The 72,089-nt window shown below is 45.1% G+C and overlaps 2 protein-coding genes and 1 pseudogene across 2 annotated transcripts; all 3 read right to left on the minus strand.

The window, feature by feature from the left end:
• Window positions 1-4,680: 4,680 nt before the first annotated feature.
• On the minus strand, window positions 4,681-6,107 carry LOC124648705. Its single transcript, XM_047188422.1, has 2 exons — window positions 5,906-6,107; window positions 4,681-5,819 (listed from the first exon to the last, which is right to left on the minus strand). The coding sequence occupies exons 1-2, from the start codon at window positions 6,105-6,107 to the stop codon at window positions 4,681-4,683; spliced, it is 1,341 nt and encodes a 446-aa protein (XP_047044378.1).
• Window positions 6,108-7,162: 1,055 nt separating this feature from the next.
• Window positions 7,163-10,367, minus strand: LOC124648706. The gene is made up of 2 exons (XM_047188423.1): window positions 9,161-10,367; window positions 7,163-7,170 (listed from the first exon to the last, which is right to left on the minus strand). Exons 1-2 carry the CDS (start codon window positions 10,365-10,367, stop codon window positions 7,163-7,165), a joined length of 1,215 nt encoding a protein of 404 aa, XP_047044379.1.
• Window positions 10,368-54,368: 44,001 nt separating this feature from the next.
• LOC124648708 lies at window positions 54,369-56,378 on the minus strand (annotated as a pseudogene).
• Between the last annotated feature and the right edge of the window lie 15,711 nt (window positions 56,379-72,089).

Raw genomic sequence — 72,089 nt, forward strand, 5'->3', positions numbered from 1 at the left:
ACGTTGGCGTCGGAATCCCTGGTGTTGTGCCGCATTACATTCCGCCACCATCAACCTTCAACGTGCTTCTTGGCTCCTCCTGGTTCGATAAACCTTGGTTTCTTTCTGAGGGAAAACTTGCTACTGTCTGCATCACACCTTCCTCTTGGGGTTCCCAACGGACGTGTGTCAACTGCACGCATCAGGCGGCGAACGGACATCTCGTCCTGCCACAGCGCCGTCACCGTCGCAAAGGCAACCTTCCTAGCCGCCGCCTCCGCCGTCGCCCGGGCCTCCTCCTCTGCCGCCGCCTGGACTGCCGCCGCCGCCCGGGCCTCCTCCTCCGCCGCCACCGCGTCCTCCTCCGCCTGGACCGCCGCCTGGATCACCGCCACGTCGGCGACGAAGCGGGCCCTGTCCCTAGCCGCCGCCACAGCTTCGTCCCTGGCGGCGATGGCGACCTCCAGCTCCCGGTTTTCCTGCTCGACCCGCGCGGGAGAACGGCCCCTACGCTGGAGCGAGTCCAGGTCGGAGCACATTAACCCCCTAGCCATGGCCGTCGCATAGCTGGCGGCTTCCTCCTCCGCCACCAAAGCCTGGCGGCGCTGGGCGTCCCCTGCTAGGGACTCGAAGGACGCGAGCAGAACCCGCTGCTCACCGGCGCACTCGAAGCGCCTGGGCACGGGGGGGTCGTCGTCCGCGATGTCGTGGATGACGGCGTCGGCCGGAGGGGCCGCGAGGGCCGCCCGCGCCTCCGCGAGCTCGGCCCTGGCGTCGGCGATGGCGTTGGCGATCTCCGCCCTGGTCGCCGCGAGGCGCCCTTCCGCGCGCTCTGCCGCCTCCGCCTCCACCTCCGCGACCTCCGCCTCCGCGACCTCCAGGTCCAGCTGCTGGGCCTCAACGCCGGCGGCAGCTACCTCGTCCTCCTCCTCCTCCGGGTGGAGCTGGCGGCAAATGTCAACAACTTGCTCCCAACTCATGTGGTCCGCCATGGATGGATGGTAGTGTGAGGTGTGCCCGTCGCACCCGGCGGTGTCCACCGTATATAGCCACGGCGGGGCGGGAAACGGCGTTGGCGCGCAGGGCGTTTCCCGCGCGCGCGAAACGCCGGTGAAACTTGCGAATGTATTGGGCGCGCGCGGGAACGATCGTCGTCGCGCGGGAACAGTAATCGCCGGCGGCAGTCCTCGACGGGACGTAAAACGCCATTAGCGACCTTGACGCTGTCCCCGGATAAAATATGCGTCCGCACCGCTGGAGCTACCCCCGACGCAAACGGTCGCCCTGGGCCACAACGCGTCCGCGGGCCGACGCAAACGGATATTTCGGACGTCCGAAATGCGTCGCGCCGCTGGAGAGGCCCTAACTTGAGTGCCAACTTTGAACTTTGAGTGTTCTATGACGAAGACTTAGAATTATTTGCATTTTTCTACCAAAGGCTTCGGTGGAGATGCCCTAATTGAACATTTAATGAAATATAAAAATGCCCAATGACTTTTTGCCTAAAAAATGAGACCTATATAGGCTGCGGCTAATGTTGCAAAAATAAGAGCTTCAATACCACATGTAAATAATCCAAGAAACACGATAGGTATATGCATCCATCTTTCGGCTCGAGAATTTCACGGGATAGAAGATAGGGTATAAGAAATAGGCTATTCAGTGGTATGGTTCCCTAACTAAAACACCAGCCTATGCAGCAAAGCATTAAAGTGGACTACTGGCATATAGAAGACAGCAAGTAAGATCAATACCGTACAATCTCTACAAGGGTAAACTTATCAGTTGCATAGTACACGAGAATTCCAAGTCTCCAAGATCAGCCACACTCCAGAGCAACTTAAATCTCTAGAAAATGAAGGTTCTTCTCAATAGTAAGTAAAAACAGAGTAGAGATAGGTAAGCAGGGGAGATCCCTAATCAAAATGACCCACAAGGGAGTTAAAGTGTGTTGAATCCACCTTTTAGTACAGAAAAATGAGCGTATTGTCTTGCAACCAGACATTGACTTAATTGAGTGCTTCTATAGAATGTACTGGTTTGAACTTAAAACCCGAAACAACTCCCAGATTTTCCCCGAAGCAACCTCCAGATTTTCTCCGAAACAAGTAGTTCATGAGCAAACTCCAAAAACCCAAAACTTGTCCAGCTTTTCCGCAAAATTGGTGTCCTCGCAAACTGCCACCATCAGATACTACTTGATTGTTTTTAGATTTAAGAAACCTGGAAACAAAACATCAGCGACATTTTAGTATGAACATATAATTGGAATGATTGGCAGATTAAAAAAGGAGCAGAAAATTAAAGTAAACAGAATTGCTAAACTAGTCCATTTTCATATGCCCCTTTTAAGTTGAAATGAACAGTGAATTAATATTTTGATAACAACCATTTTTTTATTGCAGCAGAAACACACAATTTAGAGTTTCAAGCTTGAAATCACAATTTAGAGTTTCAAGCTTAATGAGTTGGTGATAGTATGTTTGGGGGAAAAGAAAAGACGATGCTTAATTGGATATTATGGTGACAAGGCGGGACATCCTTCAGGTTCTTATCAATGATTTATTGCTCAGTTGGTACTTCTGCACTTAATATGTTAATAACTTGTTATGAAATCACAATTTCCAGTTTCAAGCATGATCAAGTGATGATAGTATTTGAGGAAAAAGAAAATAAAATGCTTAATTGGATATTATGGTGACAAGGCGAGGCATTCTTAAGGTTCTTATCAATGGCTTTAATAAAAAGCCGTATGCATCAATTGATGCAGAGGCAGGGGCACCCCATTTCGAAAAAAATTCAGTTTGTAGTCCTGCACGGCTGCACCTAATATGTTAATCATGCCTGCTAGTTCTGAAACACTCTTTTAGATGATGGAATCTAGTTCAGCAAACACTAATACTCCTGGACTAAGGGTCCATGCTAATAGATCAATAGTTTTCAGCAGGATTACATGCTAGCTGATGCTGCCAAAAGACTCTACCACCGGGAAGAACTAGTTCAATTACCACGCTTAGCATTTTACCAAACGATCTGCAAATATTAAATATTTTAGCACATGTATTAGTCATTGCAATGCTTGGCTTGGCATAGACACACTGGAATACTGACTGACTGAAATGTAATAATTCTGTAACTAGCACGTGTGCCAAACATACACTACTATTCCAATAAACCATGAACTAGAACTTAACCAACGGCAGACTGGTATTAATGATGGCAACATATTAGGCAATATATACTAGTAAGTAATTTTAGAAAAGTGCACAGGATTGCTTTTTGAAATCATACACTGATGGCATGAGTAACATATATATGTAAGAAGAATACAACATACTGAACAAGTGAATGGATGGCATAAAGCTAACGATATATGGATCAATTAAGAAGCATGAGCTTAGATATATATAGAACACAGTACCCAGAGATACGTCGACTTGTAACTTGGTGCGCTTCAGTTTGTGTGACTTCCACCAGAACGAACCAGAACCTTTGCCAAAGTCTTGTTTTCCCCATCATCCTTCTTGCCTAAGAATGCAGATTCCTCTGATGAAGACACACGGATTTGAAAAAAGACTAACACGACACAATTTATACATACATTCTAATTCTATCTCCATGCCTTGTATATAGGAAAGCATTCCAAGTCATTATTAGCTTGCTTATAGAGGGAAACCATTCTATGCCTTTCCCAATAGTGCTAATCATTTGACCATTATTGTATTTTAGAATGAACGCTTCTAAATAAACTCTGGCGTCAATGGCTGGCACAAAAAAAATATACAAGCGCGCAGGACTACATGAGCCTCTAGGAACATGTAAATGTAGAATTTTCCAATGTGACCATTTCAGCTACATATCTGGGGAGGGGCTAGAAGTTTAAGGTAGGTGACATGGGACACTGGAATTGAAAACTCGAGTTCCAAGTGCTATCGACATTTTAAACCCAAGAAGTGAATGAGAATTAGTAGCATGATTACAGATTAGATAAAACTGTTAGTGCATTTACTCCTAGACCACAACTTATGTTAGTAGGGTATCTTGGAGGCAAAGATGTTAGCAACCACACAGCCGCTATTATAAACCCCAAAATCCCCTGCCCCAATTGTCAAAAGACATGGATAGAAATAATAGAGCCATAGCTATTGCCTAGTTATGTAGAGAGAAAAAAAATACAGTAGTATGCATTATCCATCAGTACTAAAAACTTTTGACACAATATTTTTTTAGATGAAAAGGGATCACTCCCCAGCTCCATTTTCATAGAAAAAAAGCCCTCACGATTTCTTATTTTGGTACTATATTTTGAAACGGAGGAAGTACAACATATTCGTTGACTGGGACTTAGTAGGATAATAAGACAGATGCATCACATTTTCTCCTACAACTGATTAACACTCACAGCATATATCAACGCTAGAAAGAACTTTTTAAGTTTTTAAATCGTTACCAAACTATATATAATGCAGCTATATAGAAAGAATTATGCTCGTCTAATCTTTGTATCAACATAAAGAGAGCAACTCTACTTCTGTACACGCACATTATTACGAAAAAAAATCCTGCTCTTGTCACAATTGTAAACAGATTATTTGAAAATAAGATCGCCCAGACAAAACCTCAAGGACAATGCAAAATTGCAACCCAGGCACGGTATATATGTTCCAAGATTATGTAAAAGTAACAATTCGAACGACCTAGCTAATGATTACCTGCAGCAGGGATCCGGCTTGATTCAAGCCACGGTGGAAGCACGCATGTGACACAGGAACTGGTGCCGTCCTTCGGAGAACTCCCAATCACCTCCTCCGTGTTCATGTCCACGACGACGACGTGCTCTCCGACCGACAGGTAGATGACATTGCCGTTGAGCGGGTCAAGGGCGCTAATTTGAGGCGTGGTCTTCTCCGGCAAAGGCAGCCACGGATGGTCTCCATCGGCCCAGAGACGGCTGAGCACCACGCGGTGCTCCAGCGTCCAGGCGCTGTCCTCGTCGTCGAGCGCGAAGACACTGAGCACGAACGGCTCCCGATCCCACACCTCGACATACCGCAGCCTTCCCTCGCTGACCCCCATGCGCCGGTACCTACCCAGCGCACATCTCCGGTAGGCCTCTCCCTCCTCGAAGGTACGCAGCAGCTTCCCGGTGGGCGCTGTGCTGCGTGCAGGCAGCACGCTGCCCCTCGGCAGCTCGACGAACCGGGGCTCCGGCCTGTCGCTGAACGGGTCCGCCGAGATGGCACCCCAGGTCAGGTCCACCCACCACAGCCGACCGGCGAAGGCAACCGCCTCTTGGTCGAACCCACCGTTCTCGAAGAAGACGCGGCGCGCAAGCGGGAGTCGGCACGGCGCGGTGACCGCGACCTCCCAGCCGCCCGCGTCCGAGAGGAACCGGAGCATCGTGTTCCCCTGCAGCTCCGCGACGGCGAACCTGTCGGGCGGCCCGTGGCCGCGGTCGGCTTGGGTGAGGACGCCCATGTGAGGGCCGCACGCGATCTGCTTGGGGCCGTTCCCGATGTCGGGGAGGCGGGTGAGTTGGCCGGTGAGCGGGTTGCAGAGGAAGCGCGTGATGTCTGGGTTGTGCTCGGGGACGATCTCTGTGATCATCTGGCGCACATGATGGGCGCCCTGCTTCGCGAGGATGGGAGCCGGGAAGCGCATGTCGTAGATGGTGACGAGGACGAGGCCGTCGCCGCTCGCGGAGCATACCAGGCCGCCGAGGAGCTGAGTGACGTCGCTGTCGGGGTCGGGTACGTCGCTGGTGTTGATGTTGAGCGCCGGGACGGCGAGCTGGGAGAAGCCCGGCGGCTCGACGATGAGCGCGCACGAGCCGGTGTCGCCTGCTCGAACAAGACCCAGGGAGGACGGGAGGTGGCGCCCGTGGAGAGGGATCGGCGTAGGCGGCCGGAGACGCCGGCGGAGATGCCAAGGAGGCGCCTTAGTGACATCGCGGCGTGGGCGGCGCGCACTCGAGTGGTGATGCGGTGAGGTGAGCTGTGAACAGAGAGCAGAAGGATTCCTGATGGTGCGGTGAGGTTCACGTGGACTGGGTGCACACAGCTGAAATATCTAGGCGAGGCAGGCCTTGCAAAAGGTGGCGTGGGCGGTTTTGAACGGCGTCGCCCCATTGGCTGTGCAAAAGGCCCGCCAAATTTTCTTTCAGCCTTCAGCTCTGTTTCCGCTCCCTTTGACCGCTAGGATCAGTAGGGTACTGGCCTGGATCATCAATCCTCCTCCTTTCCTCTGTTTCCGCTCGCAAAACTTTCACTTCGGTCTGAAATATAAAAAACTTTCAATTAGGAATTTAAGGTCCAATAGTGAGCTTTCAGAAACTCTAATTGAGCATCTAAATAATTGGACATATAATTGCCAAATGAGATCATTTTTTTGGCATAAAAATAGATTTCACATTTTTTAGCATACAAAATGATATCACCATGGTTCCTTAATTTTTTTAAAAAAAAATGACTTATGCAGCAAAGCAGTAAATTGAACGATTTTGACATATGTAAGACGGTGGTGCGATCAGCAGCGTACATCCCAAACTCGCATATATATAGGTAAGAAAACTGGCACGGAGCATACACGTGTGACTGATCCATTGCAGAGTATGCAAGGATTCCAAATCGCCAAAATCAGCCACAACTTGAGAACAGATTAAACTTCTCCAAAATAAAGGCAAACCATGTCAATGCCAAGGATTAATCTAAACTCCAGATTGAATAACAAATGCAAGACCACATCGTTTTAAGCCTACAGAACATGTCAATTCAAAGAAAGCGTTCTCAAGTTAAAACGACATTCCAGATTTCACAATGGCCTATAATAGTTGACAATAACAACACCCCAGAAGAGTGTAGGCCATTATATCATAGCCCTAACTTCTAAAAGCTACTGAATGATTCAACATTAAAATGACATAAATACATGATGCTTTTGTTAGCTGTCGATGCATGCTGAATTTCTGATGGAATCAAGCCGTTCTACTACAGCTCAAGGGGTGAACAAGCAAAGCCAAAATATGTAAAACGTCTGCCATATTTTCTCAAATTGTGATTAAGGAAGTGCGCCAGAATATTCTAACAAACCCAGACTTCCCACAGCATTCCCCCAAAGCACAAGAGTTCAAAAAATGCCACCATCAGTTTCCTAGTCCTCACAAACAACTCTTCTCTTACAAGTCTCAGAAACCTGCAAAACAAGTTGTAAACATAAGCATGAGTCTCACCAATCTCATTGCAATAGTTCTTGTAAGCAAATATACACTAGGAACTTCTGAATACTCTTATGGAGAGAATGCGTGACATAAAAAAGAGGTGTTTCTTCCATTTGTTCTTGAGCTCAATATAAATACAACAAAACATAAGCATGGGTTCAGAAGTAAACAGCAACACAAGGAGATTCACGTCAACATCGCTTTGAAACAATGAAAGAAATTAGGTGCCATCTGAACACTGCAACATGAGTTGTTTATTTTCTACTTTCTGGTGCAACAAGAATTACGATATCCTTATTTTACGAAGTAGCAAGAGCATGGTTCAGTTTTGGCAAGATCAGTGGTGATTATATTTGCAATGATGAAAGGCGATGGCTCACCATAATGAAAATACTCGGTAACATTACGATTTGTCACACTCCCCCATTTTAACTTTGAAATAACAAGTTAGGTCTGGTGAATCACAAATAGCACTAGTTAATACTATTTGGCAGCCGGCAGACAAATGCACCAAATAGTACTTCTGTTATTTCGAAGTAACAAATTGCAAGAATTTTAAGAGGAATGGAATGTGATAAATAATGTATGATACAAGGAGAGATAGTTATGAGAAAGTACCAAAATACGAATTATCTGGTACACTTCATTTCATCAGCTCTACCTCTACACGTAGAGTGTTCTTTTTGTCTGTATCTGGCGAAACCTCCCTTTTGGCAGTAGTCTTCTTGCTCCAATCTTCAACCATGCAAACAAAAGCTTAAACAATCATAACAAGGTAAACATTTGTCTGCATGGTATGCATGACTTGAAATGGCATAAAAAGTTGGGACATTGAACAAGAGTACTGACTTGATATAACTTAACAATAATTACATGAATGAAATGCAATAGAGTCATATATATTCGAATAACCAACCGAATCAATAAAAAATAATACCATGTTCCCTAGGATGTCCTAGTAAACAATACATGTGATGTGATATGAAAATCAGGAAACAAGGAAACATCATTACAGTGGTATATATATTTAAGAAAAATAGAAAATTTGGAGACTACAATGAAATGAGAATACAAGGTAGCATGCGACTCCAAAGGAGTGACATTCAAAGGGAAGGAGTGGTGCAGCAAGATGTCATCTAGCTCCCAGCAGCAACGGTTGGGGAGGCACATCCACATTGTGCGTGCATGTGGCAGGAAAGTAGTGCATATTGGAAGAACTTTTCAATTATATAAACACAGACCATAAATTTGATACTTGGCAATACAAAATTGGTGTATTGGTAAAGGATACAGAAGGCACAAAAACTCAGTGAAGTATCAGGGTAACCTTTATCTACCAATACAAAGTTCATATGCTGATAATTTCTTCATATGTATATCTAAATCCAATAAAAGCATAAAAAAATAGGCCACCGCAAAAGACATACACCGTGGCGGACACTAGGATGGGACTTGGCCAATTGTGATGCAAAGGGCAGGTGTACCAGAAGATTGGGACAAGCAGACTAGAACCATCTTAGTCATTCACTTGGCTCTACTCCTGCAGCTTAATTATTTTTCCTACCTTGGCTGCACTTCTCTTTTTGTATGTGGTAGTGGTAGAACCACACTACAAAGGATCCAAACACTACTACTCTTCCCCAAATTCATCTCAATTTCCCTCAATTCACACAAAATTCTAGCACAATTTGTATAAAGAGGACCCTGCAATGTACACAGGCCTCCCAGCACATCATTTCAGAAGGCAGGTTTAAATGGAATGTGTCCAATCTAATTAACATATGTTCAGTACACATGATTCAATCAAGCAACCCAACGAATCATCCTACATAAGCCTAATCCAAGCACATAATTTCAGAAGATGCATGTGCTAAAACAAACAAAATGTGCCCAAATCAAGCAATTCTATACTAGTATACTCATACTCAGCACTTGCATAGCTCAAAGGGCGCGCGAGAGTGTTACCTGCGTAGGGGATCTTGGTTGATTCCAGCCATGTCGGGAGCACACATGGTAGGATGGGGACACGGGGTATAGCTAGACGAGAGCTCCCGGTAACCTTCTTGTTAACCATGTCCACGCCGAGAAGCTGGCTGCCGCAGACGAGGTAGACCACATTGGCGTTGAGCGGGTCGATGGCCCCAATGGCCGGCATCTCCTTCAAGGGCGGAAACTGGTTGCGTTCGTCCATCCAGATGTGGAGAAATGGCACCTCGTGGTCGAGCGTCCAGGAGGTGCCCCCGTCGTCGAGGGAGAAGGCGCTGATCACGTAGGGCCTGTCCTTGGACACCTCGACGTAGCGCATCTTGCCGTCGCTGGCCCCCATGCGGCGGTACCTGCCGAGTTGCTTCATGAAGACCATGCCCTTGAGGTCAGGCAGCACGCTGCCTCTGGGCAGCTCCACGAAGCGGGGCTCCGGGCGGTCGCTGAGCGGGTCGACCGAGACGGCGCCCCAGCTCTCGTCGATCCACCACAGCCGGTCGCCGAAGGCCACCACGGCGGTGACGACGTCCATCTGCCGCCCAGCCGGCAGAGGGGACGGCAAGCCTGCCAACTTCTCCCACTCCCCGGTCTCGGAGAGAAACCGCCTCATGACCAATCCTGCCTCCTCCCTGCCTCCGGCGGTGAACATCTCAGCTACCGCGTACCTGTCCGGGGCCGCGTCCCCGCCTTGGGATTGGGTGAGGATGCCGAGGTGGTTGCAGGCGGAGGTCCTCTTGGTGCCGTCGATGTCCGGGAGGCGGTAAAGCTCGCCGCTTAGCGGGTTGCAGACGAAGCGCGTGGTCTCCGGATTGGTGTCCATGTCGGTGAAGGAGAGGTTGAGTATGGCGGATACCAGGGACTCGCCGTGGTCGCCGCCGGCGCCGACGGAGAAGCCGAAGCGGGACTCCCAGAAGCGCACGAGGAGGAAGCCGTGGGCGCTGGTGGCGCAGACCTGGCCCGGGACGGAGCCGTGCTTGCCGGTGGCGGGGTCGAGGAGAGGGCGCGGGTGGACGAAGTGGGCGGGGACGGTGAGGTTGGTGAGGAACGGGGGCGCGTCGAGGTGGAAGGACGCGCCCGGCGCCGGCGCCCCCGACTTGTCCATGGAGGTGAGCTGGATCAGCGCCCACGGCGGGCGCGAGGCGGCCGTGGAGAGGGGGCGGCGGAGGCCGCCGGTGAGGAGGCGGAGCATTGTGCGGCGGATGGAGCGATTTGGTCGGTGCGGTAAAGCCTCGAATGGAGGAAGCGCAGTGGGCACGGGTTGGTTCACGACTGCTGTGGACTAGTTCTACGGAGTGTCCCGTGGCCTGTGCCCTGTGGTGATATTTGCTTTCTTGCTTTCGAGTTTTGACCAGGCTGTCCGTTCGAGGCGATTTACACAAAAATAACCCAAAACTGAAAGAAAAGCACAGACTGACCCTCTGGCGAAACTATTTCACGAATCTAACCCTTTTGTGTGGCGCCCCTCTCAGGGCGCCACACGTGCCCATGTGGCGCCTCTAGCTTTGGCGCCACACACCCATCCGACGTGGCCCGTCGACGCTGAGCTGGTGACCCCGATCCGACGTGGCAGCACGAGTGGCGCCGCTCTGGCCGGCGCCACACTTTGAAAGTGTGGCGCCCCTGGGAAGGGCGACACACGTTGACTTAAGTTTGGGCGCCGCGCGCGCCCAGCCCGACCCTTCTTCTTTCTTTCTCTTCTTCTCTTCCTCCTCCCCAACCCGGTTCTCTCTCTCCTCCCTCTCCCCCCCCAAATCCACCACCAAATCGTCGGATCTGTCCGTGGAGATCGTTCCCCATCCATTTGTCAAGGTAATCTCCTTCAAATCTTCTCCATTCATCCACTAATTTCATAGATCGGGCTAGATTTGGACATGAACCCTAGACATGTTTTTTTCTTTTATGCACTCTATATTGTATTGTTTGTGTTGGAGATGGTAGCCTCATGTATGCATGTGTTTGAACCATAGATGTGTAGAAATCTACATATGAAATTTCACATGTATGTGTATGAACTCTATGTATGTATGTGTATGTATGTGTATGAACCCACATGTATGCCTAGTATTTGTGATGGAGTAACTCATATTTGTTAGTTGAATGGATCGTAATATGGTTCAAAAATGTAAACATGTAGGATGGCCGGTGCCGGTGGACGGGGAAGGGCGGCCGCCGCGGTCCCGGGCGCCCCCGGGCCGGGGAAGGGGCCGCCGCGGTGGAGCAGCAAGGGCCCCACGATCACCGTCACCTGCATCCTCCTCGTCTTCGCATGACGAACGCCGCTTCGAGTTCCTCCTCCGCATCGACGACGACCCACTCGGCATCAAGCGGCTACCGGACAAGTTCGCCGAGTTCGTCGACGGCGTCGAGCCGGCGCACTTGCAGCTACGGGAGGCTAGCCGCAACCTCGCCGCTGGCCCGTGGAGGTCCTGTTCGACGGGCAGGGCAAGATGTACCCGCACACGGGGTGGGACAAGTTCGCCCGTGACCTCCACCTCGAGCCCGGCTGCCAGCTCACCTTCCTGTACGAGGGGGACGGCGAGATGATCGTCAAGGTGTTCGACGACACCGCCTGCCGTGTGCACTACCCCCACACCGGCGAATCCGGCTCCGACACCGATAGTTAGAACGTCGAGTGTTGTCAACTCTATCTTCGTTGCTTCGTGTTGTTTGAATTCTATCTTAAATTGTATGAAACTATGTGCTACGATGTTAGGTATGATGATGTTAGGTCGATGATGTGTGTACGAAATGGTTGTTGATATGATGTGTGTATGACATAGCTTTTGACATGATGGCAGTTTTGTTGGAATATGGTAGGATTTTCCATGGTTTTAACACATGTCAATGAGTGGCGCCCTTCCCACTGGCGCCACATTGCACGATGTGGCGCCCGTGGCATCGGCGCCACAGATGCATGTCTAATTGCACAAAACATACTGTAAGACAAATCGTCTGGGACTTAGCCGTTTTGGCGACCCTCTTTGTGTGGCGCCCGCGGCATCGGCGCCACACATGCTTCTGTGGCGCCCGTGCCACGGGCGCCACACAGAGAGGGTCGCCAAAACGGCTAAGTCCCAGACGATTTGTCTTACAGTATGTTTTGGGTCCAATAGTTCATATAAGTTGGCATGTGTGGCGCCGAGGCCACGGGCGCCACACAAGCTTGTGTGGCGCCGATGGCACGGGCGCCACACAAAGAGGGTCGCCAAAACGGCTAAGGACTTATCGTCCGGAGCCCCCGGATGTTTTCGACCAAATAGCTCATATAAGTTGGCATGTGTGGCGCCGATGCCACGGGCGCCACACAAGCACTTGTGGCGCCGATGGGAAGGGCGCCACACATGGACTTGTGATAAAACCATGAAAAATCCTACCATATTCCAACAGTTTTGACAACAAGAACATTGCACTGAATATGTACCATACATAGACACAGCATAATGGTTCAAATGACAAATAAGGTTCGACGACATCAAGGTTTCAATTACAATAAGGTTCAACGACACGAAGGTTCGAGAAGATCAAGGTTCAGACAACATAATGGTTCGACAACAAGAACATAGCCAAGGTTCACTGCGTCGCAAATGCTCCCTCCCCCTTGCCTTCTTCTTCTTAGCTTCTTCAGCCAATTCTTCCTTCTCCCTTAAGTCACGAGCCAACTGAACGACCGAATCGAAGAAGTGGTGGCGCTCCTCCGTCTTTGCAGCTTCCGCTTGAGCTCTCTCCTCCTTGATGCGTTCAGCCTCCCTTGCCACCTCCTCTAGGTGCATCCTATTGGCCCTCTCCCTCGCAATTTGCTCAAGTTGGCAGCTCCTCAGGAATTTTATACGTGCCTCGCGGTCCCGTTCGGCCTTCAGCTTGGCATTCCTCCTCTTGTGGAACAATATGTATTCCTCATACTGTTTTTGCATACGGGCACTCTCCGCCATCTTCTTGTCTTCCTCCTCCTTCTTCTTCCTCTCTAGTGTGCCCTTGTATTGACCGGTCAAGAAGGTACCATCCACGGTTATGACGGGCCTACAATGTTCGAATGCCCTCGTGCATTGCTGGAATGACCAAAATGCACGGTGAAATACCCTCACTCTTTTACCATCATGCAATGTCATTTTGGTTGCGGAAGGCTCGACCACATGCACCATGCCCGGGTTAGTTGTGGCCATCGCTAACAACAACCTAGGGATACGGTTGTATGCTTCCTCCCAATCACCGTACAACATCTTGAATGCGGCTTGTTTGGCCTTCCATGCCTTCCCGTACTTGACGTCGTAGGCAAACCGGGATTTGACCGTATCTTGCACGGACCTAATGCTCATGATAGGAAGTGATGATATCTCCGCCGAGAGCTTGTATGCAATGAACTCGGATGTGAGTTGACGGTGGTCCGGCTGTGCATCCTTGCCATCAAGCTTCGGTCCCCGGCACATGTGAGTGGCTACACAACTTGTTATGTGCCAAGAGGGCCCTTTTTTGAAAGGTCGTGCACGGACAACCCATGGGCACCTTTTATCCACACATTTTAGCGTGTACCGCTTCTTCAAGTCCGAGTGAACAACGATGTAAGGGCGATGATGCTTAATGGAGAACTCCTTCAACCATATCTTCAATTCCAAGAATGTATCAAACGTTAGCCCTTTAGAGATCATAGCCGTCCTACCATCCACATCTCTCTTGGATAGTGGCCTAGCTCCAAGAAGTAAACTTTTGCCACCATCAACCACGGCTCCATCCGCAAGACTAACATCACGGAACAATGGTACCCGGATATCCCGTCCGGTTACCTTCTTGAAGATCTCGGCTCTTTCGGCTTCCTTAGCCGTGAAGCCATCCTCGTCAACCTCCTCTTCGGGTCCATCATCATCCGAGTCCGACGCATAGCATCGGGAATAAGGAATGGAGTGGTCCATCTCCTCTTGCGTCCAATATTTATCCAAATCACCCACATTGTTGCCATTCATCTCGAAACAATCATCACCATCTTCGTGCTCATCATACTCATTATCCAACGGAGGTTGTTGGGCAATGGGAGATTGGACAATGGGAGATTGGGTGGCCTCTTCTTGGCTCATGGGTGGAGGAGTCCTCTCTCGAACGGGGGAGGAGGGCCGGTTAAGGTCAAGCTCGTTACGAGCCTCAACCGTCTTGGTTGCAAACAACTCCAAAGCCTTATCTTGTGACCCGGCCACCGTCTCCTTGTAAATGGACCAACGTTGCTCGGAGTTGATACGCATTATCTTCCAACGGGTGTGCATTCCAAACCCCACATTATGCCTTCCCTCTAGCTCAATACCATCATTTGGCTCATTCCAATTCAACTCAACCCTAACTTGTGCTACCACCTCCGCAAAGCTAGGGCTAACGTCAAACACCAAGTCAACCTCTTCCGGGTCCGGCTCTATGTTTCCCTTCAAGTAAGCATCCTTGTCCACATGATGAACATGAACAATTCTTTCCATCCCCCTAGCATAATGGGAACAACACATACACACATGTGTTCATTAGATACCATAATCAACATAATCTACCCATACAAACTAGCACACTACCATTTCTTCTACTTCAACAACCCTAACATCCAACCAAATCCATCTCCACCCTCAAATCAACCAAATCCACATCTAGGGTTTCACATATAGATTGGAGCAAATACACAAAATCAATGGATGAAAAGAGGGGAAACGGAGGAGATTACCTCAAGCAACGAGTTGGGAACGATCTCCACGGACAGATCTGACGATTTGGTGGTTGATTTGGTGGGGGGGAGAGAGGGGGAGAGAGAAAACCGGGCGCCTTTGGAGGAGAGAAGAAGAACAGAGGAAGAAAGAAAGAAGAGGGTCGGGCTGGGCGCGCGCGGCGCCCAAACTTAAGTCAATGTGTGGCGCCCTTCCCAGGGGCGCCACACTTTCAAAGTGTGGCGCCGGCCAGAGCGGCGCCACTCGTGCTGCCACGTCGGATCGGGGTCACCAGCTCAGCGTCGACGGGCCACGTCGGATGGGTGTGTGGCGCCAGAGCTAGAGGCGCCACATGGGCACGTGTGGCGCCCTTGAGAGGGGCGCCACACAAAAGGGTTAGATTCGTGAAATAGTTTCGCCAGAGGGTCAGTCTGTGCTTTTCTTTCAGTTTTGGGTTATTTTTGTGTAAATCGCCTCCGTTCGAATACGCTCCATGGGATGGGAAGCGAGAAACGATGGTGTCCTTGAGACGCCACCTCCTCTCAGTCCTCCGCTTCTGCAGAACAGGCAACGTTCCAAGGAAAACCAGAGAAAGAAACAGAGGACACACATGCTACCAAAGTGCTGAGCCTCGTACGTAATTTGTAGCCACGGTTAAGCAAGCTGCTGGATTCAAATTTGTAGGCACGCTCAAGCTCAAGGTGAAGATTTTCAATCTTTCAGTTTTTGCAGTCCTCCAGATTCAATATTTCAGTTGCCTTTCAGCAGTTCCAGAAATTTAGGTTACATGGGTTTAGACGCAATTAACCTTTTTTCCGAACTTTTTTTTTAAACAAGACAACCCCACCGCAGATGGGGAAGGGCGCCCAGCTTTGATTGAAAGCTAACCAAGTTTCACACAAGAACATCTGTTACAGCATGACGGCCACACACGCCAGGGAAAAGGATCGACCAGGCTAACAAAACCAAACCTTGCGACCACACCCAGAACACTCGAGCTCAACGACGACGACACGGGCTACACAGTTTTGCAACTCGCTAAACAACACACCCAGGAAACTAAGTCCCTAACCAACTCCTACTCTCGCTGAGCCAATCTCTCTCAGCTTCCTGTCAATCGCCTCCATCATCTCCTCCGTAGCCGCTCGACGCTTAGTCTTGATCAATGGCCTCCACTGCATCATAAGAGATAAAGCACGGTAAAGCGGGTGCAAAGGATTAAACAACACTTTATCTTGAAATATCCGTTCGTTTCTGGTCAGCTACAGTGCCCAAGCAACAACAGCTAACCAAAACCATACAACATGGTTATTATTGCTATCTCTTTGTTTGAGAAAAATTGCAACAAACTCATCTCTCTTTCTTGGTACAGAGCTAACCTCAAAACAATCTCTTAATACGCACCTGACCAATCTAGCCATTGAACAACAAAACAAGATATGATCCACTTCCTCTATACTGCCACATTGCACACACAAAATAGAGCCCGGCCATTTCCTCACAGCCAGTTGACTAGCTTATTGAATTTGCCCCCTGAAACAAAGCCACGAGAAATTCTTCGGTTTCAGAGGAAATTCGTTCCACATTTCACTCAGCCTACCATCCAAAACACCCGAATTCAGAATAAAAAGATACATAGATTTGGTTGAGAATTTGCAACTCTTCTCAAGTTCCCACTTAACCTTATCCTCTGCTTCACTAAGCTGGACATCTCCCAACATCCCCCAACAGTTCCTGGAGCTCTCCCCACTCATTTACCTCCACTGTCCCAAAAGATCTATTAAAGGTGATTAAAATACCCCCATTAATGAGGACCTCACTCACCGTCTTATTTTGTTGCTCACAACAAACAAACAAACAAACAAATAAACAGGGCAAGAAACATATTTTTCAAATGACACACCCCAATTCACACATCTAACCAGAAAAACGTTTTCTTACCATTACCCACAGAGTAGTTTGGCCCCATCTTATACCACTTTTTTACCTCATGGAGGCTTTTCCAGCTGAGAACTACCATTCTCACTAGATTGGTAGAACCCAGCCTCCCCCATATATTTGTTTCTCAGAAATGAACAACTCAATTCCTGAGCCCCACTTTCCAATTTATAAATCCACTTATTGAGCAAGCAAATGTTCCTAACTCTAGTGTCAGCAAAGCCCAGGCCACCATAGTTTTCGGTTTACATAAGCGATCCCACTTAACCATGTGGTACTTTTTCTTCTCATCAACACCCTCCCAGAAGAATCTAGCCCTAGACATATCCATTTTGTAATGATTACTTTCCTTCAACAAGTAAAACCCCATTGCATAGGTTGGGATACTATCCAGACATGCGTCAATTAACGCAGCTCTGGCCCCAGAAGAAGCCAAAGAGTTAAACCCACACTCCAGTCTTTTGTCTACCTTCTTTGCCACAAAATCTAGCTCATTAGCTAGGATTTTGTTCTGACTTACTGGTAACCCCAAGTATTTTAAAGGAAGAGCCCCAGTAGATCAATTCATCATGTTTGCAGCTCTAAGTAAATCTTCCTCACTGACTACTACACCCATAATCTCACTTTTCTGATAGTTAATCTTTAATCCTGACATTGCTTCATAGCAGTAGAAGATAAATTTAATTGCAGCAAAGCTTCCTTCATCATTCTCAGTAAGAATAATGGTGTCATCAGCATATTGAAGATGTGAAACTCCTCCCTCAACCAAATTGGGAGCTAACCCCTTGACATAACCTGCCCTCCTAGCCCCATTTAGCATCTCACTCAGCCCATCTCCAACCAAATCAAATAAAATGGGAGAGAGAGGGTCTCCCTGTCTCAACCCTTTATAAGTTCTGAAAAAGGTTCCATTCTCTCCATTTATGTTCACACACACTCTACCCGTCTGTGCCACTTGCTCAATCCATGAAATGAAAGTTTCATTAAACCCCTTCCTTCTCAAGACCTCCACCAGGAAACACCAATGAATTTTATCATATGTTTTTTCAAAATCAAGTTTCAAAATCATACCAGGTTTCCTAGAAACCTTGAGATCATGCAAAATCTCATGTAAAACCACCACCCCATCCAAAATCTGTCTCCCAGGCAAGAAAGCAGACCGAGTCTGACCAATACATTTCACAGCCACCACAGACAATCTCTTGGTGATAATTTTATTTATAATTTTGAAAATCACATTGAGTAAACATATAGGCCTATATTGTTTAATTTTGTTCGGAATTTTAGGGAGTAATACTATCACTCCATAGTTAATTCTTTGCAAGTCCAGCTTCCCCTGCACTAAATCTTTCAATATTTCTAAAATAATAGGAGCCACCTGATGGCGTGTATTTCACACGTTCGTTGGGGAACCCCAAGAGGAAGGTATGATGCGCACAGCAGCAAGTTTTCCCTCAGAAAGAAACCAAGGTTTATCGAACCAGGAGGAGCCAAGAAGCACGTTGAAGGTTGATGGCGGCAGGATGTAGTGCGGCGCAACACCAGAGATTCCGGCGCCAACGTGGAACCTGCACAACACAATCCAAAGTACTTTGCCCCAACGAAACAGTGAGGTTGTCAATCTCACCGGCTTGCTGTAACAAAGGATTAACCGTATTGTGTGGAAGATGATTGTTTGCAGAGAAAACAGTAGAAACAAGTAGCGATAGTAGTATTTAGGAACAAGGCCTAGGGATTAGACTTTTGCTAGTGGACACTCTCAACATTGATCACATAACAGAATAGATAAATGTATACTCTACACTCTTGTTGGATGATGAACACATTGCGTAGGATTACACGAACCCTCAATGCCGGAGTTAACAAGCTCCACAATTCAATGTTCATATTTAAATAACCTTAGAGTGCATGAAAGATCAATTCGACTAAACCAAGTACTAACATAGTATGCACACTGTCACCTTCACACTATGTAGGAGGAATAGATCACATCAATACCATCATAGCAATAGTTAACTTAATAATCTACAAGAGATCATAATCATAGCATAAACCAAGTACTAACACGGATGCACACACTGTCACCATTACACCGTGCAGGAGGAATAAAACTACTTTAATAACATTGCTGGAGTAGCACATAGATAAATTGTGATACAAAATACATTGCAATCATAAAGGGATATAAATAAGCACTTCACTATGCCATTCATAACAGTGAATAAGTATTCTGTGAAATATAGCCTAAGAGACCCACACGGTGCACACACTGTCACCTTTACACACGTGGGACAAGGAGTCTCCGGAGATCATATAAGTAAAATTCACTTGACTAGCATAACGACATCTAGATTACAAGCATCATCATATGAATCTCAATCATGTAAGGCAGCTCATGAGATTATTGTATTGAAGTACATAGGAGAGAGATGAACTACATAGCTACCGGTACAGCCCCGAGCCTCGATGGAGAACTACTCCCTCCTCATGGGAGACAACAGCGTTGATGAAGATGGCGGTGGAGATGGCAGCGGTGTCGATGGAGAAGCCTTCCGGGGGCACTTTCCCGTTCCGGCGGCGTGCCGGAACAGAGACTCCTGTCCCCCAGATCTTGGCTTCGCGATGGCAGCGGCTCTGGAAGGTTTTCCGTATCGTGGTTCTTCGCCTCAGGGGTTTCGCGACGGAGGCTTTAAGTAGGCGGAAGGGCGAGTCGGAGGGCCGACGAGGGGCCCACACCACGGGCGGCGCGGACCCCTCCTTGGCCGCGCCGCCTTGTGGTCCGGCCACCTCGTGGCCCCACTTCGTATGCTCTTCGGTCTTCCGGAAGGTTCGTGGCAAAATAGGCCCCCGGGTCTTTGTTTCGTCCAATTCCGAGAATATTTCGTTACTAGGATTTCGAAACCAAAAACAGCAGAAAACAGCAATCGGCACTTCGGCATCTTGTTAATAGGTTAGTTCCGGAAAATGCACGAATATGACATAAAGTGTGCATAAAACATGTAGGTATCATCAATAAAATGGCATAGAACATAAGAAATTATCGATACGTCGGAGACGTATCAAGCATCCCCAAGCTTAGTTCTCGCTCGTCCCGAGCAGGTAAAACGATAACAAAGATAATTTCTGAAGTGACATGCCATCATAACCTTGATCATACTATTTGTAAACATATGTAGTGAATGCAGCGATCAAAACAATGGTAATGACATGAGTAAACAAGTGAATCATAAAGCAAAGACTTTTCATGAATAGTACTTCAAGACAAGCATCAATAATTCTTGCATAAGAGTTAACTCATAAAGCAATAAATCAAAGTAAAGGCATTGAAGCAATACAAAGGAAGATTAAGTTTCAGCGGTTGCTTTCAACTTGTAACATGTATATCTCATGGATAATTGTCAACATAGAGTAATATAACAAGTGCAATATGCAAGTATGTAGGAATCAATGCACAGTTCACACAAGTGTTTGCTTCTTGAGGTGGAGAGATAGGTGAACTGACTCAACATAAAAGTAAAAAGAATGGTCCTTCAAAGAGGAAAGCATCGATTGCTATATTTGTGCTAGAGCTTTTATTTTGAAAACATGAAACAATTTTGTCAACGGTAGTAATAAAGCATATGAGTTATGTAAATTATATCTTACAAGTTGCAAGCCTCATGCATAGTATACTAATAGTGCCCGCACCTTGTCCTAATTAGCTTGGACTACCGGATCTTTGCAATGCACATGTTTTAACCAAGTGTCACAATGGGGTACCTCCATGCCGCCTGTACAAAGGTCTAAGGAGAAAGCTCGCATTTTGGATTTCTCGCTTTTGATTATTCTCAACTTAGACATCCATACCGGGACAACATGGACAACAGATAATGGACTCCTCTTTAATGCATAAGCATGTGGCAACAATTATTATTCTCATATGAGATTGAGGATGTATGTCCAAAACTGAAACTTCCACCATGAATCATGGCTTTAGTTAGCGGCCCAATGTTCTTCTCTAACAATATGCATGCTCCAACCATAAAGGTGGTACATCTCTCTTACTTCGTACAAGACGGACATGCATAGCAACTCACATGATATTCAACAAAGAATAGTTGATGGCGTCCCCGAAGCATGGTTATCGCACAACAAGCAACTTAATAAGAGATAAAGTGCATAAGTACATATTCAATACCACAATAGTTTTTAAGCTATTTGTCCCATGAGCTATATATTGCAAAGGTGAATGATGGAATTTTAAAGGTAGCACTCAAGCAATTTACTTTGGAATGGTGGATAAATACCATGTAGTAGGTAGGTATGGTGGACACAAATGGCATAGTGGTTGGCTCAAGTATTTTGGATGCATGAGAAGTATTCCCTCTCGATACAAGGTTTAGGCTAGCAAGGTTATTTGAAACAAACACAAGGATGAACGGTGCAGCAAAACTCACATAAAAGACATATTGTAAACATTATAAGACTCTACACCGTCTTCCTTGTTGTTCAAAACTCAATACTAGATATTATCTAGACTCTAGAGAAACCAAATATGCAAACCAAATTAGCAAGCTCTAAGTATTTCTTCATTAATGGGTGCAAAGTATATGATGCAAGAGCTTAAACATGAGCACAACAATTGCCAAGTATCAAATTATCCAAGACATTTTAGAATTACTACATGTAGCATTTTCCAATTCCAACCATATAACAATTTAACGAAGAAGAAACTTCGCCATGAATACTATGAGTAGAGCCTAAGGACATATTTGTCCATATGCTACAGCGGAGCGTGTCTCTCTCCCATAAAGTGAATGCTAGGATCCATTTTATTCAAACAAAACAAAAAACAAAAACAAACCGACGCTCCAAGCAAAGTGCATAAGATGTGAAGGAATAAAAATATAGTTTCAGAGGAGGAACCTGATAATGTTGTCGATGAAGAAGGGGATGCCTTGGGCATCCCCAAGCTTAGACGCTTGAGTCTTCTTAAAATATGCAGGGGTGAACCACCGGGGCATCCCCAAGCTTAGAGCTTTCACTCTCCTTGATCATATTGCATCATACTCCTCTCTTGATCCTTGAAAACTTCCTCCACACCAAACTCGAAACAAATCATTAGAGGGTTAGTGCACAATAAAAATTAACATGTTCAGAGGTGAAACAATCATTTCTAACACTTCTGGACATTGCATAAAGCTACTGGACATTAATGGATCAAAGAAATTCATCCAACATAGCGAAAGAGGCAATGCGAAATAAAAAGGCAGAATCTGTCAAAACAGAACAGTCCGTAAAGATGGATTTTATTATGCCACCAGACTTGCTCAAATGAAAATGCTCAAATTGAATGAAAGTTGCGTACATATCTGAGGATCATGCACGTAAATTGGCTTAATTTTATGAGCTACCTACAGGGAGGTAGACCCAGATTCGTGACAGCAAAGAAATCTGGAACTGCGCAATAATCCAAATCTAGTACTTACTTTACTATCAAAGACTTTACTTGGCACAACAAAACTCAAAACTAAGATAAGGATAGGTTGCTACAGTAGTAAACAACTTCCAAGACACAAATATAAAACAAAAATACTGTAGTAAAAACATGGGTTGTCTCCCATAAGCGATTTTCTTTAACGCCTTTCAGCTAGGCGCAGAAAGTGTATATCAAGTGTTATCAAATGGTGGTGCGTCTACAGCGGGGTTTGGAGTTTTCTCAACCATGCATAGTATATTGGATACATAAGTTTCAGCGTCTCCCTTTTCATTAGTCTTGGGCTTGCTACTCTCATCGAACAAATTTTCAGGAACAAGCCAAGCATAGTTATTTTCTAGCGCATCGTTCATAGCTAGGAGTTTACATGGTATTGGTGCTTTGATCTCCCCACCTTCATTAGCATTATCAGTATATTTCATTCTATACATATCCATTTTTTCAAGTGTTCTTTTAAAGTCGGTATAAAAGCCAAGCCTCTTATGCTTAATAAAAACTTTTCTAGCTTCTATAGCTATATCTTCAAATTCTCGCACTAAGACTTTTAGAACAAAATCTCTCTTCTCTCCCCGCTCCATATCGTAAAGTGTAAGGAACATGTGTTGTATTATGGGGTTGAGACTAATAAATCTAGCTTCTATCATGCGCACCAAACAAACAGAGGCATCTTCATAAGTAGGGACAGCTTTTGCAAGTGGTATATCTTTAAGATCTTCATGCATACTAACATGGGTAAAAAATTCTTCTATATTATCTCTTCCAATTATAGACCCTTGTCCTACCGGTATGTTTTTTGTGGTGAAATTAAAAGGAAACATGATGAATCAAGTAAAGTAAATGCAAGTAACTAATTTTTTTTGTGTTTTTGATATAGAGTGCAAGACAGTAAATAAAGTAAAGCTAGCAACTAATTTTTTTGTGTTTTGATATTGTTGCGGTCAGAAACCCACCGGCGGGCAGCGACTGGCAACACAGTAGAGCCGGGAACAACTAGGGCTGCGGCTGGCCCCAGTCCCTCAGAGCGACGGCCCGCAAAGCCTCCTGGTCACACGTCCGATGCTATCGCAAGGGCGTGCCACCTGACCTATACCTGGTCAGGAAGGTGTTGGATGATGCCTCGCTTATTTCCTGCATGGCATACACGTAAACGTTAAATACGAGCCTCGATCGGCTCTCGAGGTTATCCCGTGAATCGGCTCAAAGAGCCGATCCACCCATGATTCGTACAAGGTGTCCGAATATATGGTGGTCCTGCTTGATCAAGATAAAGCTAATGCGATCTATGACGATTTAGGGTTTTCACCGCATAATCGGATCATCCTACTCACGATTGGGCCTCGCGCTCGCGTACGGTGATCTGATACGTCTCCGACGTATCGATAATTTCTTATGTTCTATGTCATATTATTGATGATACCTACATGTTTTATGCACACTTTATGTCATATTCGTGCATTTTCTGGAACTAACCTATTAACAAGATGCCGAAGTGTCGGTTCTCGTTTTCTCGCTGTTTTTGGTTTCAGAAATCCTAGTAACGAAATATTCTCGGAATCGGACGAAATCAAGACCCAGGTTCCTATTTTCACCGGAAGCATCCGGAACACCCGGGAAGGACCGAGAGGGGGGCACCGGGCCCCTGCACCATAGGCCGGCGCGGCCCGGGCCCCGGCCGCGCCGCCCTATGGTGTGGCCACCCCTTCGACCCTCCCGCGCCGCCTCTTCGCCTATATAAAGCCTCCGTCGCGAAACCCCGATGCGAAGAACCACGATACGGAAAACCTTCCGCAGCCGCCGCCATCGCGAAGCCAAGATCCGGGGGACAGAGTCTCTGTTCCGGCACCCTGCCGGAGCGGGGAAGTGCCCCGGAAGGCTTCTCCATCGACACCGCTGCCATCTCCACCGCCATCTTCATCACCGCCGCTGCTCCCATGAGGAGGGAGTAGTTCTCCATCGAGGCTCGGGGCTGTACCGGTAGCTATGTGGTTCATCTCTCTCCTATGTACTTCAATACAATAATCTCATGAGCTGCCTTACATGATTGAGATTCATATGATGATGCTTGTAATCTAGATGTCATTATGCTAGTCAAGTGAGTTTTACTTATGTGATCTCCGGAGACTCCTTGTCCCACGTGTGTAAAGGTGACAAGTGTGTGCACCGTGTGGGTCTCTTAGGCTATATTTCACGAATACTTATTCACTGTTGAATGGCATAGTGAGGTGCTTATTTATATCTCTTTATGATTGCAATGTGTTTTGTATCACAATTTATCTATGTGCTACTCTAGCAAAGTTATTAAAGTAGTTCTATTCCTCCTGCACGTGTGTAAAGGTGACAAGTGTGTGCACCGTGTTAGTACTTGGTTTATGCTATGATCATGATCTCTTGTAGATTGCGAAGTTAACTATTGCTATGATAATATTGATGTGATCTATTCCTCCTACATATGCATGAAGGTGACAAGTGTGCATGCTATGCTAGTACTTGGTTTAGTCTTTTGATCTATCTTACACTAAAGGTTACTAAAATATGAGCATTATTGTGGAGCTTGTTAACTCCGGCATTGAGGGTTCGTGTAATCCTACGCAATGTGTTCATCATCCAACAAGAGTGTAGAGTATGCATTTATCTATTCTCGTTATGTGATCAATGTTGAGAGTGTCCACTAGTGAAAGTCTAATCCCTAGGCCCTGTTCCTAAATACCGCTATTGCTGCTTGTTTACCGTTTTATCGTGTTACTACCGTCTGCGTTACTACCGCTTGTTTACTCGTCCCGGGCAAAGCACTTTTCTCGTTGCCGTTGCTACTACTTATTCATACCACTCGTATTTCACTATCTCTTCACCGAACTAGTGCACCTATTAGGTGTGTTGGGGACACAAGAGACTTCTTACTTTGTGGTTGCAGTGGTTGCATGAGAGGGATATCTTTGACCTCTTCCTCCCCGAGATCGATAAACCTTGGGTGATCCACTTAAGGGAAACTTGCTCGCTGTTCTACAAACCTCTCGCTCTTGGAGGCCCAACATTGTCTACAAGAATAGAAGCTCCCGTAGACATCAAGCACTTTTCCGGCGCCGTTGCCGGGGAGGAAAGGTAAAAGGCTCTCATACACCGGTCCCGTGTAAAGTATTTTTCTCGGCGCCGTTGTGTGTGTGCTCGAAGCTATTTCCTTTAGATCCCGCAATTGCATCTTTTTGTTTCTTGTTTACACTAGTTTGGCATAATGGACAACAATGAGCTTCTTATTCTATTTCCTGATTTAAAACATGGATTGTTTGATGCGAAAATTAAAAAACCTATGGAATCTTATTTGCATGCTCGGTAGTAATATTAGTATGAACGCTTTGAACACCATTGTTGATAATAATGTAGAAAGTTCTAAGCTTGGGGAAGCTGGTTTTCATGATCTTTTTAGTCCCCCAAGCATTGAGGAGAAAATTTTCTTTGATGATACTTTGCCTCCTATTTCTGATGATTATAATGATAGTGGTCTTTTGATGCCACTTACTGCGGAGAGTAAATTTTGTTGTGATTATACTATGCCTCCTACACTTGATGAGAATAATAATGATAGCTACTTTGTTGAATTTGCTCCCGCTATTACTAATAAAATTGATTATGCTTATGTGGAGAGTAATAATTTTATGCATGAGACTCATGATAAGAATGCTTTATGTGATAGTTATATTGTTGAGTTTGCTCATGATGCTACTGAAAGTTATTATGAGAGAGGAAAATATGGTGGTAGAAATTTTCATGTTACTAAAATGCCTCTCTATGTGCTGAAATTTTTGAAGCTACACTCGTTTTATCTTCCTATGCTTGTTACTTTGCTCTTCATGAACTTGTTTATTTACAAGATTCCTATGCATAGGAAGCATGTTAGACTTAAGTTTGTTTTGAATTTGCCTCTTGATGCTCTCTTTTGCTTCAAATACTATTTCTTGCGAGTGCATCATTAAAACTGCTGAGCCCATCTTAATGGCTATAAAGAAAGAACTTCTTGGGAGATAACCCATATGTTATTTTGCTACAGTACTTTGTTTTATATTTGTGTCTTGGAAGTTGTTTACTACTGTAGCAACCTCTCCTTATCTTAGTTTTGTGTTTTGTTGTGCCAAGTAAAGTCTTTGATAGAAAAGTAAGTACTAGATTTGGATTACTGCGCAGTTCCAGATTTCTTTGCTGTCACGAATCTGGGTCTACCTCCCTGTAGGTAGCTCAGAAAATTAAGCCAATTTACGAGCATGGTCCTCAGATATGTACGCAACTTTCATTCAATTTGAGCATTTTCGTTTGAGCAAGTCTGGTGCCCTTTTAAAATTCGTCTTTACGGACTCGTTCTGTTTTGACAGATTCTGCCTTTTATTTCGCATTGCTTCTTTCGCTGTGTTGGGTGGATTTCTTTGTTCCATTACCTTCCAAGTAGCTTTGAGAAATGTCCAGAAGTGTTAAGAATGATTGTGTCACCTCTGAACATGTGAGTTTTTGATTATGCACTAACCCTCTAATGAGTTGTTTCGAGTTTGGTGTGGAGGAAGTTTTCAAGGGTCAAGAGAGGAGGATGATATACTATGATCAAGAAGAGTGAAAGCTCTAAGCTTGGGGATGCTCCGGTGGTTCACCCCTGCATATATTAAGAAGACTCAAGCGTCTAAGCTTGGGGATGCCCAAGGCATCCCCTTCTTCATCGACAACATTATCGAGTTCCTCCCCGAAACTATATTTTTATTCCGTCACATCTTATGCACTTTGCTTGGAGTGTCGGTATGTTTCTTGTTTTTGTTTTTGTTTGAATAAATGCTTGTGTGGGAGAGAGACACGCTCCGCTGGTTCGTATGAACACATGTGTTCTTAGCTTTTAATTTTCATGGCGAAGTTTCTTCTTCGTTAAATTGTTATATGGTTGGAATTGGAAAATGCTACATGTAGTAACTCTAAAATGTCTTGGATAATTTGATACTTGGCAATTGTTGTGCTCATGTTTAAGCTCTTGCATCATATACTTTGCACCCATTAATGAAGAAATACTTAGAGCTTGCTAATTTGGTTTGCATATTTGGTTTCTCTAGAGTCTAGATAACATCTAGTATTGAGTTTTGAACAACAAGGAAGACGGTATGGAGTCTTATAATGTTTACCATATGTCTTTTATGTGAGTTTTGCTGTACCGTTCATCCTTGTGTTTGTTTCAAATAACCTTGCTAGCCTAAACCTTGTATCGAGAGGGAATACTTCTCATGCATCCAAAATACTTGAGCCAACCACTATGCCATTTGTGTCCACCATACCTACCTACTACATGGTATTTATCCGCCATTCCAAAGTAAATTGCTTGAGTGCTACCTTTAAAATTCCATCATTTACCTTTGCAATATATAGCTCATGGGACAAATAGCTTAAAAACTATTGTGGTATTGAATATGTACTTATGCACTTTATCTCTTATTAAGTTGCTTGTTGTGCGATAACCATGTTTCTGGGACGCCATCAACTATTCTTTGTTGGATATCATGTGAGTTGCTATGCATGTCCGTCTTGTCCGAAGCAAGAGAGATCTACCACCTTCATGGTTGGAGCATGCATATTGTTAGAGAAGAACTTTGGGCCGCTAACTAAAGCCATGATTCATGGTGGAAGTTTCAGCTTGGACATATATCCTCAATCTCATATGAGAATAATAATTGTTGCCACATGCTTATGCATTAAAGAGGAGTCCATTATCTGTTGTCCATGTTGTCCCGGTATGGATGTCTAAGTTGAGAATAATCAAAAGCGAGAAATCCAAAATGCGAGCTTTCTCCTTAGACCTTTGTACAAAGCGGCATGGAGGTACCCCATTGTGACACTTGGTCAAAACATGTGCATTGCAAAGATCCGGTAGTCCAAGTTAATTAGGACAAGGTGCGGGCACTATTAGTATACTATGCATGAGACTTGCAACTTGTAAGATATAATGTACATAACTCATATGCTTTATTACTACCGTTGACAAAATTGTTTCATGTTTTCAAAATAAAAGCTCTAGCACAAATATAGCAATCGATGCTTTCCTCTTTGAAGGACCATTCTCTTTACTTTTATGTTGAGTCAGTTCACCTATCTCTCTCCACCTCAAGAAGCAAACACTTGTGTGAACCGTGCATTGATTCCTACATACTTGCATATTGTACTTGTTATATTACTCTATGTTGACTATTATCCATGAGATATACATGTTACAAGTTGAAAGCAACCGCTGAAACTTAATCTTCCTTTGTGTTGCTTCAATACCTTTACTTTGATTTATTGCTTTATGAGTTAACTCTTATGCAAGACTTATTAATACTTGTCTTGAAGTACTATTCATGAAAAGTCTTTGCTTTATGATTCACTTATTTACTCATGTCATTACCATTGTTTTGATCGCTGCATCCACTACATATGTTTACAAATAGTATGATCAAGGTTATGATGGCATATCACTTCGTAAATTATCTTTGTTATCGTTTTACCTCGCTCGGGACGAGCAGTAACTAAGCTTGGGGATGCTTGATACGTCTCCGACGTATCGATAATTTCTTATGTTCTATGCCATATTATTGATGATACCTACATGTTTTATGCACACTTTATGTCATATTCGTGCATTTTCTCGGAACTAACCTATTAACAAGATGCCGAAGTGCCGCTCTCGTTTTCTCGCTGTTTTTGGTTTCGAAATCCTAGTAACGAAATATTCTCGAATCGGACGAAATCAAGACCCGGGTTCCTATTTTCACCGGAAGCATCCGTAACACCCGAGAAGGACCGGAGGGGGGCACCGGGCCCCTGCACCATAGGCCGGCGCGGCCCAGGCCCCCGGCCGCGCCGCCCTATGGTGTGGCCACCCCTTCGACCCTCCTGCGCCGCCTCTTCGCCTATATAAAGCCTCCGTCGCGAAACCCCGATGCGAAGAACCACGATACGGAAAACCTTCCGCAGCCGCCGCCATCGCGAAGCCAAGATCCGGGGGACAGGAGTCTCTGTTCCGGCACCCCGCCGGAGCGGGGAAGTGCCCCCGGAAGGCTTCTCCATCGACACCGCTGCCATCTCCACCGCCATCTTCATCACCGCCGCTCGCTCCCATGAGGAGGGAGTAGTTCTCCATCGAGGCTCGGGGCTGTACCGGTAGCTATGTGGTTCATCTCTCTCCTATGTACTTCAATACAATAATCTCATGAGCTGCCTTACATGATTGAGATTCATATGATGATGCTTGTAATCTAGATGTCATTATCCTAGTCAAGTGAGTTTTACTTATGTGATCTCCGGAGACTCCTTGTCCCACGTGTGTAAAGGTGACAAGTGTGTGCACCGTGTGGGTCTCTTAGGCTATATTTCACAGTAATACTTATTCACCTGTTGAATGGCATAGTGAGGTGCTTATTTATATCTCTTTATGATTGCAATGTGTTTTGTATCACAATTTATCTATGTGCTACTCTAGCAAAGTTATTAAAGTAGTTCTATTCCTCCCGCACGTGTGCAAAGGTGACAAGTGTGTGCACCGTGTTAGTACTTGGTTTATGCTATGATCATGATCTCTTGTAGATTGCGAAGTTAACTATTGCTATGATAATATTGATGTGATCTATTCCTCCTACATATGCATGAAGGTGACAAGTGTGCATGCTATGCTAGTACTTGGTTTAGTCTTTTGATCTATCTTACACTAAAGGTTACTAAAATATGAGCATTATTGTGGAGCTTGTTAACTCCGGCATTGAGGGTTCGTGTAATCCTACGCAATGTGTTCATCATCCAACAAGAGTGTAGAGTATGCATTTATCTATTCTGTTATGTGATCAATGTTGAGAGTGTCCACTAGTGAAAGTCTAATCCCTAGGCCTTGTTCCTAAATACTCGCTATTGCTGCTTGTTTATCTGTTTTACCGTGTTACTACCGCTGCGTTACTACCGCTTGTTTACTCGTCCCGGGCAAAGCACTTTTCCGGTGCCGTTGCTACTACTTATTCATACCACCTCGTATTTCACTATCTCTTCGCCGAACTAGTGCACCTATTAGGTGTGTTGGGGACACAAGAGACTTCTTGCTTTGTGGTTGCAGTGGTTGCATGAGAGGGATATCTTTGACCTCTTCCTCCCCGAGATCGATAAACCTTGGGTGATCCACTTAAGGGAAACTTGCTCGCTGTTCTACAAACCTCTCGCTCTTGGAGGCCCAACATTGTCTACAAGAATAGAAGCTCCCGTAGACATCAAGCACTTTTCTGGCGCCGTTGCCGGGGAGGAAAGGTAAAAAGGCTCTCATACACCGGTCCCAGGTAAAGTATTTTTCTGGCGCCGTTGTGTGTGTGCTCGAAGCTATTTCTTTTAGATCCTGCAATTGCATCTTTTTGTTTCTTGTTTACACTAGTTTGGCATAATGGACAACAATGAGCTTCTTATTCTATTTCCTGATTTAAAACATGGATTGATTGATGCGAAAATTAAAAAACCTATGGAATCTTATTTGCATGCTGGTAGTAATATTAGTATGAACGCTTTGAACACCATTGTTGATAATAATGTAGAAAGTTCTAAGCTTGGGGAAGCTGGTTTTCATGATCTTTTTAGTCCCCCAAGCATTGAGGAGAAAATTTTCTTTGATGATACTTTGCCTCCTATTTCTGATGATTATAATGATAGTGGTCTTTTGATGCCACTTACTATGGAGAGTAAATTTTGTTGTGATTATACTATGCCTCCTACACTTGATGAGAATAATAATGATAGCTATTTTGTTGAATTTGCTCCCGCTATTACTAATAAAATTGATTATGCTTATGTGGAGAGTAATAATTTTATGCATGAGACTCATGATAAGAATGCTTTATGTGATAGTTATATTGTTGAGTTTGCTCATGATGCTACTGAAAGTTATTATGAGAGAGGAAAATATGGTGGTAGAAATTTTCATGTTACTAAAATGCCTCTCTATGTGCTGAAATTTTTGAAGCTACACTTGTTTTATCTTCCTATGCTTGTTACTTTGCTCTTCATGAACTTGTTTATTTACAAGATTCCTATGCATAGGAAGCATGTTAGACTTAAGTTTGTTTTGAATTTGCCTCTTGATGCTCTCTTTTGCTTCAAATACTATTTCTTGCGAGTGCATCATTAAAACTCGCTGAGCCCATCTTAATGGCTATAAAGAAAGAACTTCTTGGGAGATAACCCATGTGTTATTTTGCTACAGTACTTTGTTTTATATTTGTGTCTTGGAAGTTGTTTACTACTGTAGCAACCTCTCCTTATCTTAGTTTTGTGTTTTGTTGTGCCAAGTAAAGTCTTTGATAGAAAAGTAAGTACTAGATTTGGATTACTGCGCAGTTCCAGATTTCTTTGCTGTCACGAATCTGGGTCTACCTCCCTGTAGGTAGCTCAGAAAATTAAGCCAATTTACGAGCATGGTCCTCAGATATGTACGCAACTTTCATTCAATTTGAGCATTTTCGTTTGAGCAAGTCTGGTGCCCTTTTAAAATTCGTCTTTACGGACTGTTCTGTTTTGACAGATTCTGCCTTTTATTTCGCATTGCTTCTTTCGCTGTGTTGGGTGGATTTCTTTGTTCCATTACCTTCCAAGTAGCTTTGAGAAATGTCCAGAAGTGTTAAGAATGATTGTGTCACCTCTGAACATGTGAGTTTTTGATTATGCACTAACCCTCTAATGAGTTGTTTCGAGTTTGGTGTGGAGGAAGTTTTCAAGGGTCAAGAGAGGAGGATGATATACTATGATCAAGAAGAGTGAAAGCTCTAAGCTTGGGGATGCCCCGGTGGTTCACCCCTGCATATATCTAAGAAGACTCAAGCGTCTAAGCTTGGGGATGCCCAAGGCATCCCCTTCTTCATCGACAACATTATCAGGTTCCTCCCCTGAAACTATATTTTTATTCCGTCACATCTTATGCACTTTGCTTGGAGTGTCGGTATGTTTCTTGTTTTTGTTTTTGTTTGAATAAATGCTTGTGTGGGAGAGAGACACGCTCCGCTGGTTCGTATGAACACATGTGTTCTTAGCTCTTTAATGTATTCATGGCGAAGTTTCTTCTTCGTTAAATTGTTATATGGTTGGAATTGGAAAATGCTACATGTAGTAACTCTAAAATGTCTTGGATAATTTGATACTTGGCAATTGTTGTGCTCATGTTTAAGCTCTTGCATCATATACTTTGCACCCATTAATGAAGAAATACTTAGAGCTTGCTAATTTGGTTTGCATATTTGGTTTCTCTAGAGTCTAGATAACATCTAGTATTGAGTTTTGAACAACAAGGAAGACGGTATGGAGTCTTATAATGTTTACCATATGTCTTTTATGTGAGTTTTGCTGTACCGTTCATCCTTGTGTTTGTTTCAAATAACCTTGCTAGCCTAAACCTTGTATCGAGAGGGAATACTTCTCATGCATCCAAAATACTTGAGCCAACCACTATGCCATTTGTGTCCACCATACCTACCTACTACATGGTATTTATCCGCCATTCCAAAGTAAATTGCTTGAGTGCTACCTTTAAAATTCCATCATTTACCTTTGCAATATATAGCTCATGGGACAAATAGCTTAAAAACTATTGTGGTATTGAATATGTACTTATGCACTTTATCTCTTATTAAGTTGCTTGTTGTGCGATAACCATGTTTCTGGGGACGCCATCAACTATTCTTTGTTGGATATCATGTGAGTTGCTATGCATGTCCGTCTTGTCCGAAGCAAGAGAGATCTACCACCTTCATGGTTGGAGCATGCATATTGTTAGAGAAGAACTTTGGGCCGCTAACTAAAGCCATGATTCATGGTGGAAGTTTCAGTTTGGACATATATCCTCAATCTCATATGAGAATAATAATTGTTGCCACATGCTTATGCATTAAAGAGGAGTCCATTATCTGTTGTCCATGTTGTCCCGTATGGATGTCTAAGTTGAGAATAATCAAAAGCGAGAAATCCAAAATGCGAGCTTTCTCCTTAGACCTTTGTACAGGCGGCATGGAGGTACCCCATTGTGACACTTGGTCAAAACATGTGCATTGCAAAGATCCGGTAGTCCAAGTTAATTAGGACAAGGTGCGGGCACTATTAGTATACTATGCATGAGACTTGCAACTTGTAAGATATAATGTACATAACTCATATGCTTTATTACTACCGTTGACAAAATTGTTTCATGTTTTCAAAATAAAAGCTCTAGCACAAATATAGCAATCGATGCTTTCCTCTTTGAAGAACCATTCTCTTTACTTTTATGTTGAGTCAGTTCACCTATTTCTCTCCACCTCAAGAAGCAAACACTTGTGTGAACTGTGCATTGATTCCTACATACTTGCATATTGTACTTGTTATATTACTCTATGTTGACTATTATCCATGAGATATACATGTTACAAGTTGAAAGCAACCGCTGAAACTTAATCTTCCTTTGTGTTGCTTCAATACCTTTACTTTGATTTATTGCTTTATGAGTTAACTCTTATGCAAGACTTATTAATACTTGTCTTGAAGTACTATTCATGAAAAGTCTTTGCTTTATGATTCACTTATTTACTCATGTCATTACCATTGTTTTGATCGCTGCATCCACTACATATGTTTACAAATAGTATGATCAAGGTTATGATGGCATATCACTTCAGAAATTATCTTTGTTATCGTTTTACCTGCTCGGGACGAGCGTAACTAAGCTTGGGGATGCTTGATACGTCTCCGACGTATCAATAATTTCTTATGTTCTATGCCATATTATTGATGATACCTACATGTTTTATGCACACTTTATGTCATATTCGTGCATTTTCCGGAACTAACCTATTAACAAGATGCCGAAGTGCCGGCTCTCGTTTTCTGCTGTTTTTGGTTTCAGAAATCCTAGTAACGAAATATTCTCGGAATCGGACGAAATCAAGACCCGGGTTCCTATTTTCACCGGAAGCATCCGGAACACCCGGGAAGGACCGGAGGGGGGCACCGGGCCCCCGCACCATAGGCCGGCGCGGCCCGGGCCCCGGCCGCGCCGCCCTATGGTGTGGCCACCCCTTCGACCCTCCTCGCGCCGCCTCTTCGCCTATATAAAGCCTCCGTCGCGAAACCCCCGATGCGAAGAACCACGATACGGAAAACCTTCCGGAGCCGCCGCCATCGCGAAGCCAAGATCCGGGGGACAGGAGTCTCTCGTTCCGGCACCCTGCCGGAGCGGGGAAGTGCCCCGGAAGGCTTCTCCATCGACACCGCTGCCATCTCCACCGCCATCTTCATCACCGCTGCTGCTCCCATGAGGAGGGAGTAGTTCTCCATCGAGGCTCGGGGCTGTACCGGTAGCTATGTGGTTCATCTCTCTCCTATGTACTTCAATACAATAATCTCATGAGCTGCCTTACATGATTGAGATTCATATGATGATGCTTGTAATCTAGATGTCATTATCCTAGTCAAGTGAGTTTTACTTATGTGATCTCCGGAGACTCCTTGTCCCACGTGTGTAAAGGTGACAAGTGTGTGCACCGTGTGGGTCTCTTAGGCTATATTTCACGTAATACTTATTCACTGTTGAATGGCATAGTGAGGTGCTTATTTATATCTCTTTATGATTGCAATGTGTTTTGTATCACAATTTATCTATGTGCTACTCTAGCAAAGTTATTAAAGTAGTTCTATTCCTCCTGCACGTGTGTAAAGGTGACATTGTGTGCACCGTGTTAGTACTTGGTTTATGCTATGATCATGATCTCTTGTAGATTGCGAAGTTAACTATTGCCATGATAATATTGATGTGATCTATTCCTCCTACATATGCATGAAGGTGACAGTGTGCATGCTATGCTAGTACTTGGTTTAGTCTTTTGATCTATCTTACACTAAAGGTTACTAAAATATGAGCATTATTGTGGAGCTTGTTAACTCCGGCATTGAGGGTTCGTGTAATCCTACGCAATGTGTTCATCATCCAACAAGAGTGTAGAGTATGCATTTATCTATTCTGTTATGTGATCAATGTTGAGAGTGTCCACTAGTGAAAGTCTAATCCCTAGGCCCTGTTCCTAAATACTGCTATTGCTGCTTGTTTACTGTTTTACTGTGTTACTACTGCTGCGTTACTACTGCTTGTTTACTGTCCTGGGCAAAGCACTTTTCTGGTGCCGTTGCTACTACTTATTCATACCACCCGTATTTCACTATCTCTTCGCCGAACTAGTGCACCTATTAGGTGTGTTGGGGACACAAGAGACTTCTTGCTTTGTGGTTGCAGTGGTTGCATGAGAGGGATATCTTTGACCTCTTCCTCCCTGAGATCGATAAACCTTGGGTGATCCACTTAAGGGAAACTTGTTGCTGTTCTACAAACCTCTGCTCTTGGAGGCCCAACACTGTCTACAAGAATAGAAGCTCCCGTAGACATCATGATCGTAAGCCGATCCTAGACAGGGCCTAAAAACCAACACGAGGTTGATCCCCGGAACATCCTGTCTAGGGCTAGCAAACTACACCCTACACGCCGCTGGATCCTCCAACCCTTTGTAAGGCCTAACTATTGCGGATATTAAACTAATCCTTGCGTAACAAGGAGCAACCGTAACGGATCGGATCTACTAAACTATGATCAAGCGGGGTGCCGCCCCTACACCTGAGATAGGTGTAAGGGCGGCTAGATGCATAAGGGTTGCACTACGACAGCATATGATACGAAGAACAATGCTAACCCTAACACATCTAAGATAACTACATTGCTCGCCATCAAAAAGGCTTCAGCACGAGCAACGCATGAACAACGTGGGTAGGCTTGTGCTGCCTAGATCGCAAGATGCGATCTAGGTAGCATGGTGCTTACCGGAGAAACCCTCGAGACGAAGGAGTTGGCGATGCGCCGAGATTTGTTTGTGTTGAACGTTGGTTGTTGTTTATTCCATAAACCCTAGATACATATTTATAGTCCAGGGGACTTTCTAATCCAGGCGTGCACCTAACCGTGCACGGGTAAAACTCTAAACTCCAAATCGACACGTAATCTAATATGTTACAGATACAAGGGCAAACTAGCCCAAACTTTGCATGTAAGGCCGATTCATGTATTTCTTCTATATATAAATCTTCAAGTCCATCCTGATCGCGGCCCACCTCTGACTCGGTCAAATTCTGGTGATAACACATGCCCCCTGGTTTTGGAAATGTCATTTCCAAAATCATTACGCTTTTCTTTCGTCGGGTCATGTCGTGGCAGAGCGTAACCGCCGCAGAATCTTCCATCATTACGCCTCGCCTCCGGGCTTCTCCGTACGAATTGACAATTTCGGCATCACGTCCTCGAGAACCGTTATGGCATTAAATCTCCACTACACTCCTTTTATTTATCCGTGCCAAACGGTTCACCACTCCATCCCCTTGCTCTCGCTCTGTCCACCAGCGCCAAAAAACCCTCTTCCCCTACAGCCATGTCTTCCTCTTCCTCCTCCGCTTCAGGCCTCCCCCTCCAATCGTCGCCGAAGAACAAGGAAGAGGACGACCTCCACTCCGGGGCGAACCCCATCTCCTCTGACAAGGAGAAGAAAGAAGGAGAAGCAGAGAAGACCAAGGCCTCCCCCTCCGCCAGGCTCCCGTCGAAGAAGCGCTCCCGCATGTGGGCGGACAGCGAGGACGACGATGACGACGAGGAAGGAGAAGATGAGGAGGAGGAAGATGATTCCTCCTCCTCCGCTGGGTATCCACCAACGAAGCGCTTCCGCAGCTGGGCGGATAGCGAGGATGATGATGATGACGAGGAGGAGGAGGAAGCCCCGGCCGACGGCTGGGGCAGCAGCGGCGAGGACTTCTCCGGCAGTAGCGCCGATGGCGATGCCGACGACGACGCTAGCGAGGAGTAGTTATGTAGGATCAGTAGCCCCTTGAGCAATCGGCTCTTCTTTTGTTCTTCTTTTGAGAAGTCGGCTCTTCATTGTAAGAAATCCCAATATTAACGAAGAATTTCCCTTAACTTGATTTCGCCGATTTCTTTCATGCTGACTTAGCCGATTTTTCCTCATCTGACTTTGTCGACTGTTGGCCTAATCCATGCTTAATGACTGATAGCAACGCATCGGTTTCTCACGATAATCATGCGAGCACATGCCAATTCAGTCATCCCTCCAAGCTAGCCAGCTCTGCCGATGACGATGGCACGGCCGATCTTAGTAGAGTCCGGCGATTTGATCTTGAGCAAAGGCGTCTTTAAGAGAGCCACCTGAGCTCGTCTTGGATGCTAAAGCCGATGACTCCGTAACAAAAACACCACTCTTCGGACCAGTTGCGATGCGGTGGCTAGCCGTTCCAACCAAATCGGCTCCCGAAGCAAGGATCTTTAGGGCGAGCTGCCCCCGAGCCTTAATCAAGGCGAATCAGCCAAATGTGCCGCCATTGGCCTCAAATCATGACGTAGCCAGCCGATTTCAACAACATCGGCTCCCCGGAGCGAAGAACCTTCGGGGTGAGCTGCCCCCGAGCTTCTTCGGTCTACTTCTTGCGCCTTGCGGTCGGATCGGCTCCTTTCCTTTGGCGGATCCGATGCAATCCATCCTTAACCTGATCCGCACGTCCATGCTGCTCTTGGCATTGGCATTGGTCCATCGAGTCTCTCTTCGTGGCCCACTTCCTGCTCCATCGAATCACCTCTTGAGTTGATGGCCATGCATCCTTAACCTTAAGACGATGTCTGCTGCATCGGTTGTGCTTAAAAAAAATTTGAATTTTTTACGGCCGATTTATGTATCGGCCCCCATACTTGATACTCCTACTTCGTATCCTCCTGTTTTATCCACCTAGGTGCCCCCCCGAGCCGATTCTGTCAAGAGAATTGATGGTGTCGGCTCTTTAGGTATTCCCCGTTGGATCAAACGTTGAACCCGAGCGGAATGGATGGTGAGGATAATTTTGGCCGATTGCTGGAATCGGCCTCCTCGTTGCTTGTTCGATGAAGGTTTTGCAATGTCCCTCCACAAATTTTTGGGGCCGATCACAAGGATCAGCCTCGCCACGTACTTGCTCATTGATTTGCTTTTGCTACTCGGTCAGGCCGGTGGATAAAACCAGCCCAATCTCTGACTTTATCATGTTGGTGCGCTTGCTGTCGTCCACCTCGAGTGCATCGTGTGATCATGGAGCACTAAGCTTCGTCGGGAGGACGAGCACCATGTTTGTGCCAGCCGATGTCTCATCATCGGCTTTCCTTTGCTTGGGGCGCCACTCTTTTCTTTGTGGCCGACCTTCTTCGTCCAGGGTTCGCTGAATTTTGGCGGCCGGATCGAGCCGTGCCTTCCTCAACGTGTGCGGTATAATCTTTCGGCTTCCTCCAGGCCGCGCAATCGCTGAACCCTGCGCTTTTGGGAACGGCCGAGTCCATCGGGGCACCACCTTGGCCGGTGGTACTGTCTTTTTCTTCTCCCTCGTCTTCCGAATCCTCGAGATCTTCCAACCGAGGGGACTCGGCGCGTTTGCTTTGTGGCGGGAGAGGCCCTAGGCGCTTGAACACGGACACGTTGGTCTGTCTCCTTCTTCTTCGGTTGCATTCGGGCAATTGCCGATTGTGGGCAATCGGCTCATTCCTGAATCCCAGCGAGTGTCCGAAGAAGGGACAGTCCCGATGCTCTGTCCTCGTCGTCTCGCTCCCCCGACTCTTCCTTGGCACGGCGCTCGTGCTCCTCCTCATCGCGATCGTGCCGACGATGTCTTCCGGCTTCTCTAGCCGGACGATCTCTTTCATCCTCATCGCCGGATCGTCGGCGTTGGTCATACTCGACTCACATACTTGTTGAGGAGGTGATCAGAGAGAGGTCGCTGATATCTTATGTTCTTCACTTCTCCCTCTGTGACGTAGCGCTTGCCATCATGACGGAGCCGATCGCGTGGAGCGGCCTCCTCTGTGTCCTTGCTACGAGAGCAGCTGCCCTCGTCTCCATCTTTGCCAGAGTGGTGCCCAGGTCCTACCATGTTGATGCTGAACGAGGATCCTGGCTGGCAACCTTCGGGGTAAGTATACTCCACCATATTAACGGCGGGGAAGGGGTGTGTGTCGACTTTCATGGCGTACTGGTTGAAAATTAGCCGTCCATTTTCTATCGCCATTTGGATCTGCTGCCGCCACACCCTGCAGTCGTTGGTGGTGTGGGTGAACGTGTTATGCCACTTGCAGTATGGCTTTCCGTTCAGCTCTTGCACCGTGGGGATCTTGTGGCCTTCGGGTACCTTTATATGCTTCTCCGTGAGTAAGAGATCGAAGATCTGCTCAGTTTTGGTCACGTCGAAGTCGAACCCTTTTGGAGGGCCTTGTGGCTTCACCCATTTGCAGGACACGGGGCCTGCCGCTCGAGTCCATTCAGCCACTGCTACCTCTCGCTCTCCCGCAGCACCTTCATCCTCGTCTGCCTCAACCAGGGCCACCGCACGCTTGAATTTGTCCTGGTAAACATCTGGGTGGCGCTGTTCATATGCTGACAGCTTCTGCACCATGTGCGCCAATGAAGGGTAGTCCGCTTGGGAGGCCACGTCCTTGATCGATGATGAGAGACCCACCACCGCCAACTCGGCCGCTTCTTTTTCACTTACGTGAACCGAAAAGCATCGGTTCCTAATGGTCCTGAAGCGCTGGATGTATTCGACACTGTCTCCCCGCGCTTCGTCGTACTTGTGCTAGATCGGCAATGCCAGCCTCGGAAGCCTCCGAGTGATACTTGCTCATGGAACTGCTCTTCCAAGCTGCTTCCAAGTCCGGATGGAGTTCGGTGGCAGCGATGTGTACCACCCGAAAGCCGATCCTGTGAGGGATCGTGCGAAGAACCTCACACGCAACTCGTCCGATGCTGAGATCGTGCCCAGCTGTGCCAAATATCGGCTCACATGCTCGATGGAGCCGGAACCATCCGATCCACTAAACTTTGTGAAGTCCGGGAGCCGATATTTGGGTGGTAGCGGGATCAATTCGTAATCGTTGGGGTACGGCTTGGTGTAGCCGAACGTCTTCCTTTTCGGCATCATGCCGAACCGATCTTTCAGAATTGTACAAATCTGATCCGCGGTGATGGCTGAAGGTGTCGAACCCTGAAGATTCGCCGGGGTGGCATACTTAGCCAGCCATGCTTGCTTTTCCGGTTCTGAGCCAACTGCAGGAGTTGGGCTCTGGAGGTTTGTCGGAGTGGTGTACTTAGCTAACCACGTTTGCTTCTCAAGATCTGCTCCCGACGTTCCCCCTGCTGTTCCAGAGGCCCCTGCTGTTGCAACCTGGTTCGAGAGTGCCCAGGTACTGCAGTCTGGTATGTATGCGCACGCGTATCCGTGCGGGATCTCCTTGGGCGCCTCAGGTAGGAATTGGTAGTCACTAGGATCACCACCAATCTTGTAGACGACGTATGCCGATGAGTTCGGCACTTCCGGTGCCGCCCATGCGAACGGCAGCGGTGGATGGGACTGGAGTGGCATCTCTCCTTTGTAAGTCCCCAGAGCTGGTCCCGTCGGAGAATACCGATGGCTCATGATTTCCTGGATCACGCGCAGAGCGACGCGCTCCAAAGTGTTCACCAGGCTCTCAGAGTGGCGGTGCAGCGAATGAGCCACCATGTAGTTGATCTCCTGACGCGGCGACCTGGTGCGTTCTTCTGACGGGGCGGACAGGTCCACTCCATCGAGTGCGCCTTCGGTGAGAACCCCTTCCACCCGACGCCATGGGAGCGGGTTCCGTGGAAAGAGCCGATGAGTTCGGCTTCGAGGGCTGCCTTGATTTCGTCATGCTTCTTCTTGAGCTCGTCGGTCGGATCCTCGTACTTGACCGGAGTGCTTTCCGCCATCTCGGATGTAGATGGCGATGCGGTGGATGTCGAAGATGGTCCCACCGGGCGTGCCGAAATGTGTTGCGGTCGAAACCCACCGGCGGGCAGCGACCGGCAACACGGTAGAGCCGGGAACAACTAGGGCTGCGGCTGGCCCCGGTCCTCGCAGCGACGGCCCGCAAAGCCTCCCGGTCACACGTCCGATGCTATCGCAAGGGCGTGCCACCCGACCTATACCTGGTCGGGAAGGTGTTGGATGATGCCTCGCTTATTTCCTGCATGGCATACTCGTAAACGTTAAATACGAGCCTCGATCGGCTCTCGGGTTATCTCGTGAATCGGCTCAAAGAGCCGATCCACCCATGATTCGTACAAGGTGTCCGAATATATGGTGGTCCTGCTTGATCAAGATAAAGCTAATGCGATCTATGACGATTTAGGGTTTTCACCGCATAATCGGATCATCCTACTCACGATTGGGCCTCGCGCTCGCGTACGGTGATCGTAAGCCGATCCTAGACAGGGCCTAAAAACCAACACGAGGTTGATCCCCGGAACATCCTGTCTAGGGCTAGCAAACTACACCCTACACGCCGCTGGATCCTCCAACCCTTTGTAAGGCCTAACTATTGCGGATATTAAACTAATCCTTGCAGAACAAGGAGCAACCGTAACGGATCGGATCTACTAAACTATGATCAAGCGGGGTGCCGCCCCTACACCTGAGATAGGTGTAAGGGCGGCTAGATGCATAAGGGTTGCACTACGACAGCATATGATACGAAGAACAATGCTAACCCTAACACATCTAAGATAACTACGTTGCTCGCCATCAAAAAGGCTTCAGCACGAGCAACGCATGAACAACGTGGGTAGGCTTGTGCTGCCTAGATCGCAAGATGCGATCTAGGCAGCATGGTGCTTACCGGAGAAACCCTCGAGACGAAGGAGTTGGCGATGCGCCGAGATTTGTTTGTGTTGAACGTTGGTTGTTGTTTATTCCATAAACCCTAGATACATATTTATAGTCCAGGGGACTTTCTAATCCGAGCGTGCACCTAACCGTGCACGGGTAAAACTCTAAACTCCAAATCGACACGTAATCTAATATGTTACAGATACAAGGGCAAACTAGCCCAAACTTTGCATGTAAGGCCGATTCACGTATTTCTTCTATATATATATCTTCAAGTCCATCTTGATCGCGGCCCACCTCTGACTCGGTCAAATTCTGGTGATAACAGATATAATGCAGCAAACAAAGTAGTAAATAAAATAAAGTAAGACAAAAACAAAGTAAAGAGATTGAGAAGTGGAGACTCCCCTTGCAGCGTGTCTTGATCTCCCCGGCAACGGCGCCAGAAAAAGAGCTTGATGGCGTGTATTTCACACGTTCGTTGGGGAACCCCAAGAGGAAGGTATGATGCGCACGAGCAGCAAGTTTTCCCTCGAGAAAGAAACCAAGGTTTATCGAACCAGGAGGAGCCAAGAAGCACGTTGAAGGTTGATGGTGGCGGGATGTAGTGCGGCGCAACACCAGAGATTCCGGCGCCAACGTGGAACCTGCACAACACAATCCAAAGTACTTTGCCCCAACAAAACAGTGAGGTTGTCAATCTCACCGACTTGCTGTAACAAAGGATTAACCGTATTGTGTGGAAGATGATTGTTTGCAGAGAAAACAGTAGAAACAAGTAGCGATAGCAGTATTTAGGAACAAGGCCTAGGGATTAGACTTTCGCTAGTGGACACTCTCAACATTGATCACATAACAGAATAGATAAATGCATACTCTACACTCTTGTTGGATGATGAACACATTGCGTAGGATTACACGAACCCTCAATGCCGGAGTTAACAAGCTCCACAATTCAATGTTCATATTTAAATAACCTTGGAGTGCATGAAAGATCAATTCGACTAAACCAAGTACTAATATAGTATGCACACTGTCACCTTCACACTATGTAGGAGGAATAGATCACATCAATACCATCATAGCAATAGTTAACTTAATAATCTACAAGAGATCATAATCATAGCATAAACCAAGTACTAACACGGATGCACACACTGTCACCATTACACCGTGCGGGAGGAATAAAACTACTTTAATAACATTGCTGGAGTAGCACATAGATAAATTGTGATACAAAATACATTGCAATCATAAAGGGATATAAATAAGCACTTCACTATGCCATTCATAACAGTGAATAAGTATTCTGTGAAATATAGCCTAAGAGACCCACACGATGCACACACTGTCACCTTTACACACGTGGGACAAGGAGTCTCCGGAGATCACATAAGTAAAATTCACTTGACTAGCATAACGACATCTAGATTATAAGCATCATCATATGAATCTCAGTCATGTAAGGCAGCTCATGAGATTATTGTATTGAAGTACATAGGAGAGAGATGAACCACATAGCTACCGGTACAGCCCCGAGCCTCGATGGAGAACTACTCCCTCCTCATGGGAGACAGCAACGTTGATGAAGATGGCGGTGGAGATGGCAGCGGTGTCGATGGAGAAGCCTTCCGGGGGCACTTCCCCGTTCCGGCGGCGTGCCGGAACAGAGACTCCTGTCCCCCAGATCTTGGCTTCGCGATGGCGGCGGCTCTGGAAGGTTTTCCGTATCATGGTTCTTCGCCTCAGGGGTTTCGCGACGGAGGCTTTAAGTAGGCGGAAGGGCAGAGTCGGAGGGCTGACGAGGGGCCCACACCATAGGGCGGCGCGGGCCCTCCTTGGCCGCGCCGCCTTGTGGTCTCGGCCACCTCGTGGCCCCACTTCGTATGCTCTTCGGTCTTCCGGAAGGTTCGTGGCAAAATAGGCCCCTGGGTCTTTGTTTCGTCCAATTCCGAGAATATTTCGTTACTAGGATTTACGAAACCAAAAACAGCAGTAAAACAGAACGGCACTTCGGCATCTTGTTAATAGGTTAGTTCCAGAAAATGCACGAATATGACATAAAGTGTGCATAAAACATGTAGGTATCATCAATAAAATGGCATAAAACATAAGAAATTATCGATACGTCGGAGACGTATCACCACCTTCCCCAGAAATTACTTGCAAAAAGCCACCAGCAACCCATATGGATCAGGTGCTGAGTTAGACTTTAATTCCTTAATAGTTTCCTCCACCTCATCAAGAGTAAAAGGTTTTATCAGCAAAGCATTATCTTCCAAACTTATTCTCTCCCATGGACCCCATGTATCTTCATTAAGATGCACAGTAGGAGCAGGTTCACTTCCAAAAAGTCTCTTATAGTATTCATTCACATGTTCTCTAATGTCTGACCCATCAGTCAACTCTCTATCTCCATCCACTAGATAAGATATATTTTTCTTTCTCTTTCTTCCATTAGTAATACTATGGAAAAAAGAGGTATTAGCATCACCTTGCACTATCCACTTCTCCCCACTTCTCTGCTGCCAATACACCTCTTCGGCAGCGAAAAGTTGCATTAAGGCTTTCTCTAATTTATATCTCTCACGCCACTCTGTATAATTAAGACCACCCAATCCTTCCTTTGAGTCTAACCTTTGAAGCTCATCAGTTAGACTCTTCCTCTCTCTTCTGTACTCACCTCTTAGGTTAGCCCCTCACCCATCCAAGAATTTTCTTAAACTCTGTGATTGATGTTGCCAAGCATCCAAGACTACTCCCCCACCTCTCACAGGCCAATGTTTAATTACCTCATCTTTAAAGCCTGGTTCCAGAAACCAAGAAGGCTCAAATCTAAAAGATCTTTGAGGCATTGGATCCCTAGGTGCCGAGATCAAGAGAATCGGATTATGATCAGACCCAACCCTGAACAGAGTCTAAACCCTACCCAAAGGATACAAAACATCCCACTGGGCAGAGACCATGTCTGTGTCAAGGACAACTTTAATGGGGTTGATCTGTTTATTAGTCCAAGTGAATTTAGGACCACTTCTCGGTAATTCATGCAAATCCATATCACTAATGAACCTATTGAATAAATCCATCAGTCTCTGACTATAATGCCCATTAGATTTCTCACAAAATTCTCTGATCAAATTAAAATCCCCACCCACAACCACAAGATAGGGACAAGACATGAGTTTCACAGTGAGTTGACCTATGAACTCTTCTGAAAACTCATGTTGAGCTGGACCATAAACATTAATAATCTCAAATCAATGACCAGTGAATTTTTGCACCACCACACTACTACAAAAATAAATGCCCCGATCCACCTCCACGGTATCAAAATTACCCATCCGAACCCCTACCAACAAACCCCTAGAATGCCCTCTTACAGGCACCATATGCCACTTAAAGTCACAACCCCCAGAAATCATTCTCAAATCAGCATCTGAGAATTCTCTCTTAATGGTTTCCTGTAAGCACAAGATATCCACCCTAAAATCCTTCACCAATTCCAAAATTTGTCTAGACCTACCTGGGGCCATGAACCCCCTAATGTTATAAAAGAGACAAGCCATAATTAGTTCCTCTTTTTTGGCCTCCCTCGGCCTCTCTTAGGTTTCTCATGAGCATCCCCACTAGGGACTTTAGGTGAAGTATTCCTATCATTCCCTACCCCACCATCTAGCATGTCTTCAAACACTGCTAGAGGGGACCTAGGCAACAAGCTTTCGGGTTCCTGTGTAAGACCCTCACTAGAGTCCTTGACACCAGGCACCACATTACCTTCCATCAGAGCCATTGAAGCCAACCTAATAGGTTTAGACTCCAGAATAACTTTTGTTGCTTCTCTCTCTTTCCTAATTCTCAATCTATTCTCAGCCAGAACCACCTCAGCCAGTTCTTTCGCCAGGATAGTATCTAACTGTTTATCTACTTCAACATCATTTTCACCCAAACTAATATGAGCAGCACTAGCAATGCCTATCATATCATTTTTACTGGTATTGTCAAGAACAACAAAGGGATTGGAGGTGTCGCCTCATCACGCAGAGAGACCCTGGCTTCTGCTTTCTGAAGAACCGAACGTCCATCCCTTTGAATTCTCTTGCTAGCTCTTGTCGCCACCACAAGCTGCTTCACTGTCTTCTGCTTCTTAGCACTTTGACATGGGACCAACATGCAGCCAGAATTGTCCTCTTCCTTCTCCTCATTCTCAGGGAAAGACACCAGAGGAACATCAACACTGAGAGCTGAAATCATAGAGGAGAGATGACTACACTCCTCAGAGATTTCCTTGTTTTTTTCTTGCACACTTCCAACCCTCCCAACCAGGTACATGGTTGGGAGAGTTCATGCCATCTCCATCATAGTTTTCCTCACCACCATAGTTGTCCCCAATCCCTCCCAAGGTTTCTTCCTCCTCATCACTTGCTTCATCAGCTGGTACATGTTACTATCATCCTTGTGTTTACCCAAATCTCCACTTCCTTTGCTCCCCTCTAGCATTCCCTATCACTGCCTGGAGGAGGAACATAAGGTTTTGAGGCATACTCAGCTTCCACCTCCCATCTGATCTTGTAACCCTGCCCATTTATGTACACAACATTGATGCCACCAATCAGATCAGGCCTTCTGCATGCCACTTTGATTCTGACCCAACTTGGTTTAGACAGTGAAGCTTTGTCTATAATTTGTGTCTCCCCAACTAAGAAAGACAACTGCCTAGCCACCCTTTCCTTCTTTGCCCATTGAGGAATCCCAAAGGCCCTAACCCACACTTCAAGCAACTTATTAATTGCTTCCACATCCAGCACAGAGTCCACCATTTGAGCCTTGATTTCATCAGTGACAAAGTAGAATCCCTTTTTGAATCTGGTAAGGCCCCTCCTCATCTCTTTGTTTGGGAACACTACCAAGAACGACTTGTCAGAGAGCTTCTTCACAACCCACACATCAGTTTCTTCATATAAAGCACACAACTCAGCAACAAGCTTCCCTTCGTCAGCCTCTCCCTCCATAATGGTCAAGACTCCCGAGACCTGAGCGCTCATTGATTCCCCTTATTCCAACTCCACATGGATGCTATGAAACATCTGCCCAGGTATACCATATCCACACAAATGCAACCACAGAGCTTCCAGTTTGACTGGGCACATCGCTTCCAAATGCCCCATTCTTCCATAGGAGAAACATTCCCCTTTCAACATCCCTTCCTTGACACCCAAGACCACCTTAGCACTAGCCCCTACCTGCTGCTTCTCTTGGTGAATCACTTGCTTTTCATTCTGCTTCTGCATCTCCCTCGCCTTCATCGCCTCCTTCTGCATCTGATTTTTTTCCAACCTCGCTTGGAGTTCAGCCTCCGATAACTCCAGGACTACCACAAACATGAGGACATGAGGTTGTGGATCATATATGACTCCTTTGGCCAGGGAGTCATGCCACTGAGTATGACTTCTTAGGAATGGGAGTTATGCAAAAGGGTTATTCTGAAATATGGTTATTTTCATCCTGAATTTTCAAAAAAGCACGCTATTTTAGTCAATTCACTTGGGTTCTAGTGCAATTCACCACTCTTTTCCAAGTCTTGTGATGTGTGTGAACTTACTTCTGGAAAACCCCTTGGTACTCTATTGCTGGTGTCTACAAATTAATCCACACCTCTGCCCATTAGCTGGGTATGGAACTCTTATTTTCAGAGAAAACATCAAATCTACGTTTGGTTGAGACAAAACTCAATAGTAGAACAATGTTGCCAAAAAATCCAAATTAAATCGTACGGCTGCATCCTATGTCGGCTCCATGCTACGGAAACAAAGGATAATCTTTTCTTTTCCTATCAGTTTGTGAAAACCTGCTGCTCTTACTTATGCCCCAACACTGATATGCACATTAATCTTCTCTGAAGCAGGAGTTCAGTGTGCCTTTGTTCATGTGATGGAGATCATCACGTTAGCATCCTGGACTATCTGGAAGTTCGAGAATGATACAGTCTCTTCAACGCAATTGAGTCAAACCTTTATGGATGCCAAAAATAAAAAGAGGAGGAAATGCAATTGGTATTTCACAGAGCAAGGAGAAATGCCCGTTTTAATCCAAGTAGCTTGTTAAAAGGATTTCTATAGTAGACATTAGGTTGTTGGTATTTTAAGATCTATATAACGTAACTTCTTATTCACATATTTTTTCACCGTAGAAAATTACCTAGCACTACTTCTCCTACTATTAGATATCCATACATACTCTTCCATAGAAAGAAGCATCATCCTTTGAAAAAACGTAGAGTTCTTTGCTCCCTGCAATAGAATCACGTCAACCATGGATCCATCCTTCCTAATGAATATCTCAATCGTCCATTTTAAAACGCATTCACACTGTCTGCATAAGTTCTTCCATGAATTGCGCTTCATATCAGATATGGAGATAACCATCATAATTAATAAAAATGGATTGTTCTACAGCACATGCAGTGGTAATCGATATCAGATTACCATTTATATATGCTTGCAAACAGTTTTTTTTTATAAGATGGACCATCTTATATATAGGAATGGAGGTTAAAAAAAAAACTGTTTACTAGCATAAATGGTAATCTGACCAAACCATCTTATACTTAGGAACAGAGGTGATAGTTATTAGAATGCGTCTAATAAGATTAAAGAGAGTGCATCCATTTCTCATAATCAGCATGCAAATACCCTATGCAAAACAATCTGATCCCAGATTTGATGATTATAAAGTGAAACAGCCCAGAACCAAACACTTAAGTGCATGGACATCTTTTATCTCTAAATAGGAGCACCCCACTACCTGATTTTGCTGACTTCTCATAAGGCCACGTCACCCTCTATTTCCCACAGGCTGCACGAATCGTGTTTGAGAGCTACTTCCTCTATTCTGGTGGTTTGTACTCCTTATGTGGGCTGGACGCCTAGACGCTTTTAGGTGGGCTGGAAGAGGCATGCCCCATTGAGCCATTTACTCCTTCCAGGTTCGTTCCAGAAAAACACTACCCTCAGGCAAAAAAAAAAGGGTCCGTCCTAAAGAAAAGTAAACCATATTCATCTCGTCTAATCGTCTTCCTGCGCATTAGTTCCTCCGCCGTCACGACCTACGGCCTCCCAAGCAAAAATGCGCCGCTGCGACCTACTGCAAGGATTCATCGACCATTATTGCCTATAATTGCGCAAGAAACTGCTCGGATCTAGGGAGTCGCTGCGTCCATATTTAAACCTACCCGTGTAGCCATGGTCATCCAGCGCCTCTGCCTGTTCGCCTCATCATCTTGGACACAGACCTCCTGTCTGGTAGTTCTCTGCCCCGATTTGATTTGATTGGATTTTCTTTGGATTCTGAGTAATGCGCACTGAAGCCAGTCGCGCCTTGATTGGATCTCGATTGAATTCGGTGTCCTGGTCGCTCAAGCAAGGAGGAAGCCGATCTCCATTGGATTCGTCGTCCTGGGAGCAATTCCTTTGAATGTTTGAAACATTAGCTGCTTCCGTTGGTACACAAATTCTCAGCTCATAACTCTTAGTTTCAGTTTACAATTTTTGAGCACATGCATCCTCTGTTTTCGTACTCTGTTTCATCGCATGTATTGTTCCCGTGGAATCGCCTCTGAAATTTATTTTCTTACATTGGAATTTGCTCCCACGGAATTTTTCATCAAATGAATTTGGTAAAACAGGTTGGCTAGAGATCAAAACAACACACCATGCTTTATTTGTGGGTGTGTGCTTTGCAAAGATTGGCAAGCCTTGAAAATTCTGTGAGGAATCCTGGTACTCATTCAATCCGACGCCGTCGCTGAACGCCTACCGGAATCGGCGATTTTTTCTGCCCGCGTCTTTGTCTACACGATGTTCTGCAGGTCATCTCTCAATACCCGTTTGCTGATGAAGACGTGGTGTATGGATTCTCACCCTTTTGGGCAAATACAGTTAGACAATGCTGCCAGTTTTTCTTATAGCATTCCAGTCAATCTTCGGAAAAATAATACTTATTCCAGGCTGAAAGTGTTGATTAATTTTCTTTGGCTCGGGTCTAATTAGGCATGAAGAAAAAGTACAGACATGAATAAGAGTATTGTATTTCCAAGCAGATTTGTTTGTTCAGATTTGTTGATATGGCTTTGTAAATATTGGTAATTCGTGTATTATTTGGTACTTCACCGTCCTTTGTGTTTTCACATATTGAAGTATAGTCTTAGAAAATACTGTGAATGGTCTAAAAATATTTATTGTTCGTTTTCACAACCCATTGTGCTCAACAGATTAGAATGACATGAGCCTCCTCAATGTGAAGGTTGGATTAGGTTACTCTCACTCTCTCACACACACACAAATTGTAGGAAAAAACACAATCAGTAAAAAAGTTAATAAATTAATCAATGCGAATTCAATAGTCACAAAATGACGTAGTTTTTTCATATAAACATCCATTTTAAAGGTATCTTTTATCTCTAAATAGGAGACCCCCACTACATGATTTTCCTGATTTCTCGAGCAGTCACGTCATCGTTTTTGTCCCACCAGCGTGCGCTCGCGTAGGGCGTCGCTCCTAGCCATCTCCATATTTTCATTCCCGCACGTTCGTACCTGAGGTCTTTTGGGATGGGGAGGACTTTTCGTGGGCTCTCAGAGCCCATAAAATTACATCAGTCACAGTTTGTATTCCGTGGTGGATAATCACCAACGCTGTCTCCTCTGCCGATGCGACCTACGGACTCCTCTTCCATAAATTCTTCCAACACGACGTCTGACCTTCTTACCACAAATGCTCATGAAACAGCGGGACGCCTCCCAGGATTAATCGTAGAAACTTCTTTGGTGAACTGATCCGACGCCGGCTCCATGTTAAAAACCTACCCTACATGTGCTGCCATCGGCATTGCCACCTCTGGCACCTGTCTCAGCTGGCCTCTCCCGATTTTTTATCCCCCGCCCTCTTTTTTTTCAATCCCCCAATATATGTTTCTCAATCTGGTAGATACCCCACGTTTTGCCGCTCCACCCGATTGGATTTGATTCTCCGTGCAGCTCGCTCAAGCACCTGGTTTGATGGATTTATTGGATTTTGGGTGTTGCTCGCTGAAGCTAGGAAGCAGCTACTATCAATGGACAGTGAGCAGCAGTACCTGCATGCATTTGTACAAAAGGTCTGATCTCTTGCTCTTGATTTTTATTATATATATGATGAGCTCATATCCATCACCTACCACAGTATAAATCTCCATATAGCTGGTCAATTACCACAGTATAAATCTCCATATAGCTGGTCAATTTGCATAGTGCCCTCACGCCCTTCCTCTTGAATATCAGGTAAGCAACATATCAAAGCCCTTCAGCTGTTTGACGAAATGCCAGTATTGTTGACAACTTCATAAATAGTAAATTTTTGCGAATCCTTCTCAATATGTTTATTCACTCTTCCATTCACATGCTTGATGATGCTAATATTGCTGACATCTAGATCATTTTCGCCACTTTTTACATTGTAACACTTTATCCCATCCGCAGCTACTGTTGTTGTGATACCATTTATGTGTTATCCACTTATCCTGGAGTCTCCCAAATATTATTTAGTTAGATTGGAATTTACTCTGCTGGAATCTTCGTCCATGTGATGTTCTGCAGGTCATCTCTTGGTTTGTTGATGGAGTTGAGTTAACGCTGAACCTAATTTATGAAGTTACACATGCAGTATAGGTTCTGAACCTTTTGAGAAAATGCAGTTAGACAGTGCTGCAACCTTCAAACCAGAGGATTGTGATTTTTATGCTAGGCGAGCCTCTTTCAGTTTAATGCAAGTCCTCGCATTTCAGTTCTCTGAGCTTTTCAGTCCTAATATTGTTTAGTTCTCTAAGCTTTTGAACATGTGCCAGGTTGCCTTATAAGCCCAGTGATAGTTGTAGACATCATTTATTCAATCCTTCTATGTTTTGTGTTCTGAATTACTCCAATAGTGTATTTTACATCCTCATTACAATCAACATCATCTCTCTCACAGATATTTGCTTAGATTTGAGTCCAAGGAGCAGCCAAACATGCATATGTTGCATGTTAACAAACTAAGACCGCCAGAAGAGCAAAGCGAAGAGCAAGCATGCAAAGGAGACAGGTTCCAAAATCAACACGCATCCAAGTAATCTGTTGGTGAGAGGATTTATATTGGCGTGTATTGCTGCATGTTTCGTACATAAAAAACTACCACGGACACCACCATGTCACTCTCTAAAATTACTGATACTCGGATATATGAGGATTATTTTGTAGTTTAATTTTACATTGGGTTTTCACCTATTGAACTATAGTTATAGCAAATAAGATGAAGCGCCTAAATAATATTTGTTAGATTCATTTTCTCAGACCTTTGTTCCCAACAGATTAGAATGTCAGGAGCCTCCTCCATGTCAAAGGTTCGATCATGTTAGTCTATCTATGTCTGTCTCACTCTCTCTCCCCAATTGCAGGCACAAAAGGCAGTCACTTAAATCAGATAATAGATTAATTAATATGAACTCATTGCTTAGAAACCCAAGTATTTTTTTTTAGAAACGTCTGTGTTAAAGGTGTTGATGTGATGCCTTAGAAAATTTACTAATCACACCATCCTTCCATATATTTTTCGAGCTGCAGACTTCTCCCATCTATCATTTATGGAGCAACAACCATGACAAAAAAAACCCGCAAAACAAAAACAGAACAAAACATGTACTACTGTTTCGACGCGTTTCCAGTTCTATTTCATAACTACTACCTTCATGTACATTGCTTGCTATCCAGCATGCCAACTAGGCCGCCCTCATGTGCACTTACACTTTCAACTCATCGGCAAATAGAAGCTACCAAGATATATACTAAGGCAGTACAGAAACTCGGGGACACTAAACCACCACTACATTTAACTTTACAAGGGAGGAGAGCACCTTCACATGTGGACATCGCAAACATATTTGGATTTGATCATACATTCAGAAAAACAATGGAATATGTTAAACATGGACAAAAAACATGTCATCACTTTCCTTTCTGAAGACAAGAATATCTACAAAAGGACTAAGTAGTTATCGATGCACTCATCCACTACTTTCATCATGTAATAAACGATATGTTGACTTCAAAATCAGGAGAAATGTCATCTTTTACATGAAAGTTTCACGTATATCTATGAATTCTTATCCTATCTATCACAAAACAAAATCCCGCCGCAGCGCGCGGGGTATCATCTAGTTTTAACAAAGAGCATAAGCATGATGTCTTGCAAGTGACATTGCATTTCTGAGACTGTCCGATAAAAGTTGCCAATGAAATATGATCAATGCCATGTAGTCATCCTATTCAACAATTGTGCACCTAAACAAGTCTGAGATACATAAGAAGATTCGTCCATTTCACATAGAATTGCATCATCCAATAGAACAAGCCCAGAATTGTCACAAAATTTCCCCAAAATGAGATCTCAATACTTCGGTGCTACCTTCAACTTTTTTGTTGGTCAAAACTAAGGAACCTGCAAAGAAACATAGTAAGCAGAAATACTTTTGGTGATGACATACTTCAGAAACATTTTTGTTGAAGTACTACTTCAATAACATTTCAATATTGGTGATAAGCCAATTTACAGCATGGTCACTTGGTAAGAAATAGCAAGCAACATACTTCAGTTCAGTCCTGATTTGGAAGTCCAACTTTGTCCCAATGTTATGTCTGGGATAAGTCAGACCAGGTACTGGAGTAGTTATTACAAGGTAATACTACTCTGCCTAGCAGTCAAGCACTGAGCACAGTGCGAACAATTGAGAGTCAAGAAAGTCTAGTCAATCGCTGTGCTACCGACTCATTGGTTACAACTAGTCTTAAATAGTCACAACTAGTCGAGATTTTTTGGTTTGAAGCCAAGTACCAGCTCAAAGACCAGTCTAGCGACTAGTCGAACGACTCTCAGTCATTGCCGAGTAAGGAATATATTCAAGCAGCATACTTTATTTTCTTGTAAGTGTAGCATGATTGAACAAAAAGAACTCTGTTATGTAATCAGCCATAGTATGTGTATACAGTCCATAAACTAAAACATCATCATATTCTCAGAAGTGACAAACATATGTAACTAAACATGACTCGAACCAAACAAATTGAAGTCAAGGCTAACAATGGTGTTCTAGTATATATATTAGGCAAGTACGATAACCAGTTCAACACGGTGATTTGGACACATGACCGAAACTTCCTTGGTTGTGCAAGGAACACATTGTTAGGGGTAGTGTAGAAGAAATGCGGAATCATGGACACAGAAAGAATAAGGTATGACTTCAGGGTATCCAAACAAGAAAGAGTTACTTAAGAGAAAGTACCAAAGGTAAGTTATCTGACACGCTTCAGTTTTTCTAGCCTCTGTCTACACGAACCAGCATCTCTGCCAAAGTCTTCCCTTTGCAATTTGTCTTCTCACTCGCAGGGGTTCCTGAGATAATATTGTCAGAGACAAGAAGTTGAGTAAGAATAACACAGAGCAACATGTGCAGTATATATTTCATCGCCACACCAACAATTGAATTGGAAAACAACGTTTACGCATTTACCAGCATAATGGCAATATATCGATACATTGACATTAATTATAGAAGCAAAAGGATTTTATACATGATTGACAGTCCCATATCAAATGTGATCAACTAAACGCACCTGATTCTCTAGCAATGCCAAGTTCCCACCAGTGACATTCTTATATTATTTCGACAGGACAATTACATATCTATATGTTGACATTAATTTTTTTCGACAAAAGATTGACATTAATTAGAGAAGCAAGACAATTTTATACATAGTAGTCAATCCCATTAAAATGTTATCGACAAAATAACTGTGATATGGATGCCAGATTCCACCTGTGATGTCCTAAAGAAAAGCAAAAGCTACTGCTAAGGATAGCCAATCTAATTCCGAATAACTGTGAAATGGCCACAATTTTTAAGATATGAACGATCAAAATACACAGCTCAGAAAATTCAGTACAAATACAAATGGTGTATATTAAGAAAATAATCCATGCTGCGCACAAGGTTCTAACAACAGGCACATTATTTGAGAAAATGTTGACTAAAACCTGTGCCATCTAAATTAATGGACTTTGAATGCTTCAATATCCAATGTGGTGAAATTAACAAGCATGTTGAAGAAAGAAGCTTATGTATATACCTGGGATATAGCTTGATGCAAGCCATGTTGGGAGCACACATGGGAGAAAGAGACTAGAGTGGCGGTCCATTTGACAGGCTATATTTTCAGGAAGAGGACTCCTCCAAATCTCCTCTGCCTTAGCCATGTCCAGGGCAACAACAGCAGCACGATGTTGGACGTACAAAACGTTGGCTTTGAAGGGATCGATGGCAGCAATCCACGGCCTGTGGGGGTCTAGTGGCCCAGATTCATCGGGCGAGGTCTCTGGAATTTGAAATCCAATGGTGTGATCCAGCGTCCAGCTGCAGCTCTCGGCATCGAGGGAGAAGGAGCCGATTATGACCGACTTCTCTTTTTTACCCAGGTGAACGAACCGCAGTTTCCCCTCGCTGAACCCCATGCGCCGGTACCTGCTCATGGCCAGACTCGCTGCCATGTTACCGACATGTGGAGCAGGCAGCGCAAAGTTCTCCGGCAACTCGACGAAGCGGCACTCCGGCCGGTCGCTGAACGGGTCGACGGAGCAGACACCCCAGGTCACGTCCGCCCACCACAGCCGGTCCCCGAACGCCAGCACCTCGTGGCCTACCAGCATCCTCCGCTCAGCGTCCTGCGGCCTGGCCACGACGACCATCGGCCGCTCCTCCCACTGCCCTGTTTCCGACAAATACCGCCCCACGACTATGCGGTTGTCCGATTCCCGGAAGTTGAGATGAGCGACCACGTACCTATCAGGCGGGCCGCCGTGGGAGCCGTCGGGGGATTGGGTGAGCAGGCCATAGGGCGTGAGCATGTTCGCGGCATCCGTGTCCGGGGCAGGGAGGCGGAACAGCTGGCCGCTTAGAGGGTTGCAGACGAAGAGCGTCAGGTCCCGCTCAACTCCGCCGTCCGCGTCCAGTTCGTGTACCCTGCGGCACTGGCGGGTGTCGAGGTAGTCGAGGAGGAGGAGGCCGTCGCAGCTCGCGCCGCGGACGATGCCGACGAGGAAGTCCGTGTTGTAGCCGTGGGGGTCGACCAAGCGGGCGGGGACGGAGAGGCGGGAGGCGCGCGGGGCCGCGTTGAGGTCGAAGGACGCGCGCGCGCGCCCGCCCGGCGAAGGCACCCCTGACGCGTCCAGCGCCGCCTCGATGTTCACCATGGCCCATGGGGGACGCGACCGCGCTGTGGAGAAGGGACGGCGGAGGGGCGCCGGCGAGGCGTCGGAGCAAGAGGGGCATTGTGCCTCTGGATGTGCCGATGACGAAGCAGAGAGGAGTGGAACAACAAGCGACTTTGCGGTGCCGTGGTGGGGAAAGAAGAGGGTTTGCCGGTGCACATGGACTTGGCCCATACGGCTCTGACATCTTCTGGCAAGACGAAAGGTCACGTCGAGCGTCAAGCCGTGAATGGTCTCACAAGAAGACGACAAAGGGGTGTCAGTTGGAGCTTCCAAAGCTTTTGAACCCGTGCTACCATCAACTCCTACGAATTTCCTTCAAATTGCAAACTTGCTGTCTCGCATTCTTTTTAAAATTAGATGATTCAGAATTAAGTTAGTTCTTAATTAACTGAGAATTAGCCACGAGACCCCACAAAAAGTCAAGAACACACCTCCTAATGGGGTAAAGGTTGCACTAGCTCAATCCATTAGTATTTTTCTAAGGATCGAGAAAAAGTTGAACCCCAAGGATTCTAAGATTTGGCACATGATCTTTTAGAGTTTTTCCTTGCTCTAGCTTAATCCATTACTCCCTCCGACTTAAATTAGTTGACTTTACTTTATCTAGATACGATACGAATGTATCTACTCAACAAATGTATCTAGGTACATACATATCTAGACAAAGTGAAATCAATTAATTTAAATCAAAGGAAGTATTATTTTTTAAAGAATCAAGAAAAAAATAAAGCTCCAAGGATTCTAAGATTTGGACACGAGAATTAGCCACGAGACAGCACAAAAAGTCAAAACACATCTCCTATAGGGTAGCTCAATCGAAGGTTCAAGGTTCCACTAGCTCAATCCATTGGTATTTTTCTAAGGACCGAGAAAGAATAAAGATCCAAGGATTCTAAGATTTGGCACATGATCTTTTGGATTTTGTTGTGAAATTCTAGATGTTAGCCCAAGACTTTTAGTACAGAGTAGTTAATTCTACCTTTCCACGAAGTTCGCCACTCACTTTTTTTTAAATTTCATCCCAGCATCTCATTTTTATAAATGTCCATCCCTAGATAATTTTGAAGTTTTGAGATTTCCTTGAAACCTCCTAGAAATTCGTTAGAACTAGAAAGTCAACTATAGATGTTGGAAGTTCTTTTCTGAAATAAGGCTGAGTTAGGCTTACGATCCATTGTGGCATCCTATATAACTAAGTAATTCATCCCCACTAAGCTATTTCTCTAAACATGCAGCTATGCCACCTCAGCGGATCCACCTTATCAGCCATCTACCATCGATGCAGATCATGTTGATATATTATTTCCGTATGCGGCACTTCAACATGACTCTCTCCCTTCCTCCATTATATCTTCTCTCTACATGGAGTAGAACCAGCCGTTTCCTTTGGTCTCTTTGCACTCCACTCAGCATTCTGACTGCTCATCTACTTCCGGTCTCATATAAAGTTGGCATCTCCCTTTCTCAACAAATCGGCCAGACGGCCAGTATCTTGGGCTATTCCTCTTCCTCGCACAGGAAAACTGAAATTGGATTCATCTTCCTCGCCTATTCAGCCCGTCGGGTTCCTTAACTCCTGGGTACCTTTCCATTCTACTCGGCCAAAAGCAGCTTATCGATGTGGGTGCTGACACTATGACCGCGGCGGCGGCGATCTGTGGAAGACCAAATCGCCCACATGTGCATATGAGACATCGTCTAGGTCGTCGCCAATGCAAGCACCTTTGATCAGCTATGTGGGTGTTTTCTTTTGTATCCTGGATGATCCATGGGACAAACTGCATACATGGTTTCTTCTACAAGGATTTTATTCGGCTGTATCCCTGTATGGCTCATTGTAGGGGCGATGAATGATCCGTGGTAAGATGCAGACGTAATTGTTACCAGATTTTGTCTCTGTTGTTTCGATTAAATTATTGTTAAATCAGTGTAGTTTATCTTGAAACTGATACTTTCTTTTGCACATATATGGTTGTTATAGAATATTTTTTGTGTCTAACCAAACACTTTTGTTCTTACGATGTAGTGCATCAGTAAAACATATTTTGGAAGATGATTAACGTTCTTCTAAGCCTACACAATTTATACTTTTTCCGCAAACCATTTCATTTCCATGTATAATTAGGACATTTCGGTATGTTTTACGGGCACTCCTACAGGTTCCCTGGCATCTCTTCTCTATGGATTCTTATTTCTGTACGAATGATTAGTCATTTTGGGTAGAATTCACTCTCAGGAAGATATATTGTTTACTATTCTGCAGGTTTACATGAGAGTATCTTCATTGCGATCTCAACAACTATATCGGTTACATGGTTTAATCAACAACTATTCGGAAAGAGTCGCATGACATGGTGTAAACACTTCCATTTTTTGTTCTCTAAGAGGCAAGAAATCAACAACTATTCGGAAAGAGTCACATGATAAGGTGTAAACACTTCCAATTTTTTGTTCTCTAACAGGCAAGATTCATCAGAGATTTAGTATGCAAGCCTCATATTTATTTGGACTCCAGGTTGCGAACTTCAGGAGAAAGATGGAAACTCAAATTGTGCAGTCTTCATATGCAGATCAATTTTTCATTTCTAGCAGACGAAGCATCAATGCATCATAATGATCAACGCTGCATTGGTTCATGCATTGGTGTTCAGATCATATAATCCCTACCTTACGTGGCACATCATCTCTTTGTTCTAATTTAACTTCCAATATTGACTTTCACTCAATGGTCTTAAGTAGCTTCTAACAAGCTACAGTTATATCTGAAGTGCAGAACAAAGTCAGCATTGATGCTTTCGTCAATATAATTAAGCAGAGCTGGAGCCATCGTCAGTGTTCAGTGCATATTGTTAGGAAGGTAGCTAACTCAATGTATGTAGGTATTGCGGTTGTACTTTTTATTTACAAACTGACCATGTATCGTACTTTGTGATATGAAATCTGGTAAGTTGTGTTCATGATGAACCATCTACTCCATGTACATTCAACAGAATGTCTAAATGTTGTTCATTCTTAATGCTGGTCTCATGAAATTTAAAACCCCACTTTATATGAGATCAGTTCTCTAATCTTTAATAAAACATACATTTGTTGCAAAGGATTCGGAATATGAATTCCACTATCTGATTCCCATAATCTTATCCACAATCTTCACATTCTTCCTTTACGCAAACAACCTAACTTCATCTTTGAATACAACTTGATATGATATTTCAGATCAAGTGTAACTCCTCATAACTTAAATATTTTTGTGTGTCATGCTTCATTTATATTTACATTTTAACTACAATCCTGAATTCCTTTGTATCAGCTCAACAAACTATTCTAGGGTATATATTACAATATTCTGTATTAGATATTTCCGCAACAACGTGCGGGGTATCATCTAGTTCCCAATATCTTTAGTCCCATCTCGGTTGTGGGAGAAGGCCACAAGCCTAACGAAAGGACGAGATATCGCCTAAAGAAGGGTGAATAGGCATTTTAAAAATTATTACAGATTGGCTTCTAAGAATGCTGAATTAAACTTATGGCTAACTTTTTCTCCACTTCGGAGATGGTAACCTCCACAGCCATTTCACAACCAGGGCCGGGCCGGCAAAATCTAGGGCCCTGTGCGAAACTCTAAAATAGACCCATATCTTACTAGATAAATATAAATAAAGAATAATTATAACATATATTTTCTGTGTCAAAAATTTTAAACTCATGGTATGATCGTATACTCATGGTAAATTCGACTTAAAAGTTCTTTTAAGACGAAACATATAAAGTTTAAAAACCTGACCGGACCAACGGTCCAAAAAAATCTACATCTAATGATTTTGATGCATTTAAGCCATTTGGGTTTTAAAAATTAGGAAAATACTTTCAAGATCTCAAACGCTTATATTCAAACCTATCCCAACAAATACATGTACATAAATTACCCTGTTATAAAATTATCCCCATGAAAGGAATGTAATACAACTAAATGAAATTTATCTCAATCTCTATAAACTAAAGTCGCGGTGATTAATTATTTAACTTAAATATGAGAAGTGAAGATATTGTAATACATTTTCTTTAACATGTTTAAGACTTGAACTAGAAATTTATTTTAACATATAGGTATAGTGTATGTGATTTATATATGTAGCTTGTCTGAGTTTTATTCAATACTAAAAATAATAATAGTAAAATTGGATCATAGGCATCAATCAGAAAAAAGAGAGGAGAGACGGAGAAAAGAGAAACAGATTAGAAAATGAAACGAGTTGCTACAACCTACGAGAATCGAACTTGGAACCTCCTATTACTCTATTAGAAAGGAGAGACAGAGCAAAGAAAACGGAGAACAAAAAAGAAACAATGGAGAAACTAAAGATGAGTACAATGAAGAAAATCAACAAATGACTCCAAGATCTAGATCCCAAGAGTTCCTCTCACTTAGAGGAAGAATTCACCGGTGGAGATTGTAGATCTGGTTCTCCTCTTTCAAATTCCTCAAGAATATGCAAGAATCATGAGAGAGATGGAGACGAAGCAAACTTTTGAGATTCAACAATGAAGTATGAGAGAGAGCAAAAAGAACGGTTGACCTTACCTCCTCAAAGAGGAGGGAGGGCTATTGGGAAGTTTCCTGCAAAACAAATCGGCCGAAAAATCGGAAACACTGGGCCATAGGCCGGATGGACCGGCGGCAGGACCGGCAGGCCGAGCCATGCGCTGGACAAACCTACATGTAGACCGGCGGGTCGGACCATGCGCCGGACAAACCGACAGGCTTCTGACCCACAGCCGAAAAAAGTTGTGAAGTATAGGCATCCGGTGGTCACCGGTGTCGAGCCCCGCATCTAGCTGGTCAGACCGGCGTAGGCCTGCCCCGCCGGTTTGGCCGCCCAAAAAACTCTCAAACACAGTTCCCAAATTCCTATTAAGGTGAAACCAAATTTGTTGGAAAAATAACGATGAATAGAACTGTTGGAGATATGCCCAAGAGGCAATAATAAATTAGTTATTGTTATATCTTAGTGTTCATGATAAATGTTTACATCCCATGCTATAATTGTATCAACCGAAACATTGATACATGTGTGTTATGTAAACAACAAGGAGTCCCTAGTAAGCCTCTTGTATAACTAGCTTGTTGATTAACAGATGATCATGGTTTCGTGATCATGAACATTGGATGTTGTTAATAACAAGGTTATGTCATTGGGTGAATGATATAATGGACATACACCAAAATAAGTGTAGCATGAGATCAAGTCATTAAGTTCAACTTGCTATAAGCTTTCGATACATAGTTACCTAGTCCTTCGACCATGAGATCATGTAAATCACTTACACCGGAAGGGTACTTTGATTACATCAAACGCCATTGCGTAAATGGGTGGTTATAAAGATGGGATTAAGTATTCGGAAAGTGTGAGTTGAGGCATATGGATCAACGAGTGGGATTTGTCCATCCCAATGACGGATAGATATACTCTCGGGCCCTCTCGGTGAAATGTCGTCCGATTAGCTTGCAAGCATGTGATTGGATCACAAGAGATGACATACCACGGTAACGAGTAAAGAGTACTTGTCGGTAACGAGGTTGAACAAGGTATGGAGATACCGATGATCGAACCTCGGACAAGTAAAGTATCGCGTGACAAAGGGAATCGGTATCGTATGTAAATGGTTCAATCGATCACTAAGTTATCTTTGAATATGTGGGAGCCATTATGGATCTCCAGATCCCACTATTGGTTATTGGTCGGAGATGAGTCTCGACCATGTCTGCATAGTTCACGAACCGTAGGGTGACGCGCTTAAGGTTCGATGTCGCATAAGTAGATTCGGAATATGAGATGGAGACCGAAGTTTGTTCGGAGTCTCGGATGGGATCCGGGACATCACGAGGAGGTCCGGAATGGTCCGGAGAATAAGATTCATATATGGGAAGTCATTTTCAGGGTTACCGGAAAAGTTCAGGATTTTTCGGTATTGTACCGGAGGTTCTAGAAGGTTCCGGAGGGTACCATAGTGGGGCCCACCTATCCCGGACGACCAACATGGACCGGAGGGGTCGCATAGGCCCACATGGGCCATGCACACCAGCCCCCAAGGCCCATGTGGCTGTACCAAGTGGATAAGATGAAATCCCATGAAAATAGGGACTTAACTTGGGGGGAAGTTCCCCCCTTGTTTTGGCCGACCCAAAGGCTTGGAGGAGGGGCCAAGGCAGCCCCCCACGCCTATATAAGAGGGAGGGGAGGGCTGGGGCGCAGCACATCATCCCCCCAAGCCCTAGCCGCCCCTCTCTCCCTCCTCCTTCTTCCTGCGCAGGCTTGGCGAAGCCCTGCAGGAATTTCTCCTCCACCTCCACCACCACGCCGTTGTGCTGCTGGGATTCCGAGGGGATCTACCACACCTCCGCTGCCCGCTGGAACGGGGAGAGGACGGGCTTCATCGACACCGTACGCACGACCGAGTACGGAAGTGCTGCCGGATTGCAGCACAGGATGATCGACTACATCAACAACGAGATCTAATCTCGTAGGCTTTGGAAATCTTCGAGGGTTAGTCTCACATAATCTTCTCGTTGCTTCGATCTTGGTAGATTAGATCTTGGGTGTTCCATAGATTAGATCTTGGATTTATTCGTCTTGCGGTAGGAAATTTTTTTGTTTTCTATGCTACGAACCCCATCAAGAACCCCAACATTTTTAGATAATTTTAGATAGGGAGACTCCTAACGTCAAGAAACGCTAAAGACGTCCAAACTCGAAAATGCAACAAAAGATGCATACGGATTCTTTTTTCGATGAACTTGGACTTGTTGAAAAGCTAGCAACAAGCTCAAGAACCTCACAAAGAAAAACACCAACAAGTAACAAGAATGTAGGGATGAAAATTATGCAAAGGATTGAGCTCCCTAAGATGATGCAATCAAGTTACCCAACCGAAAGCCCTCTTGATGGTGCGTCTATCTATCTATAACCCGGTCTCCCAACAACCACCTTGAGACCAGTAAAAAGAAAACCTAGCAAGACCATACCTTTATCTTGCACATCCTGCTTGATCTTGATGACAACGCTTTAATCTCCATCCATTTGATTGCATGCTCTAAACCATAATCATACATAGCTTAACTTATGAGACTATCATGACATCGGCTTAAGTAGAACCATATCTTGAATTCTTCTCTTTGAACCAAACAATCAAGATCATGATACCAATACACAAGCTATATCTTTAGTTTTATGGCATCCACACTTGAATCTAAAAGAAATACCTAGAGAGTATTCCTACATATAAACTCAATGAACATATTAGTCCATAAGAATTATTATTAATTATCAAAAATACACTTAGGGGAAATGTATCCTTACACCTACGACCAACTTATAAGGGATGGTGGCCATCCTCCTATTGAATATGTTTTTTTTAGGATAGAAAGGGCTCTCTCCTTGTAATTATGTGTTCAGATGCACCTAAGAGCATAGTACCCCTAAACCCTCAAACCCTCAAACCGTTTTAAGGGTTGAGAATGGCCATTTTTTTGGCACGTTTAGAGGTTGAAAACTAGGGCAAAGACTAGAACCCTCAAACCCAACCCTTATAACGGAATTATAAGGGTTGGGTTTGAGGGTTCTAGTCTTTGCCCCAACCCCAACCCTTGAAACTGTCATATGCCATATCACAAATTTCATCATCTCAACAACAGTTTGAATGAAATAATAATCATTCTGATTATTATTACAACATCAAATAGTAGTTTCAAGCACATAATAAAATCATTCAAGTTATTACAACAATGTTTTTGCAAATGACAATAATATTTCGAATCAAATAGGACATAGAAAAGTAAAACAATGGTAGATCATTGGCCTTGCCGCCGGCCATCCAACTGCCAGTGGTGCTCTACTAGATCATCCCGGAGCTGGGCATGAGTCTTTTCATTCTCAATTTGACGATGTGCTTCAAGAAAAGCTTGTACGCGAGAACTGTTTCTTTCCGGTTGCACACGGGTACCAACATTGTCATAGAAACAAGGTAGATTTAACCCTCTCTCATCCTCGAGGATCATGTTGTGTAGAATCACACAACATTTCATGATGTTCTCCAAGGTTTTTTGTCCCAAAAACGAGCTGGACCCCGAACTATGGCAAACCTTGCTTGCAAAACACCGAAAGCTCTCTCAATATCCTTGTGGGCTGCCTCTTGTGCCTTGGTGAAAAGAGCCTCTTTTTTGGTTAATGGCACCCCATTTTTCTCTTTGATGGACTTCACAAGAGTTGCCCACTCGGGATAAATGCCATCGGTGAGATAGTATCCCATTGAGTACTCATTGTTCATGACCTTGTAGTTGCAAGTAGGAGCATCCCCGGAAACTAATCTTGCAAACAAAGGAGACCTATTGAGCACATTGATATCATTGAGTGTGCCCGGCAAACCAAAAAATGCATGCCAAATCCATGTGTCCTCCGATGCCACGGCCTCAAGCACAATGGTTGCATCACGGCTTTTACCGCAATACATGCCTTGCCATGCCTTTGGACAATTTTTCCATGTCCAATGCATGCAATCAAGACTACCAAGCATCCCCGGCCATCCCCTTTTTTCATTCATCTCCATCAATCTCTTTGTATCTTCTTCGTTGGGTGCTCGAAGATACACATCGCCATACAACCGGATGACCAATTTTGCAAACCTACGGACGGACTCCGTGGTTGTATCTTGTCCAATGCGAAGATACTCGTCGGTGTAGTCCGCGGGTATGCCATAGGCGAGCACCCGCATTGCCGCCGATATCTTTTGGTACCCACTAAACCCCATGATACCGGCGGTGGATCTACGACGCTTGAAGTAATCTGAGGCGACCGCACAATCGTTGACAATCTTCACGAACAAACTACGGCGCATTCGGTACCTTCTCCGGAAGAGGCGTGGTGGGTATGTCGGTACCTCCACGAAGTAGTCGTGCATCAATTGCTCGTGGCCGAGAGCGCGGTTCCGGTAGATGGTGACTCGCCACATCTTCGACCCTCTCCTCTGATCCATCAGTTTCTTCCGGTCTTCAAACTCTTGCACGTCGATGAGGAGGCTCACCATCTCGACATCGTCGTCTTGAAGCAACTCCTCAATATCCGAATCATCCGACGATGACCAACCGGAATCATCGGACAACGACGCCGTATCGTCGGTGTCCATCTACATAATACAACAAAAACTAATATATGAGTTTCCAACAATGAAGCTAAAAGAAAAAAATAGCAAAAATTAAACAACAAGGGGCATACTGGGCGGGCTCGGGGCGGGCGCGGCGGCTCGGGCGGCGGGGAGGCGGGCGCGGCGGGGAGGGTGGCGGGGAGGCGGAGGCGACCGAGGCGGGCTCGGGCGGCCGCGGCGGCTCGGGCGGCGGGGAGGTGGGCGCGGCCGGGCGGGCGACAGGGAGGCGGGCGGTGGGAATGACGGGGAGGCGACGGCGGGCGGGCGGGCGACGGTGGGCGGGGCGGCGTGGATCCGCGGGCGGTGGGGAGGCGCGGACCCGCGGGCGGGGGAGCTCGCGGCGGCCGGCACGCGTCGAGGGGAGGCGGGGGGGGGGGGGCGGGGCGGCCAGAATGGCGGCGGGCGGTGGCGCGGACGCGGGAGGTTGGGCCGATGAAAAATCCGTCCCGCGCGAGTTGGAAGAGGAATGCGGGTTGGGGCAGTTTGGCCTCCCCAACAATGGGGAGTAGGGGTTGGACCTCTAAATTTTTTTAGGGGTTTAGGGGTTCTAGTCTACGCTTTTTTCTCGCCGAAAACTGTAAAAAAAAGCGGTTATTTTTATAGATTTGAGGGTTTAGGGGTACTACTAGTGATGCTCTAAACGTCTAAATCGTAAGCTGGGTGTAGGAACGAACCTAGAACGCTACAAAGTTGTAAGTTTGTTTTCTTGAAGTCTACAAAAGGTCATGCATACATTCTGGGCAGCTGAATTGAAGATGCCATTCTTGGTATGCTTTACTTTTAACTTTTAACAATAATTCTGCACTAGCAACAAATAGTAATGGCGATAGAAGATCACCTTCACAAACTCCTCTCATGCAATGGAACAATTTTGCAGGAATTCCATTTATCAGTATAGATGAATGGCCAAAGTGTAATATGTGTTTAATCCAGTTTAGCCAAGTGTCATCAAAGCACATATGAGCAAGACTTTTCAAAATTGTATCATGCTCCATCATGTCAAAGGCCTTTTCAAAATCTAGTTTTGAAATGATAGTATCTCTCTTTGATGGTTCACTACGAATGAGTGAACTCAAATGTCGAAGCAAAACAATAATGTATAGTTGTATGTTTTATAACCCATATTGATTTGGATGAATTAACTTCCGGATCCACTCTTGAAGTCTATATGCAAGAAGGTTAGTGAGAAGCTTCAAACATGACTTCAGGTTCAGAGGAAAATGACCGTTGGAGACAGCGGAGACGATCCGGGTGGCGATTTCGCCATTTCATCACCGGCAAGAGAGGGATCGCCGGAGTGGCTCCGGGGGATTCGTTTCTGGCTACTCCAAGACACCGATGACCAGGAGGATGGAGGTGACGAGGAGCTCTCGCCGGGCGTCGAGGACTTCGACATGTCGATCAGGTATCTGTGTCGCACCCCATCACGGGTGAGCGGCAGGGACATCGTCGACGACTCGAGAGAGCTGGCGCGGCGGACCCTCAAACGGATCGAGAAGCAAGACGCACAACGGATGGCGACCAAGGCGTCCATGGCGCTCGCATTGACGGAAGGTATGTCTTCATCTTCTCCGTTGCCATTGGGCAAGGGGTCGGCAAAAAACAAGTTTCTGGCAAGGTCGGTCATGGAGCCGTCGATTTTCATGGACGATAACAATGGTGGTTGGACGGTGTTTCGCCAGAGGCATCGGCCGCCGGTGATCACTAGCAGTGTCCATGATCCGAAACTTGTGGATAATTCAAAAAAATCTGAAAAATCTGGTTTGGACCTAGCTGGATTGCGGGCTAGCCCAGTCAAAAACTCGGTTCGTTGGAACCCCTCGGTTGTGAGGAATCGACGCTCATCGCTGGTACGATCGGACGGAGATCGTGAGCCAAGGCAAGTCAAGGTTGGAGCCTCCATCGCGGGTCACTCGTTCAGAAAGCTGCTAGGGTACGGTTATCCTGGCGCAAAATAGAGGCAGGAGAACCGGTGTGGTGGCGGCGCATTCTGTCATCTGAGATGAACGGAGATGGCGGCCGCGGTGGTTTCAACCCGGGCGTGGAGCGTTCAACACCGGCCGTGGAGGATTTCAGGGTCGGGCCGGATATCAGGGACACGGCTACCAGGGAAGAGGAGGTTTCCAAGGACGTGGTGGTCTCCAAGGGCGTGGCAACGCTGCTCCACGTGGCAGGCAGAACATGGGGACTGCTCGTGGTGGCCATCGCGGATACCAAGGTAATGCTGATCAACCTAGGCTGGGAAGTGGTGCAGATTATGTGCAAGGAGAAAGTAGTGGCATGGGTAGTATGAACAATGAGAATCAGCGACAATTTTGGGCTGGGAATTATCAGAGGAACCCTGGATATACTTTTGGGAATAATAGTGGATATGGTGGGCATCGACAGCGCTGGCATGCTGATCGTGGTTACCAGTACTATCCTCGCGACAATGGGTCTAGCAGGGTTACAGTTGTCGCAGCGGTTACGGCAGCATTGACGCCAACTTATTACAACAAACAGTGCAGGAAGTTGTCGCAGCGGTTACAGCAGCAACCAAGGTCACTGAACCAACTCAGGGTGCACCTCCTACGGCAGCATTGATAGGGGGTACGGAGTAGCATGCAATGACGTCGGTTCCGATGCCCAATGCAGCTCTGCAGCCAACACAAGAGGTACAAGGAAACCAGGGGACAGGAGCCAAATCAAGGACAATGAAGGACAAGGTCCTCAGAAGAAGAAGAAGGAGAAAAAGACAGGGCGTTTTCGGTGTAAGCAACTTGGACATTACATTGACGACTGCCCTACTCCTTTTTGTGACTTATGTGAGTTAGTCCACCATGCTACCCATGCTTGCCATCTTCATCAAGCTCCTAATCCCACAACAATTCTACATGGTTATGCAAATGAGGCCCTGATGTTTTTTGAGCTTGCTTGTGGTGCTTTTAAAGCCAAGGTGGAGAACCCAAGATTAGCTATGGTTACAGTTGATGGAGATGCTATGACTATCCCTGAGCTTATTGATCAACTTAAGAAGATTGTCCCTTCTAACAAGTTCATTTGGGAAGTTTTTCATTTCAAGGAAAATATATACAGAGTCAAATTACCAAGTAAGCAGGAAGTTCAATGCCTTAAAAATCTTGGTATTTATATTTGCAATGACAGGGAATCTTGTTTAGCTTTTGACCTTTGGTCTTCATTGGAGGATCCAATGTATACATTGCCAGAAGTTTGGGTTCGCGTATCTGGCTTGCCAAGTGATATTAGATCTGATTACTTATCCTTATGGGGGGTGGGCACTCCTTTTGGAAAGACTCTAGATGTGGACATAGCATACACTAGGAGAAATAAGGTGCTTAGGACCAAGATTGGGTGTTTGGACCGTAATCTTATTCCTAAAGACAGTGATATGTTTATTAGAAGGGTTTTTTAAGCTGCATTTTGAGGTAGAGGAAGCTAATGGGTCTCAAGAAGTTGATATGGTTGAGGTAAACAATGAAGATGATGGACATGATGATGCTCATAATGGAGAACATAACAAAGAAGGGGGCAATGCCATGGATATGGACCCCAAAGGACAAGATGAAACAAATAATTCTAACAATGGTGGACAAGATGGTGCTATTATCAATGATGGAGTCTAAGGAATGCAATTGGCTCAACCTTTGGATGAGATCAACATTGGGTCTATTAAAGTGCCACTTAGTCCCACAGGTACTCCTTTATGTGCCCAAAATTTGAGTCAAAAAAAGCATTTTTCCAACGCATTATCTCATGTTCAAATTCATATGCTAAATGACAAATCTGGTGTTGATTTTAATGTTGATTGTATGCCAGGCGTATCTACCTTGGGATTGCCCCAGGTGGCCTCGGGATCGGTGACGCAGAGCTGCAGCCAATCTGCACGCTGCCAGGCAGGGGAGCAGCAGCTGCAGACGACCTTGGACAGTGGGCTGCTGTAATGTCCCAGGTGAGACGATCGAGGGATAGATTTTAGAAAGGGATGTGCATTGCATCGTAAATTCTGGGGAAATTTCGCGCTTTTAAAACAAACCTGCATCGAAGGGGCACAAGTTTCTCTCTCGACACCTTACAGGGTTAGGGTTTCGAGAGTGCGACAAACTTGTTTCTCATTCAACTAAGTTAGGGTTTTGAGAAGAGAGGGGAGATATTGCATCACAACTTAAGTTGCATGATTGAATTCAAACTTAAGTTGCATGATTGAATTCAAACCTAAGCTGCATTTGAATTTCAAATTCAAACAATATATGAATATCTCATAATTCAAATGTGAGATAATTCATTAAGCAAATTATAATTAATAAAGAATATGCACAATACAATTAATAAGTAAAGCTCATTAGAGAAAATGGGTGCTTTATTGATAAACATACAAGATACATTGTCTTTACAATATCCAGAAATGAAATATGAAATATTACAACGTATTACAAGAATAGGAAAAATAGAAAAAGAAAAAGAAAGAAGATTACAATTTAATGGAATTCCTAAACTACAAGTTGATCTTCATGAATTCCATGATTTAGATGATTTTGAGTATCATCTGGACCATCTCCAAGTCCCTGCACACACACACAAACAAAGAAAACAAGTGTTATGCCAAGTGGCAAAGCCACTTGGCAAATTAGCAAAAGAAAGTTATGGGAGAGGATATGACCACAGCTCTGCCGAGCTGATCCTCTCACAGCTCAAGTCCCAAGCCTCTGGTACACACATACACACAGGTAGCACACACAGCATGTGTGCATGCACAACAGCACCACACACACAGTGAGTCACCAAAGTGAACTGGTGGAGCTGTCGACCAGGGAAGCAAGGTAGGCTAGGTATAAAACCTTTTCAATAAGCCAAAACCCTAGCAGCTCCATCGGCAGAATCTCCAGGGTAAGAACACAAGCAAAACAAGAACAGGAAGAACAACCACTACTGTTCAACCTGCCTAAATCACCACAACACTGAATCAAGCACCACAAGATTGCAAGGAGGAGCATGGCAAGCATAAGCTCAACACTAAAGAAATCCTCTACACCAACAAATAATCTAGGAGCTGGAGTGAGGTATAAACAAGATCATCCTGAGCAAAACCATGTTTTGCCCATAAATAAGCATACTATGCATCATAGGAGCACAGAAGGGTAGAATACCCTGTTGTGTCATCATCTGGCTACAAAGCCATTTGGTGCAAGCACATAAGGGTAAGGCCAATAGGAAATCATCCCAGGGGAACATCAGTTATGCAAATCAGTGGCACAACTAAGGAAATCCAGCAAAGAATGAATTCACAGCTAGCCTAGTCCAACACACTTAGCACCTATAGCTAGCTAGGCCATCAGACAATAGACAAATCTTTGTCTATACAATTTCTCAACAGCAAAAGCCACTGGAAGTCCAGTATTGGATCTACCAGTGAGCAATTATCCAATTCCAGCAAGCAATCACCAACCATAGCAAGCCACAGAGAGGGGAGCTACCCATGACAGCATCACAAGTGCTGCTAGGGCCACCTCAACCCACAGCCAGCAACTGAAACCACCACATCATCACCCATTTGGGTTCAGTAGAGGGCTAGGGTACCAACCAGTGGTTGTCATCCAGCTAGCCCTAACAAATCCATTGAAATGATCGTCACTGAACCACAATTCACATCATTCATCCATCTATTAAAGCAAGATAAACAGATAAATGAAACAGACAAGCAATTGATGCACCAGGGCCTTGCAAATGATCCAATGGATCATGGCAAAGCATCCACTGATGCTTGAGCAAGCAACAGCACACACCAGCATAAGCCTGTGTGACACACACACATCACAGGGTGAGTAGCAGTGAGGCACAGGACAGCACAGCAGCTTTTACAAGCAATTGATGATCACAGGATCATCAGAAGCTTGCTAGAGCATGCTACAGCATGCTAGAACCATTCCAAGTATTACTACATGGACCAGTTAATTAAATAGCCACAGTTAAGCAACAATTGTATCACAGATAGTCATATAAACCATTTTATGATTGTATCCAGAAGCACATCATCAAGGAATTGATGCATATGGACAACAATTAAGCAAAGCAGAGCCTACCATGAGCCAGAACCCTTTAATCATCACACAAACAGCACTGGCACTTGCAAATTTGCAAGGAATACACACAGTAATCAAGCCAGGGCCACATAAATGAATACACTTGAGTATCTCGCAAGTATAATAACAAGAACAGAGGCACAGAGATAGAATTAAGCAAGAATTGCAAGCATAGGCAAGCACTGAGCCGAGGGAATCTTGCACAGAAGCATAGCAGGGCTGCACACAGCAGTAACACAAGCACTGACATGGTCATGGTAGTAATGGCCAAGGCCAATGGAGCACAGCAGCATCACAGCAGCATACGCGCTTACGCAGGCTAGCAAGGCACAACAGTAGAGTATCGGCACGGCGAGCATCTCTACATGGAGATGCAAGCCAGTGACTGAGCAAGACGCAGAAGAGGAGGAGGAGAGAAGAGAACAGAACAGAGAGGGAGAAGAGGAGGCGATGGTACTTACCAGTGAGGCGGAGCGAAAAGCACGGCCATG

Source organism: Lolium rigidum, chromosome 4 (genome assembly GCF_022539505.1).
Source record: "Lolium rigidum isolate FL_2022 chromosome 4, APGP_CSIRO_Lrig_0.1, whole genome shotgun sequence".
NCBI classification, from domain to species: Eukaryota; Viridiplantae; Streptophyta; class Magnoliopsida; order Poales; family Poaceae; genus Lolium; species Lolium rigidum.

Coding starts and splice junctions, on each gene's coding strand:
- LOC124648705 (XM_047188422.1), bottom strand. CDS start 6,107: ATGGGGCGACGCCGTTCAAAACCGCCCACGCCACCTTTTGCAAGGCCT. Junction 5,820..5,905: donor GTCACTAAGGCGCCTCCTTG/GCATCTCCGCCG, acceptor TTGTTCGAGCAG/GCGACACCGGCTCGTGCGCG.
- LOC124648706 (XM_047188423.1), bottom strand. CDS start 10,367: ATGCTCCGCCTCCTCACCGGCGGCCTCCGCCGCCCCCTCTCCACGGCC.